This window comes from Rattus norvegicus, chromosome X, assembly GCF_021556685.1.
Source record: "Rattus norvegicus strain SHRSP/BbbUtx chromosome X, alternate assembly SHRSP_T2T, whole genome shotgun sequence".
Taxonomy (NCBI): Eukaryota; Metazoa; Chordata; class Mammalia; order Rodentia; family Muridae; genus Rattus; species Rattus norvegicus.
In genome coordinates, this window is record NC_141554.1 from 48,246,559 (window position 1) to 48,318,176 (window position 71,618).

At 38.7% G+C, this 71,618-nt stretch overlaps 1 pseudogene across 3 annotated transcripts; it reads left to right on the plus strand.

The window, feature by feature from the left end:
* Positions 1 to 4,753: 4,753 nt before the first annotated feature.
* Positions 4,754 to 37,869, plus strand: Cldn34b4 (claudin 34B4; annotated as a pseudogene). 3 transcript variants are annotated; one of them, XR_015647068.1, is made up of 3 exons: positions 4,754 to 4,839; positions 36,022 to 36,091; positions 37,003 to 37,869. The product of XR_015647068.1 is annotated as a claudin 34B4, transcript variant X3 (transcript). The 3 variants fall into 3 exon arrangements; XR_015647066.1 differs by lacking the exon at positions 4,754 to 4,839 and adding an exon at positions 18,519 to 18,854; XR_015647067.1 differs by lacking the exon at positions 4,754 to 4,839 and adding an exon at positions 33,567 to 33,654.
* The last annotated feature ends 33,749 nt before the right edge of the window (positions 37,870 to 71,618 follow it).

The following is a 71,618-nucleotide window of genomic DNA, read 5'->3' on the forward strand; positions in this document are numbered from 1 at the left end:
CCCTAACTAAGACACCCTCAGAAAGCACTGTGTATCTCTTGCAGACTATGGGGACAAAAGAAACAGTCACTGGAGACTGTCTCCTTGTTACTAGCCGAAACATCAAATGTCCAGAGAGTCTGTTCTTTCCAAAGCTATGGCTAAATAGAATTTATGGATTTTACAATGAATGTAAAAGTGACAGAGCATTTAACTGTGGCAAAGCTCACAGCAGCCAGCATGGATGAGAAAACAGTCTGTTATAGATGTATACCACCAGATTGGAAAGGTATGGAGCAGTTTGGATTAACAGTGATGCCAACCGATGAATCAAATCAAGGTTTTGGCTGTGATATCTTGTGGTCTGATCCCTATATGGAACTCTTAGGCTGGGTTGACAATGACAGGAAGTATCCTTCCCTTTGGTACACAAGTGGCAGGGCGATTTCTCCATGAGCATCTGAAGGTGAATATGAAAATTTTATGCAGAGCCAGTTAATCACTCTGCTTCTTCAACCAATTATCATGGAGAAGTTGGCAATGCAGTTGCTGCAGTCTGTGTGGATGATACACTGATATGTTCCTTTTACATTTTAAAGACTGGAGGGACAAAAGCATCCAATGTCTTAAAACCTATAGCACATCCAAGGGGCATGATGACCCAGGAAACAGAAAAATGGGTTCCATTTGGCACGGCCTACTTGAGACTTATAGTGTAAAGCACTCAATCTGCATTTTTTTTAATTTAAGATTTATTTCATGTATAGGAGTACACTGTCACTGTCTTCAGACACACCAGAAGATGGCATCAGACCCCATTTCAGATGGTTGTGAGCCACCATGTGGTTGCTGGGATTTGAACTCAGGACTTCTGGAAGAGTAGTCGGGTGCTCTTAACCACTGGGCCATCTCTCTAGCCCTCAATCTGAAGGTTTAAGAACTATAGTGCACACTGGTACTGGTGCTCAGGTAGCTCTGTGTTTGGGGCCACACATTCCATTTTCTATTTACTGAATGGCAATTATTATTTGTAACATGAAATAAAAACTAGTCTACTCTCAAAAAAAAAAAAGAACTCCTAGGGGGAACTGAGAAGTGGTGGTAACATTTGGAATGTAAATAAATAAAAATATTTTTAAAAGACAAAGAGAAAATAAACGTTCAAAGTCCTTAGTCAACAGGGAAATGCAGTCAAAATGACCTGAGGTTCCATATTATACCAGTGAGAATGGCTAAGATAAAAAACTCAGGTGATAACAGATGCTGGCAAAGATGTGGAGAAAGAACACTCCCCCATTGCTGGTGGGAGGGCAAATTTCTTAAAGCACTTTGGAAATAAAATTGACAGTTTTCCCCGAAAACTGGGAACTGTTCTACCTCAAGACCAAGCTATACCATTCCTGGGCATATACCAAAATGATGCCCTACTATACCACAGGGACACTTGCTCAACTATGTTTGCAGCATTTTTATTCACAATAGCCAGAAATTGGAAAAAACCTAGATGTTCCTCAACTGAATGATGGTTAAAGAAAATTTGGTACATCTATACAAGGGAGTAATCTAGTAAACACAAAGAGATCATGAATTTGGCAGGTAAATAGATGGAACTTGAAAACATCATCCTGGGTGAGGTAACTCAGACCCAAAAAAGTTAGGTATTGTATGTACTCACTTGTCAGTGGATATGAGGTATAAAATACAGTATATCAATGGTACAATACATAGACCCAAAGAAGCTAACAAGAAGGAAGGTCCAAACAAGGATGCCTGAATCTCACTTAGAAGAGGTAATAAAATAATCACAGGAGGTACATGGAGGTAGGGAACTGCATTCAAGAGAGGATAGAGAGGGGAATGGAGGAAGGTTCAGGATCTGGTGGGGGGAGACAGGAGAGATGGTCAGATGGTCATAAGAATTAACGAAAATCTGCAGCTGGTGGGGTTGGGAGTGTGGCGAATCTCAAGTATGTACTAGAGATCTGGCATGGGGAGGCTCCCAAAGAATCATCTCCTTTAAGATTCTTCCCACTCCTCCATTCTTATCACAGGCCTTCTTTCTCTCTTTAGAAAAAAAGTAAAACAGAAGAATCAGAATGAAACAGAGCAAACAAACAAAAACTCAAAGAAAAATGAGAAAAATATATACAAGCAGGAACACATAAAAATCCACACCACAGTCTGGACAGATGGAGACAAAGTTTGGAGCAGAGACTAAAAGAATGGCTATTCAGAGCCTGTCCCACCTGGGGATCCAGCCTATATACATACAGCCACCAAACCCAGACAATATTTTTGATGCCAAGAAGTGCATGCTGACAGGAGCCTGCTATAGCTGTCTCCTGAGAGGCTCTGCCAGAGCCTGACAAATATAGAGGCAAATGCTAGCAGGTAACTATTGAACTGAGAACGGGGTCCCCACTGGAGGAGATAGAGAAAGGATTGAAGGAGCAGAAGGGGTTGGCAATACCAACCAACCAGAGCACCTAGAGACTAAACCACTACCCAAAGTATACACATGGACAGACCCATGGCTCCAGCTGCATATGTCGCAGAGGATGGCTTTTTTCAGCATGAATGGGTGAAGAAGCCCTTAGTTTTGCCAAGGCTGGATCCCCCAGTGTAGGGGAATGTCAGGGCAGGGAGGTGGGAGGGTTGGGTGGTTGGGGAGGGGGAACACATTCAAAGAAGAAGGGGAAGGGGGGACAAGATAAGGGGATTATGGATGGGAAACCGGGAAAGGAGATAACATTTGAAATGTAAATTTAAAAAGTCCAATTTAAAAAATGAAGGAACACTTTTCATGCTCTCCTCACAATAAAGATTATTTTCCCACACATGTGGTTCTGTTCTTGGGATTCAGTGCTGAAAGAGGAGGGATAATTTGTAAGGTAAATATTTCCTCCATTACCAACACTCAAAATGCCTGCTCACTTGGAATGCCACCCCCTTCACTGCCTAGAAGAAGCTATATGTTTTCTTCTATAGGAATAATTCCTGATGGAGACATGACTTTAAAATCAGGGTCCCCACATATTCAAAGTTCAGAGTGAGGCACAAGCAATAGCACAGCCTGAGAGGACAAGAAGATATACCGAACGTTACCTTGTTTCTGCATCTGAAGAAAATATGCTTCTTGTAGGCACATGAAATGCAAGTCACCCAATTTTTTCCTTTCTAATAACTCCCAATTAATCAGCCTCTATACCTTTAGTGACTGCTTTATTAGTCTTCTATTGAAGTCTTTTGTTCTTTGTTTACTCTCAATAAATATGAGATTGAGTACAAAGGAAGTACATACCCACATGTATTTTCAACATGATGAGAGAGAGAGAGAGAGAGAGAGAGAGAGAGAGAGAGAGAGAGAGAGAGAGAGAGAGAGAGAGAGAGAGAGATTCATACAAGCAAGTTGTCACTGGTCTTTTTTGTAAAACCCTGTCTTCTTTTCTTCTATACTTCCTTCTCTTGCTTTTCTTCTTCCTCCTTTCCTCCTTTGCTTTCTTCTCTTGCTTCTCCCCTTCATCAACCTTTTTCTATTTCATGTCCTTTTTCTTATTTTCCATCACAAATTTCCCCTACCTTCCTGATTTTTCTTCGTGTTTGTTTAACTTTAGGGGTTCTTAAGAGTGAAGCTTTCTCCTATGCCTTTTTTTCCAGAAATTATCTTTCTTTAACTTTTTAAGAATGAAGGAAGGAAGGAAGGAGGGAAAGATGGATTCAAAGGAGGGATCATTGTAAGAGAAAAGTTACAGAATGTTTGGACTTAAATAATTCTATTAATTGATAATTTTCAAAGTTCAAGTATAAAAAATCAGTAACTCTATACAGGCATGAAAGCATAAATTCATGATGATCTCAGCTCAGAAAATGTCCAATGTACTCCTTTCATTACCATCAAATTTGACATTACTTATCTTAATCCTTGGTCCCTAATCTTGGAATTAAGGACACCAAGTATATTTCTAATTTCTATATTTCTAATTGTCTAAATGAAGTGCATCTTCATATAAAGTACTTGACATATGAAGTGCATCTTCATATAAAGTACCCTTTTAGCTTAGTTTATTAGAAGATAGGTTCATGATCAAAAGCAGCCATAACACAGCATTGATGTGGGAGAGCAATAGAAGAGATAGTACAATATTGAAGGTAGCATGATGGCATGTTTTCATGATATGTTATTGTAAGTTGTACATATGATAGGGACTTGTCTAGCTTCAGTTGTAAGAGCCCCAAGGGAGAAAGACACTGGGACAATACTTCAAAATTATCTTGGTGTTTGGAATCATATTTTGGGAGAACTGTACTACTTTCATGGCCTCAATGTTCTGCAAGTCATGTCCTATGTCTAGAAGGACAAACTCGAGAGGACTGTGGTTAGATTTCACAGAAAAGGAAAGTGTTATCTGGAGCATTAGTGATTTAACTCTATAAATGACTTGTTTCTATATAATGACTCTTTCTATTAAGATTTTATTGGTGTTGATATTAAAGCAGGAGATGTACAAGGAAACATTTGTAGTACTGAGCCTTTTACTTTGCTCCTTAAATTCATATATTAATGTTAAGTACATGATATACATGATTATGTAAATGTGTTTGTATGTGTCTGTGTGTGTATGTGTGTATGTACAGATAGTACTGAATGTGTATCCACATATAGTGCCATAGGTAGCCCACAAAATTTCACTTCACTATAATGGCTGAAACTTCAATTGTGAGGTCACAGCAGATTGGAATATGGTGACACCACATAATTCTCAGAGCTATAGATCAGGACTACAGTCTGCTCAAGACCTTGGGGCTGACTTGATCCATTCAGGAGTCCTAAAGGCATATGAGAAGAGTGTGAGAGGAGTGGTAAGTGGGGTGGGAAAGGAACAGAGTGTATTTGGGTCTTGTAGCCAAACTAATCACCTGCTCTGAACCACTGATAGTCACTAGTTCACTTGAGGATACCACTCAAGGTCAGTAGAGGCTCTCTTGACCTTCTACAATCTATGCTATGGGTTTAAATTCACTCATGAAAATGTACAGCTGACCTTTTTACATGTATACTTTCACAGTATTTTGTATATTCATAGTATTTTGGAATGGTTATCAACTATCTTCCACAATGGAAATTGTGCCCTCAGTGAATTTCAGGTTCTGTTTCTCCCTGCAGGGTGCCTAGAAACTACCAGTGTGTTGTCTACTTCTGTCAAGCTGCCTGTCTTAGGGACATTATATGGAATAACATGGTGACTGGCATATTTTGGGTACTTAATGTCCTCAAGTTTTATCCATGCGTCACATCTGTTTCTAAGGGTATACATAGGATTGTCATTATATTACCCATCAAATTGGCCTCTAATTTACCATGGTGTTGATATTTCGATGTATACTGTCTCTACAAACATAACATATGTTCTGCACTTGTACCCTTAGCTGGAGGCGGTATTTTGGGAGGTTCGAAACAGTTAAAAAGATATTACATAGTTGGAGGAAATTAAAATTAAAATTTGTGGTTTTGAAGATTTTCTCTTGTCTGTACTCTACTTCCTGTCCACTAGGAAGTGAGTAGAATCTGTCCATACTCTACTTCCTGTCCACTAGGAAGTGAGTAGAATCTGACCCTTGAACTCACAACAATAATGATATGCACCACACATCTAAACCAGTTGACCCAAGGGTTCAGACTCAAAGATACAAAAATATATGGAGATATTTTAATATTTGTTACAATAATAATCAACCATGCCACTTTAAGTTATTCTTTCTGTGTATTTTGCTCATAAATACATAATACAAATCAGCAGATATATATGCATTTGCAGTGGTTAAATTTAATGCTTTTCCAATTATACTGAGGTGTGAAAGATGGAACATGCACAAAACTAAAAACAATGATTTGAATTTCAACCATTCTTAGATTATAGTGATAAAGGTGATCAACACTCCATCATGATGCTGGGACATGGAATATTTTTCTGTCTTTGTGGATCTCTCTGTCTTACTCTACTCTTCTTGTCTCTATTTCTTTCCTCTGTAGGGGAAATAACCAAGGCGAATATTAAGAAAATGTTTCTCAAAGTCCAGCTATCTCATTCAGATACCTTTCCACTCAGTATTCTCTAATGAAAGGATCCAAAAGCTGGTTCTCTTGATTACTTGTTGATATCCAGAGAAATGATAAAAGAGGGAGATGGACATACAGCTTAGTAGTTTAGGCAGTATATTGATCCTGCAAAGGATTCAATTTTATTTTCAAATATTTGTGTAAAATGGCTCATAATCAGTATGACTTGAGTTCCAGAGTATCTGATACCTCTGCTATCCATCAGTACATGGAGTCTCACACACAACCCACATAATACACTATTAAAATAAAAATAAATAAATGACAATAAGAGAAATGGGCATGTTTATGCTTTCCTAATTTTATTGTAGATGCTTGTGGTTGTTTCAATATGCTTGTCTCAGGGAGTGGCACTATTTGCAGATATAGCCTTGTTGGAGTAGGTGTGACTTATTGGAGGAAGTGAGTCACTGTGGGGGTGTGTTTAAGACCCTCATCCTAGCTGCCTGAATGCCAGTCTTCTCCTAATCGCCTTCAGATGAAGAGGGGGAACTCTCAGCTCCTCCTAAACCATGACTGCCTTGATGATTCCATGTTCCTGCCTCTAGAATAATGGACTAAACTTCTGAACATGTAAGCCAGCCCCAATAAAATGTTATCCTTATAGGAGTTGCCTTAGTCATGTTGTCTTTTCATAGCAGTAAAATGCTAAGACAATGCCATAAAATACTCTTTTATAATATTTATATCTAATATTAGATCTTCCTTTCTCATGGTAAGTACATGTGCACATATCTATATCTATATCTATATCTATATCTATATCTATATCTATATCTATATCTATATCTATATCTATATCTATATCTATATCTATATCTATATCTATATCTATATCTATATCTAATCTCTATCTATCTATACATATATATGTATATATACATATACATATACATATATATATATATATATATATATATATATATATATATATATATTCAATTGATTCCTGGGAGCTTTCTCTATGCCAGGTCTCTTATCTCTTACATGACCTAGAGATGTCCTCTTTTCACTAATTCCCTAAGGTGTGTTTCTTGTAATCAGCAGAATGTTGCATCTACTGGGTTACTTTGTGTCTTTTATTGGTGAAATCGAGTCCATTGATGTTGAGAGATATTAATTAGTAATGGTTGTTAGCTCCTGTTATTACAATGTTGGTGGTGGTACTGTGTGTGTGTGTGTGTGTGTGTGTGTGTGTGTGTGTGTGTGTGTGTGTGTGTTTCTCTTCTTTTGGTTTTAATGTGAGGTGATTAATTTCTTGTGTTTTTCTGGGTGTAGCTATCCTTCTGTTGGAATTTCCCTTCTAGTATACTCCGTAGGACTGTGTTAGTAGAATGATATTATTTAAATTTGGATTTTTCATGTAATACCTGGGTTTCTTTATCCATGGTGATTGAAATGTATCATTGCCTGGGCTTATATTTGTGATCTCTTAGGGACTACAAGAAATCTATCTGTTCAGCAACTTCTGGCTTTTAGAGTCTCAGCTGAGAAGTCAGGTATATTTCTGATAGGTCTGCCTTTATATGTTAGTTGTTCTTTTCTCTTGTAGTTTTTGTTTTGCTTTCTTCATTCTGTGCATTCAGTGTTTTGTTGTTAGGAGCTGGGAAGATTTATTTGTTTCCTCATTGAAGGCCTCTATCATCTTCATAAGATGAGATTTAAGGTCATCATCTTGCTCTTTAGGTTTGTTAGGATATTGAAAGCTTGTTGTAGTAATATAGATAGGTTCTGATTGTGTCAAATTACCTTGGCTTTTGTTGATTGTGTTCTTGCAATTGCCTTTAGCCCTCTGGTTGTCTCTGGTTTTGGTTGGCATGCTAGTTTTTCAGACTAGCAGGCACCTGGAACTCATTGTCCCATGGGACAGCAGGCCTCCCTGGTAGCAGACAGAGTTGTGGCCTGGGGAATGGAGTGCACTGCCAAGATCATAGGTAGAGATGTAAAACAGAAGATGGAGTACAGAAATGATGGGGAAGTTCTTATGGCTGCTAGACTTGCTTAGGGTAAGCAGTTAGAGCATTGGGGTATGAGTGTCTCACATGGTGTCCTGGACTGGAGCCTAAAGGTAGTATTTTTAAGGCTGGGGGTATAGTTGCTTGGTAAACAGCTTTCAAACATGCCTGATGCCCTATCTTCAGCCTCCAGTATGAGAAAATAATAATTTGTTCAAGACAACTCATTAAAAATATATGTTTGTTTATATCCTATCTACTTGGATTGTTCTCTCTTGTCATTAAACATGATTTTATAAGAATAAAACAAAGAGTTATTAAAATGTAATACTGTGTTGATTTTAAATGCACATTCCTTTGCAAAGAGGGTTTTTGGCTTGTTGTTGTTAAGGTGCATGCTTCTGATTTTGTAGAAAAATTGGCTTCAAGGAAATGAAATTCTGTGGGTCACTTCCTATCACCCATACATTTTTTTCTTCTGGAGTACCAAGAAGGACACATGTAAAAGGCCCATGAACACTTTTTGGACAGGTAGTGTAGATCACTGTAGAGCATTTTCTTAGCATGCACCAGGTCTGTTTTAGTTAGAGTTTTACTGCTGTGAACAGACAACATGACCAATGCAACTCGTATAAAGACAACATTTAATTGGAGATGTTTTACAGGCTTAGAGGTTTAGTACATTATTATCAAGGTAGGAAAAAGGCAGCATCGAGGCAGGCATGGTACAGGAGGAGCTGAGAATTCTATGTCTTCCTCTGAAAGCTGCTAGCAGAATACTGGCTTCCAAACAGTAAGGATGAGTGTCTTAAAGCCCACAGTGATACAACTACTCCAACAAGGTCACACCTACTCCAACAGAGCCACATCCTCTAATAGTGCTACTCTCAGAGCAGAGCACATAGAAACCATTACAAGGTCTGAATTATAACCACAGTACTTTATAGAACAAGAATAACAAGTATAATAAGAAAACCCTCACAAAATTTACACACCTTGGTTTATGTCCATAATCTCAGAACTTGGGAGAATTAAATAGGTGAAATAACTAAATTGTGAGATTGTTAGAGACTACACAGTGATTCCAATGCAAGTCTTTCATATATAGTGAGATCATGCTCTAACTCCACACAAATAAATACATATCACTGTACAGTTTCTGCTTACTCTATACTGACTATTTAGCTGGCTTGTGATTGAGACATTTTCAGGTTCCTAAAACAGTTGTTTTGACATGTGGCAAGTATTACAGGTAATAAGTCTTTTGCTATATATTAATGTTTAGGATATATGCATATATCATAATTTGTCCTCTATTATTTGAAGCTATGTGTTTATTTTATTGTTAACTATGTAATTTTGCAGAAAGTTATATTATATATTCCTCTTTGCCCTGGAACTTACTACATAGAATATACTAGCTTTGAAGATATCTCTTTTATTTCTGTCTCCTGGCTGTTGAGTTTATAGATATGAGCCCCTACAAAGCCCCTAGAAAGCTTGATAACATTTTAATGAAGTCTTTTTTTATTTTCTTTTTGTTAAGAGTCAAGCATGTGGAAGAAATATCTAAAAATGTAAGCATCCATGTACTACAAATGATTAAATGCTGCTCAAGATTTTAGTTCAATCCATACAACCAAAAAATAAAAACCAAACAAAACAAAAATAAATACTCATAATCCAAGTTTCCCACATACAATGCAAATAAAAAGAACTTATATCCACAGAACTCCCTACTGCATGGTATTCATTTTACAGAACAGTCAAAATTTTATATTAAGATGTTGGGTAATACTCAGTCGAGTTAACTAGAAGTCAACTATGCTGTTTTATTTAGTTGACTTCTAGTTGACTCAGCTGAGTATTACTCAACATCTTAACATAAAATGATCTCTCTGTGTGTGCTCCTGTGTGGGATTATATGTATGTGCATATTTGTACAAATACCCATGGAAGCCAGAGTTGCTTGGAAATGGAGTTTCAGGCAACTGTGAACTGCTTGATGTCAATCTTAAGACCTGAACCAAAATTCTTTGAAACAGCAGATTATTCTCCAAAACATCAAGCCATCTCTCCAGCTACTAATGTATGACATATTTTTAAGGATGGAGGCACTATAATTATTTGCTCCATGATAGATTATTTTTTAGTTTTATTTATACATTTTATGTTCTGGTATATGACATGTTAGAAAACTATTAATTCAAAGGAAGAAATAAAAATCTCTGCAGCTTTTTAAATTTTATCTTAATAACTTAATGAATACCCTTGAAATTTAGTTTATATCCATAATTACAGGATACAAGCTATTTCATTCTGTGCTCTTTATATACAATATATTGCAAATGACTTACTTTGGCTTATCAAATTGATAATGGTTATAATTGGAAAGAGTAACAATTTAGTAGAGTCTATCATGCCTGGGATGACTTAGGACACTAAGTCTGGAGAATTTTTGAGTACCAGGACACACTAGGATGCATTAGAAAGGCTAGACTATGGGGAGAAGATGCAGGAAAAATCGGCAATAAAAAATAACTCAGCTGACACAGTAGAACTTGCCGGTAATTTTTGCTACTCAAGAGGCCAAAGAAGGTTTAAAAATATGAGGCCAACCACAGTTTTAGAGTGGGTCAAGGTTTTCCTTAACAAGTGAAATTCTGTCTCTGAAAATATTAAAAAAAGCAATGTAAGTGGAGAAGGTCTCACTTTCATATCTTGTGATCAAGATTGCAAAATTTTGAAAATATTTAGTATACAAATTCAACTAGCTTAGATCTACCCAAAAGAAATGTGACCATAAATCAAAAAAATTAATGTATGCTTTTAAACTCATAAAACATTGTTTTAGGTACTTCTTAGAGATACTATAAATGTCTAAAATTGAGGAGTGAGTAGGCAAACTAAATGGTTTATACTGAGGAATGCTAATTAGCATAAAAGGAAAAGGGCCTGTTTACGGTCTTACTGAAATGTCTACATGTGTTCTCCAAGGACCTAAAACTTGTTCAGATGGTCTGTTACACTTAACTGTGATGGAAGCTCAAGGCAGGAACTTGCTGGATGGAACTAATTCAGACACCATAATCCCTATGGCTTCTTCAATAGATCTTCTCACCCCACTTTCTTTTGTTTTTTGTTTTTTTGTTCTTTTTCATCTTTATTAACTTGGGTATTTTTTTTTAAGTTGGAATTTTTTATTTATATTTTTTTCTTTATTAACTTGAGTATTTCTTATTAACATTTCGATTGTTATTCCCTTTCCCGGTTTCTGGGCCAACATCCCCCTACCCATTTCCTTCCCCTTCTATATGGCTGTTCCCCTCCCCGTCCTCCCCCATTACCGCCCTCCCCCCCAACAATCACGTTCACTGGGGATCCAGTCTTGGCAGGACCAAGGGCTTCCCCTTCCAATGGTGCTCTTACTAGGATATTCATTGCTACCTATGAGGTTGGAGCCCACGGTCAGTCCATATATAGTCTTTGGGTAGTGGCTTAGTCCCTGGAAGCTCTGGTTGGTTGGCATTGTTGTTCATATGGGGTCTCAAGCCCCTTCAAGCTCTTCCAGTCCTTTCTCTGATTCCTTCAATGGGGGTCCTGTTCTCAGTTCAGTGGTTTGCTCCTGGCATTCGCCTATGTATTTGCTGTATTCTGGCTGTGTCTCTCAGGAGAGATCTACATCCGGTTCCTGTCAGCCTGTACTTCCTTGCTTCATCCATCTTGGGTGGATGTATATGTATGGGCCACATGTGGGGCAGGCTCTGAATAAGTGTTCCTTCTGCCTCTGTTTTAATCTTTGCCTCCCTATTTCCTGCCAAGGGTATTCTTGTTTCCCTTTTAAAGAAGGAGTGAAGCATTCATATTTTGATCATCTGTCTTGAGTTTCATGTGTTCTGTGCATCTAGGGTAATTCAAGCATTTGGGCTAATAGCCACTTATCAATGAATGCATACCATTTGTGTTTTTCTGTGATTTGGTTACCTCACTCAGGATGATGTTTTCCAGTTCCAACCATTTGCCTATGAATTTCATAAAGGCATTGTTTTTGATAGCTGAGTAATATTCCATTGTGTAGATGTACCACATTTTCTGTATCCATTCCTCTGTTGAAGGGCATCTGGGTCCTTTCCAGCTTCTGGCTATTATAAATAAGGCTGCACGTGTCTTTTTTATATGTTGGGGCATCTTTTGGGTATATGCCCAAGAGAGGTATAGCCAGGTCCTCAGGTAGTTCAATGTCCAATTTTCTGAGGAACCTCCAGACTGATTTCTAGAATTGTTGTACCAGTCTGCAATCCCACCAACAATGGAGGAGTGTTCATCTTTCTCCACATCCTTGCCAGCATTTGCTGTCCCTTGATTTTTGACTTTAGCCATTCTGACTGGTGTGAGGTGAAATCTCAGAGTTGTTTTGATTTGCATTTCCCTTATGACTAAAGATGTTAAACATTTCTTTAGGTGTTTCTCAGCCATTAGGCATTACTCAGCTGTGAATTCTTTGTTTAGCTCTGAACCCCATTTTTAATAGGGTTATTTGTCTCCCTGCAGTCTACCTTCTTGAGTTCTTTGTATATTTTGGATATAAGCCCTCTATCAGATGTAGGATTGCTAAAGATCTTTTCCCAATCTGTTGGTTGCCGTTTTGTCGTAACCAGTGTCCTTTGCCTTACAGAAGCTTGGAAGTTTTATGAGATCCCATTTGTCAATTCTTGATCTTAGAGCATAAGCCATTGTGGTTTTGTTCAGGAAATTTGCTCCAGTGCCTATGTGTTCAAGATTCTTCCCCACTTTTTCTTCTATTAGTTTGAGTGTATCTGATTTGATATGGAGGTCCTTGATCCACTTGGACTTAAACTTTCTACCGGGTGATAAGCATGGATCAATCTGCATTCTTCTACATGTTGACTTCCAGTTGAACCAGCACCATTTGCTGAAAATGCTATCTGTTTTGCATTGAATGGTTTTGGATCCTTTGTCAAAATCAAGTGACCGTATGTGTGTGGGTTCATTTCTGGGTCTTCAATTCTATTCCATTGGTCTATCTGTCTGTTTCTGTACCAATAACATGCAGTTTTTTATCACTATTGTTCTGTAATACTGCTTGAGTTCAGGGATAGTGAATCCCCCAGAAGTCCTGTTATTCTTGAGGATTGTTTTAGCTATCCTGGGTTTTTTGTTATTCCAGATGAATTTGCAAATTGTTCTGTCTAACTCTTTGAAGAATTGGATTGGTATTTTGATGGGGATTGCATTGAATCTGTAGATCGCTTTTAGTAAAATGGCCATTTTTACTGTATTAAACCTGCCGATCCATGAGCATGGCAGAAGATCTTTCCATCTTCTGAGGTCTTCTTCAATTTTTTTCTTCAGTCTTGAGGTTCTTATTTTACAGATCTTTTACTTGCATGGTTAAAGTCACACCGAGGTGCCTTATATTAATTGGGACTCTTATGAAGATTGTCGTTTCCCTAATTTCTTTCTCGGCTTGTTTCTCTTTTGCGTAGAGGAAGGCTACTGATTTATTTGAGTTAATTTTATACTCAGCCACTTTGCTGAAGTTGTTTATCAGCTTTAGTAGTTCTCTGGTGGAACTTTTGGGATCAGTTAAATATACTATCGTATCATCTGCAAATAGTGATATTTTGACTTCTTTTTTCCGATCTATATCCCCTTGACCTACTTTTGTTGTCTGATTGCTCTGGATAGAACTTCAAGAACTATATTGAATAAGTAGGGAGAGAGTGGGCAGCCTTGTCTAGTCCCTGATTTTAGTGGGATTGGTTCATGTTTCTCTCCATTTAGTTTAATGTTAGCAACTGATTTGCTGTATATGGCTTTTATTATGTTTAGGTATGGGCCTTGAATTCCTATTCTTTCCAGGACTTTTATCATGAAGGGGTTTTGAATTTTGTCAAATGCTTTCTCAGCATCTAATGAAATGATCATGTGGTTTTGTTCTTTCATTTTGTTTATATAATGGATCACGTTGATGGTTTTCCGTATATTAAACCATCCCTGCATGCCTGGGATGAAGCCTACTTGATCATGGTGGATGATTGTTTTGATGTGCTCTTGGATTCGGTTCGCCAGAATTTTATTGAGTATTTTTCTATCGATATTCATAAGGGAAATTGGTCTGAAGTTCTCCTTCTTTGTTGGTTCTTTGTGTGGTTTAGGTATAAGAGTAATTGTGGCTTCATAGAAGGAATTCGGTAGTGCTCCATCTGTTTCAATTTTGTGGAATAGTTTGGATAGTATTGGCTATGAGGTCTTCTATGAAGGTCTCATCGAATTCTGCACTAAACCTGTCTGGACCTGGGCTCCTTTTGGTTGGGAGACCTTTAATGACTGCTTCTATTTCCTTAGGAGTTATGGGGTTGTTTAACTGGTTTATCTGTTCCTGATTTAACTTTGGTACCTGGTATCTGTCTAGGAAATTGTCCATTTCCTGCAGATTTTCACGTTTTGTTTAATATATGCTTTTGTAGTAAGACCTGAAGATTTTTTGAATTTCCTCTGATTCTGTAGTTATGTCTCACTTTTCATTTCTGATTTTGTTAATTTGGACACACTCTCTGTGTCCTCCTGTTATTCTGGCTAAGGGTTTATCTATCTTGTTGCTTTTCTCAAAGAACCAACTTTTGGTTCTGTTGATTATTTCTATGGTCCTTTTTGTTTCTACTTGGTTGATTTCAGCTCTGAGTTTGATTATTTCCTGCCTTCTACTCCTCCTGAGTGTCTTTGCTTCATTTGTTCTAGCGCTTGTAGGTGTGCTGTCAAGCTGCTGACATATGCTCTCTCCTGTTTCTTTCTGCAGGCACTCAGAGTTATGAGTGTTTCTCTTAGCACAGCTTTCTAGTATCCCATAAGTTCTGGTATGTTGTACTTTCATTTTCATTAAATTCTAAGAAGTCCTTAATTTCTTTCTTTATTTGTTCCTTGGCCAGGTTTTCGTTGAGTATAGCATTATTCAACTTCCACGTATATGTGGGCGTTCTTCCCTTATTGTTATTGAAGACCAGCTTTAGGCCGTGGTGGTCTGATAGGATGCATGGGATTATTTCTATCTTTCTTTACCTGTTGAGTCCCATTTTTTGACCAATTATATGGTCAATTTTGCAGAAAGTACCATGAGGAGCTGAGAAGAAGGTATATCATTTTGCTTTAGAATAGATTGTTCTATAAATATCTGTTAAGTCCATTTGGCTCATGACTTCTCTTAGTCTGTCAACATCACTGTTTAATTTCTGTTTCCATGATCTGTCCATTGATGAGAGTGGGGTGTTGAAATCTCCTACTATTATTCTGTGAGATGCAATGTGTGTTTTGAACTTTAGTAAGGTTTCTTTTACATATGTAGGTGCCCTTGTATTTGGAGCATAGATATTTAGGATTGAGAGTTCATCTTGGCGGATTTTTCCTTTGATGAATATGAAGTGTCCTTCCTTATCTTTTTTGATGACTTTTAGTTGAAAATTGATTTTATTTGATATTAGAATGGCTACTTCAGCTTGCTTCTTCTGACCATTTGCTTGGAAAGTTGTTTTCCAGCCTTTCACTCTGACGTAGAGTCTGTCTTTGTCTCTGAGGTGTGTTTCCTATAGCCAGCAGAATGCAGGCTCATCTTTGCGTATCCAGTTTCTTAATCTATGTCTTTTTATTGGGGAGTTGAGACCACTGATATTGAGAGATATTAAGGAATAGTGATTATTGCTTCCTGTTATATTCATATTTGGATATGAGGTTATGTTTGTGTGCTTTTCTTCTCTTTGTTTTGTTGCCAAGATGATTAGTTTCTTGCTTCTTCTAGGGTGTAGCTTGCCTTCTTATGTTGGGCTTTACCATTTATTATCCTTTGTAGCACTGGTCTTGTAGAGAGATATTGTGTAAATTTGGTTTTGCCATGGAATATCTTGGTTTCTCCATCTATGTTAATTGAGAGTTTTGCAGGAGACAGTAACCTGGGCTGGCATTTGTGTTCTCTTAGGGTCTGTATGACATCTGCCCAGGATCTTCTGGCTTTCATAGAATCTGGCGAAAAGTCTGGTGTAATTCTGATAGGTCTGCCTTTATATGTTACTTGACCTTTTCCCCTTACTGCTTTTAATATTCTTTCTTTATTTTGTGCATTTGCTGTTTTGACTATTATGTGACGGGAGGAATTTCTTTTCTGGTCCAGTCTATTTGGAGTTCTGTAGGCTTCTTGTATGCTTATGGGTATCTCTTTCTTTAGGTTAGGGAAGTTTTCTTCTATGATTTTGTTGAAGATATTTACCGGTCCTTCGAGCTGGGAGTCATCACTCTCTTCTATACCTATTATGCTTAGTCTTGGTCTTCTCATTGTGTCCTGGATTTCCTGTATGTTTTGGACCAGTAGCTTTTTCTGCTTTAAATTATCTTTGACAGTTGAGTCGATGATTTCTATGCAATCTTCTGCTCCTGAGATTCTCTCTTCTATCTCTTGTATTCTGTTGGTGATGCTTATATCTACGGCTCCTTGTCTCTTCCTTTGGTTTTCTATATCCAGGGTTGTTTCCCTGTGTTCTTTCTTCATTGCTTCTATTTCCATTTTTACTTTCTTCAACTGTTTGATTGTGTTTTCCTGGAATTCTTTCAGGGATTTTTGTGATTCCTCTCTGTAGGCTTCTACTTGTTTATTTATATTTTCCTGTTTTTCTCTAAGGGAGTTCTTCATGTCTTTCTTGAAGTCCTCCAGCATCATGATTAAATATGATTTTGAAACTAGATCTTGCTTTTCTGGTGTGTTTGGATTATCTGTGTTTGCTTTGTTGGGAGAATTGGGCTGCAATGATGCCATGTATTCTTGGTTTCTGTTGCTTGGGTTCCTGCGCTTTCCTCTCGCCATCAGATTATCTCTAGTGTTACTTTGTTCTGCTATTTCTGACAGTGGCTAGACTGTCCTATAAGCCTGTGTGTCAGGAGTGCTGTAGACCTGTTTTTCTGTTTTCTTTCAGCCAGCCTGTAGTTTTTCCTATCTAGAGGTCTTCAGCTGTTCCTGTGGGCCTGTGTCCTGAGTTCACCAGGCAGGTCACTTGCAGCAGAAAAGTTGGTCTTACCCGTGGTCCAGAGGCTTACGTTTGCTTGTGGGGTGTTGCTTATGAGCTCTCTCCTGGGGCAGCAACCAGGAGGACTTGTACCACCCTTTCCGGGAGCCCCTGTGTACCAGAGTCCCAGGTGGCGTTTGGTGTTTTCCTCTGGAGTCAGAGATGTGGGCAGAGTGTAGTCTCTTCTGGTTTCCCAGATGTGTCTGCCTCTCTGAAGGTTTAGCTCTCCCTCCCATGGGATTTGGGTGCAGAGAACTGTTTATCCGGTTGGTCCCTTTAGGTTCCGGCAGTGTCTCAGATGCAGGGGACCTGCTGCTCCTGTGTCCTTATCTATGGGAACCCAGAGGCTGTATACAGTTTCCTCTTGGGCCAGGGATGTGGGCAGGACTGGGCAGTGTTGGTGGTCTCTTCTTCTCTGCAGTCTCAGGAGTGCTCACCTATCAGGGCGGTGAGCTCTCTCTCCCACGTTGTTTGGGAGCAGTGAGCTGGGGGCAGGGATCTGCGTGGTTGGGAATCCAGCTAAAAACCTCACCCTCCTTTCTTATAATGGCAGGATCATCTATCTAGGCATTACACTGCCTACAGTGGGCTGGGCCCTTCCCACATAACTCACAAATCAAGAAAATGACCTTACAGTCATGCAAACAGGCAAATATAATGGTGATATTGTCTCAATTGAAGTTACCTCTTTTTGGGTGATTCTAGCTTGTGTAATGTTCATGCAAATTATTCAGCACAGCATGCCAGTAAGAAGCTTTAATTTTATTATTATTTTTAAGACAGAGGTCTTCAGAAACTTAAGGAACTTATGAGGTATAAAGATAACTGGTGGTATATATACAATTAAAATTTTATTGTAATTAATAGTTTTCATAGAAAATGAATAGAGTAGAGATGCTTATTTTACCAGTTATTCTAATCTAGACATCAGTCATAATCTTCCAAAAAGGAGACAGTGGAAACTTAGATATTATACCTTAACTTTTAAATTTGGATTTTGCAGTTCTTACAAACAGATTAAAATAATAAATAGTATACAAGTTGCCTAGACAGCATAATGATTCCAGAAAACTATAAACAGCTTTCCAAATATAGGGAGAAATTTATGTCAGTATTTTTTTCTATTCTGGTAGGTATTCAATATTCATGACAAAGGATAGGTCAGTATATAACAGAATATGTAAAACAAATACAATGGTTAATTAAACTCAAAATAAAATATTAGATACTTATGCAAGATTAAGAAGGGCAGAATGGCAATGCCTAAAATCCCAATCTTTTGAAGTGGAGCATAAAGAAATACATTCTCTTCCAGAAGTGTGGGCCATCCTGAGACTGCAGGAGAAACAGTCACTTCTGCTCACTTTTGCCTACATCCCTAGTCCAAGAGGAAACTGCATAGTGTCTCTGGACACAAGAATGTAGGAGCAGTCAGCTGCCGGTACCTGTGGTTCTGGTCTCTGCCCTGAATCAAACTGAACCGGTCAAACAGCTCCCTGCACCCAAATCTCATGGGGGAGAGAGCTGGACCCTCAGAAGTGCAGACACTCCTGAGAAATCAGAGGAGACCACCCTCTGTCTAAAGTCCTAACCCAAGAGGGAATCACCCAGTGTCAGCTGTTCCCCCTGGGTACAGGGACCTAGGAACAGTCAGGCACAGGACCCTTCTCGTACCTGCCTGCACCCAGAGCTGAAAAGGAGTCACCAGGAGTGCCTATACACCTGAGAACAGAGGTAAGACCAACTTTTCTGCTCTAAGTGACCTGCCTGGTGGACTCAGGGCACACAGAGGCAGAAGTCCTATGTGACAGGGTACTTCTGGATTCTGGTTGTGACCAGAACTGAACTAATCCCATCGCACAGTACCCTGCACCCAAATCCCTTGGGGAAGAGAGGTGAACACCCAGAAATGCAGACCATACTGAGACCACAGGTCAGACTGCCACCTCTGCCCACCTCTGCCCACATTCCTGGTCCAAGAGGAAACTGCATGGTGCTTCTTGACACAGAAATATAAGAACAGTCAGTTGCAGGTACCTGTGGTTCTGGTTTAAGACCTGCACTGAACTGAACTGGTCAAACAGCTCCCTGTAGTCAAATATTGTGGGGGAAAGAGCTAGACTGTCAGAAGTGCAGATACTACTGAGAAGTCAGAGGAAACTACCCTCTGCCCACATTCCTGACACAAGAGGGAATTGTCTAGTGCTAGGTGTTCCTCGTGGGCACAGGGACCTAGGAGCAGTCAGGGGCAAGACCCTTCTGATTCCTGCCTGTTCCAAAAGCTGAAAGACAGTCACCAGGAGTGCCAACACACCTGAGAGCAAACCACCTATTCTTAGAAACTGCTGAAAGAAAACAAGAAAACAGTTCTACCGAAGTGCTGACACAGAGGCCTATAGGAGGGTCAAGCCACTCTCAGAAGCAGCAAGATAAGCTAACACCAGAGACAACCTGATGGCAAGAGGCAAGTGCAGGAACCTAAGCAACAGAAAACAAGACTACTTGGCATCATCAGAGCCCAGTTCTCCAACCAAAGAAAATACTGGATATCCAACCACCACAGAAAAGCAAGATTTAGACTTAAAATCACATTTTATGTTAATGACAGAGGACTTTAAGAAGGACATAAATAACTCCCTTAAAGAAATGTAGGACAACCTCTTTAAGAAGGACATAAATAACTCCCTTAAAGAAATATAGGACAGCCTCTGGGTTCCTGGAGATAAGGGCACAGAAGCAGCAGGTCCCCTGCGTCTGAGACACCACTGGAACCTGAAGGGACCAACCAGATAAACAGTTCTCTGCACTCAAATTCTGTAGGAGGGAGAGCTAAACCTTCAGAGAGGCAGACATGCCTGGAAAACCAGAAGAGACTACACTCTGCCCACATTACTGATTCCAGAGGAAAACACCAAACGCCATCTGGAACCCTGGTGCATGGAAGCTCCCGGAAAGGGCGGCACAGATCTTCCTGGTTGCTGCCCCCAGGGAGGGCTCATAAGCAACACCCCATGAGCAAACCTGAGCCTCGGGACCACAGATAAGACAAACCTTCCTACTCTAAGCAACCTGCCTGGTGAACACAGGACACACAGAGGCAAAATTCGTCTAGGACCGGACACTTCCAGTTTTTAGTGAGATTCCCAAACCCACGGATCCCTGCCCGCAGCAGCTCACTGCTCCCAAACCCCATGGGAGAGAGAGCTCACCGCCTGGACAGGTGGGCACTCCTGAGACTGCAGAGTGGAAGAGACCACCAACACTGCCCACCCCTGCCCACATCCCTGGCCCAAGAGGAAACTGTATACAGACTCTGGGTTCCTGGAGATAAGGGCACAGGAGCAGCAGGTCCCCTGAATCTGAGACACCGCCGGAAACCTGAAGGGACCGACCACATAATCAGTTCTCTGCACCCAAATCCCGTGGGAGGGAGAGCTAAACCTTCAAAGAGGCAGACACGCCTGGGAAACCAGATGAGACTACACTCTGCCCACATTACTGATTCCAGAGGAAAACACCAAACACCATCTGGAACCCTGGTGCACAGAAGCTCCCGGAAAGGGCAGCGCAGATCTTCCTGTTTGCTGCCCCGGCGGAGGGCTCATAAGCAACACCCCATGAGCAAACTTGAGACTCGGGACCACAGGTAAGACAAATCTTCCTACTCCAAGCTACCTGCCTAGTGAACTCAAGACACAGGCCCACAGGAACAGCTGAAGACCTGTAGATAGGAAAAACTACAGGCCTGAAAGCAGAACACTTTGTTCCCATAACTGGCTGAAAGAAAACAGGAAAACAGGTCTACAGCACTCCTGACACACAGGCTTATAGGAAAGTCTAGCCACGGTCAGAAATAGCAGAACAAAGTAACACTAGAGATAATCTGATGGAGAGAGGAAAGCGCAGGAACCCAAGCAACAGAAACCAAGACTACATGGCATCATTGCAGCCCAATTCTCACACCAAAGCAAACACAGAATATCCAAACACCAGAAAAGCATGATCTAGTTTCAAAATCATATTTGATTATGATGCTGGAGAACTTCAAGAAGGACGGGAAGAACTCCCTTAGAGAAACACAGGAAAACATAAATAAACAAGTAGAAGCCTACATAGAGGAATCACAAAAATCCCTGAAAGAATTCCAGGAAAACACAATCAAACAGTTGAAGGAAGTAAAAATGGAAATAGAAGCTATGAAGAAAGAACACATGGAAACAACCCTGGATATAGAAAACCAAAGGAAGAGACAAGGAGCCGTAGATACAAGCTTCACCAACAGAATACAAGAGATAGAAGAGAGAATCTCAGGAGCAGAAGATTCCATAGAAATCATCGACTCAACTGTCAAAGATAATTTAAAGCAGAAAAAGCTACTGGTCCAAAACATACAGGAAATCCAGGACTCAATGAGAAGATCAAGCCTAAGCATAATAGGTATAGAAGAGAGTGATGACTCCCAGCTCAAAGAACCAGTAAATATCTTCAACAAAATCATAGAAGAAAACTTCCCTAACCTAAAGAAAGAGATACCCATAAGCATACAAGAAGCCTACAGAACTCCAAATGATTGGACCAGAAACGAAATTTCTCCCATCACATAATAGTCAAAACAGCAAATGCACAAAATAAAGAAAGAATATTAAAAGCAGTAAGGGAAAAAGGTCAAGTAACATATACAGGCAGAATTACACCAGACTTTTTGCCAGATTTTATGAAAGCCAGAAGATCCTGGGCAGATGTCATACAGACCATAAGAGAACACAAATGCCAGCCCAGGTTACTATCTCCTGCAAAACTCTCAATTAACATAGATGGAGAAACCAAGATATTCCATGACAAAACCAAATTTACACAATATCTCTTTACAAGACCAGTGCTACAAAGGATAATAAATGGTAAAGCCCAACATAAGAAGGCAAGCTACACCCTAGAAGAAGCAAGAAACTAATCGTCTTGGCAACAAAACAAAGAGAAGAAAAGCACACAAACATAACCTCATATCCAAATATGAATATAACAGGAAGCAATAATCACTATTCCTTAATATCTCTCAACATCAATGGCCTCAACTCCCCAATAAAAAGACATAGATTAACAAACTGGATACGCAAAGATGAGCCTGCATTCTGCTGGCTACAGGAAACACACCTCAGAGACAAAGACAGACACTACGTTAGAGTGAAAGGCTGGAAAACAACTTTCCAAGCAAATGGTCAGAAGAAGCAAGCTGAAGTAGCCATTCTAATATCAAATAAAATCAATTTCCAACTAAAAGTCATCAAAAAAGAAAAGGAAGGACACTTCATATTCATCAAAGGAAAAATCCACCAAGATGAATGCTGAATCCTAAATATCTATGCTCCAAATACAAGGGCACCTACATATGTAAAAGAAACCTTACTAAAGCTCATAACACACATTGAACCTCACAGAATAATAGTAGGACATTTCAACACTCCACTCTCATCAATGGACAGATCATGGAAACAGAAATTAAACAGAGACCTACACAGACTAAGAGAAGTCACGAACCAAATGGACTTAACAGATATTTATAGAACAATCTATTCTAAAGCAAAATGATATACCTTCTTCTCAGCTCCTCATGGTACTTTCTGCAAAATTGACCATATAATTGGTCAAAAAATGGGACTCAACAGGTAAAAAAAGATAGAAATAATCCCATGCATCCTATCAGACCACCACGGCCTAAAGCTGGTCTTCAATAAAAATAAGGGAAGAACGCCCACATATACGTGGAAGTTGAACAATGCTCTACTCAACAATAAACTGGTCAAGGAAGAAGTAAAGAAAGAACTTAAAGACTTCTTAGAATTTAATGAAAATGAAGATACAACATACCGAAACTTATGGGACACAACGAAAGGTGTGCTAAGAGGAAAACTCATAGCTCTGAGTTCCTGCAGAAAGAAACAGGAGAGAGCATATGTCAGCAGCTTGACAGCACACCTACAAACGCTAGAACAAAAGAAGCAAAGACACTCAGGAGGAGTAGAAGGCAGGAAATAATCAAACTCAGAGCTGAAATCAACCAAGTAGAGACAAAAAGGATCATAGAAAGAATCAACAGAACCAAAAGTTGGTTCTTTGAGAAAAGCAACAGGATAGATAAACCCTTAGCCAGACTAACGAGAGGACACTGAGAGTGTGTCCAAATTAACAAAATCAGAAATGAAAAGTGAGACATAACTACAGAATCAGAGGAAATTCAAAAAATCATCAGATCTTAGTATAAAAGCCTATATTAAATAAAACGTGAAAATCTGCAGGAAATGGACAATTACCTAGACAGATACCAAGTACCGAAGTTAAATCAGGAACAGATAAACCAGTTAAACAACCCCATAACTCCTAAGGAAATAGAAGCAGTCATTAAAGGTCTCCCAACCAAAAAGAGCCCAGGTCCAGACGGGTTTAGTGCAGAATTCTATCACACCTTCATAGAAGACCTCATACCAATATTATCCAAACTATTCCACAAAATTGAAACAGATGGAGCACTACCGAATTCCTTCTATGAAGCCACAATTACTCTTATACCTAAACCACACAAAGACACAACAAAGAAAGAGAACTTCAGACCAATTTCCCTTATGAATATCGACGCAAAAATACTCAAAATTCTGGTGAACCGAATCCAAGAGCACATCAAAACAATCATCCACCATGATCAAGTAGGCTTCATCCCAGGCATGCAGGGATGGTTTAATATACGGGAAACCATCAACGTGATCCATTATATAAACAAAATGAAGGACAAAACCACATGATCATTTCATTAGATGCTGAGAAAGCATTTGACAAAGTTCAAAACCCCTTCATGATAAAAGTCCTGGAAAGAATAGGAATTCAAGGCCCATACCTAAACATAATGAAAGCCATATACACCAAACCAGTTGCTAACATTAAACTAAATGGAGAGAAACATGAACCAATCCCACTAAAATCAGGGACTAGACAAGGCTGCCCACTCTCTCCCTACTTATTCAATATAGTTCTTGAAGTTCTATCCAGAGCAATCAGACAACAAAAGTAGGTTAAGGGGATATAGATCGGAAAATAAGTCAAAATATCACTATTTGCAGATGATAAGATTGTATATTTAACTGATCCCAAAAGTTCCACCAGAGAACTACTAAAGCTGATAAACAACTTCAGCAAAGTGGCTGGGTATAAAATTAACTCAAATAAATCATTAGCCTTCCTCTACACAAAAGAGAAACAAACTGAGAAAGAAAATAGGGAAATGGCACCCTTCATAATAGACCCAAATAATATAAAGTACCTCGGTGTGACTTTAACCAAGCAAGTAAAAGATCTGTACAATAAGAACTTCAAGTCTCTGAAGAAAGAAATTGAAGAGACCTCAGAAGATGGAAAGATCTCCCATGGTCATGGATTGGCAGGATTAATATAGTAAAAATGGCCATTTTACCAAAAGCGATCTACAGATTCAATGCAGTCCCCATCAAAATACCAATCCATTTCTTCAAAGAGTTAGACAGAACAATTTGCAAATTCATCTGGAATAACAAAAAACCCAGGATAGCTAAAACTATCCTCAACAATAAAAAGAATTCAGGGGGAATCACTATCCCTGAACTCAAGCAGTATTACAGAGCAATAGTGATAAAAACTGCATGGTATTGGTACAGAGACAGACAGATAGAACAATGAAACAGAACTGAAGTCCCAGAAATGAACCCACACACCAATGGTCACTTGATTTTTGACAAAGGAGCCAAAACCATCAAATGGAAAAAAGATAGCATTTTCAGCAAATGGTGCTGGTTCAACTGGAGGTCAACATGTAGAAGAATGCTTATCACCCTGTACAAAGCTTAAGCCCAAGTGGATCAAGGACCATCACATCAAACCAGATACACTCAAACTAATAGAAGAAAAACTAGGGCAGCATCTCGAACACATGGGCACTGGAAAAAATTTCCTGAACAAAACACCAATGACTTATGCTCTAAGATCAAGAATCGACAAATGGGATCTCATAAAACTGCAAAGTTTCTGTAAGGCAAAGGACACGGTGGTTAGGACAAAACGGCAACCAACAGATTGGGAAAAGATCTTTACCAATTCTACAACAGATAGAGGCCTTATATCCAAAGTATACAAAGAACTCAAGAAGGTAGACTGCAGGGAGACAAATAACCCTATTAAAAATGGGGTTCAGAGCTAAACAAAGAATTCACAGCTGAGGAATGCCTAATGGCTGAGAAACACCTAAAGAAGTGTTCAACATCTTCAGTCATAAGGGAAATGCAAATCAAAACAACCCTGAAATTTCACCTCACATCAGTGAGAATGGCTAAGTTCAAAAACTGAGGTGACAGCAAATGCTGGCGAGGATGTGGAGAAAGAGGAACACTCCTCCTTGTTGGTGGGATTGTAGACTGGTACAACCAATCTAGAATTCAGTCTGGATGTTCCTCAGAAAATTGGACATTGAACTGCCTGAGGATCCAGCTATACCACTCTTGGGCATATACCCAAAAAATGCCCCAACATTTTAGAAAGACACGTGCTCCACTATGTTCATAGCTGCCGTATTTATAATAGCCAGAAGCTGGAAAGAACCCAGATGCCCTTCAACAGAGGAATGAATACAGAAAATGTTGTACATCTACACAATGGAATATTACTCAGCTATCAAAAACAACGACTTTATGAAATTCGTAGGGAAATGGTAGTAACTGGAAAATATCATCCTGAGTGAGGTAACCCAATCACAGAAAAAGACACATGGTATGCATTCATTAATAAGTGGCTATTAGCCCAAATGCTTGAATTACCCTAGATGCCTAGAGCAAATGAAACTCAAGACGGATGATCAAAATGTGAATGCTTCACACCTTCTTTAAAAGCGGAACAAGAATACCCTTGGCAGGGAATAGGGAGGCAAAGATTAAAACAGATACAGAAGGAACACCCATTCAGAGCCTACCCCACATGTGACCCATACTTATACAGCTACCTAATTAGACAAGATGGATGAAGCAAAGAAGTACAGGCAGACAGGAGCCGGATGTAGATCTCTCTTGAGATACGCAGCCAGAATATAGCAAATACAGAGGGGAATGCCAGGAGCAAACCACTGAACTGAGAACACGACCCCTGTTGAAGGAATCAGAGAAAGAACTGGAAGAGCTTGAAGGGGCTCGAGACCCCATATGAACAACAATGCCAAGCAACCAGAGCTTCCAGGGACTAAGCCACTACCTAAAGACTATACATGGACTGAACCTGGACTCTGACCTTATAGATAGCATTGAATATCCTAGTAAGATCAGCAGTGTAAGGGGAAGCCCTGAATCCTGCTAAGACTGAACCCCCAGTGAACGTGATTGTTGAGGGGAGGGTGACAATGGGGGTGATGGGGAGGGGAACACCCATAAAGAAGGGGAGGGGAGGGGTTAGGGAGATGTTGGCCCATAAACCGGGAAAGGGAATAACACTCGAAATTTAAATAAGAAATACTCAAGTTAATAAAAGAAAAAAAAAGAAATGTACGACAACACAAGTAAAGAAGTAGAAGCCCTTAAAGAGGAAACACAAAAATCCCTGAAAGAATTACAGGAAAACACAACCAAACAGTTGAAGGAAATGAACAATACCATCCAGGATTTAAAAATGGAAATAGAAACAAAAAGGAAAGCACAGAGGGGGAAAACCCTACAGATAGAATACCTAAGGAAGAGATCAGGAATCACAGATGCAAGCATCACCAATAGAATACAAGAGATAGAAGAGAGAATCTCAGGGGAAGAAGATGCCATAGAAAACATCGACACAACTGTCAAAGATAATGTGAAATGCAAAAGACTCCTAGACTCCTAGTGCAAAAGATCCAGGAAATCCAGGATACAATGAGAAGGTCAAACCTAAGGATAATAGGCATAGAAGGGAGTGAAGATTCCAACTTAAAGGGCCAGTAAATATCTTCAACAAAATCATAGAAGAATACTTCCCTAACCTATAGAAAGTGATGGCCATCAACATAAAGAAGCCTACAGAACTCCAAATAGATTGGACTAGAAAAGAAACTCCTCCTGTCACATAATAGTCAAAACACCAAATGCACAAAATAAAGAAAGAATATTGAAAGCAGTAAGGGAAAAAGATCAAGTAACATAAAAAGGCAGACCTATAAGAATTACATCAGACTTCTCCGGAGACTATGAAACCCAGAAGGCCCTGGACGAATGTCATACAGACCATAACAGAACACAAATGCCAGCCCAGGTTACTGTCTCCTGCAAAACTCTCAATTGACATAGATGGAGAAACCAAGATATTCCATAACAAAACCAAATTTACACAATATCTCTCTACAAATCCAGCACTACAAAGGATAATAAAGGGTAAAGCCCAACATAAGGAGGCAAGCTATACCCTAGAAGAAGCAAGAAACTAATCATCTTGGCAACAAAACAAAGAGAAGAAAAGTACACAAACATAACCTCATATCCAAATATGAATATAACAGGAAGCAATAATCACTATTCCTTAATATCTCTCAACATCAATGTCCTCAATTCCCCAATAAAAAGACATAGATTAACAAACTGGATATGCAACGAGGACCCTGCATTCTGCTGCCTACAGTAAACACAGAACCTAAGAGAACACAAATGCCAGCCTAGTCTACTATATCCAGCAAAATTCTCAATTAACATAGATGGAGAAACAAATATATTCCATGACAAAACCAAATTTATGCAATATCTTTCTACAAATCCAGTCCTATAAATAATAATAGATGGAAAACTCCACATAAGGAGAGAAACTATGCCATACAGAAAGCAAGAATGTAATCTCCTCACAGTGAAACAAAAAGAAGAAACACAAAAACATCATACCACCTCTTACAATGAAAATAACAGGAAATTACCATCACTATTCCTTAATATCTCTCAACATCAATGGAGTCAATCCCTCAATAAAAAGACATAGACAAACAGACTGGATACAAAAAGAGGACCCAGCATTTTTTTGCATACAGGAAACACACCTCAGATATAAATAAAGGGACTACCTCAGAGTAAAAGTCTATACAAAAACTTTCCAAGCAAATGATCTGAAGAAACAAGCTGGGGTAGCCATTCTAATATCAAACAAAAATGTCTTTAAACCAAAAGTCATTAAAAAAAGATAAGGAAGGACACTTCTTATTCATCAAAGGAAAAATACACCAAGATGAACTCTCAATCTTAAATATCTATGGTCCAAATACAAGAAACTTTAGTAAAGCTCAAATCACACATTGCACCTCACACAATAAAAGTAGGAGATTTCAACACCCCACTCTCATCAATGGACAGATCATGGAAACAGAAATTAAACAGAGACATAGAGAAACTAACTGAAGTTATGAACCAAATGGTTTAACATATATTTATAGAACATTCCATCCTAAAATAAAATAATAAACCTTCTTCTCAGCACCTCATGGTACCTTCTCCAAAATTAAGCATAGAATTGTGCACAAAACAGGCCTCAACTGATGTAGGAAGATAGAAATAATCCCATGCATCCTATCAGATCACCATGGACTAAGGCTGGCCTTCAATAACAAAAATAACGACAGAATGCCAACATATACATGAAAGTTGAACATGTTTCTACTCAATGACAACTTGTTCAAGAAAGAAATAAAGAAATTAAAGACTTCTTAGAATTTAATGAAAATGAAACATGACATATCCAAACTTATGGGACAGGATGAAAGCAGTGCTAAGAGGAATATTCATAGCTCTGAGTGACTCCAAAAAGAAACAGGAGAGAACATAGATCAGCAGCTTTACAGCACATTTAGAAGCTCTGGAACAAAAAGAAACAAATACATGAGATGAGTAGAAGGCAGGAAACAATCAAAGTCAGGGCTGAAAATAACCAAGTGGAAACAAAAAGGAGTATACAAAGAATCGACAGAACCATGAGCTGATTCTTTGGGAAAATCAACATGATAGATAAACCCTTAGCCAGCCTAACCAGAGGGTACAGAGAGAATATCCAAACTAACAAAATCATAAATGAAAAGGGAGGCATAACAACAGAATCTGAGGGAATTAAAAAAAAACATCAGATCCTACTATATAAGCCTATTTTTAAAAAACTGGAAAATCTCGAGGAAATGGACAATTTTCTAGACAGATACCATGTACCAAAGTTAAATCAGGAACAGATAAACCATATAAACAACCCCATAACTCCTAAAGAAATGGAAGCAGTTATTAAAAGTCTCCCAACCAAAAAGAGCCCAGGACCAAATTGGCTTAGTGCAGAACTCTATCAGACTTTCATAAAAGACCTTATACCAATACTGTCCAAACTATTGCACAAAAAGTAATGGACAGAGCACTGCCAAATCCCTTCTATGAAGCAACAATTATTCTTATACCTAAACTACACAAAGACTGAACAAAGAGAACTTCAGACCAATTGCCCTTATGAATATTGACAAAAAAATACTCAATAAAATTCTTGCAAACTGAATCCAAGAACATATCAACACAATCATGCAGCATGATCAAGTAGGCTTCATTCCAGTTATGCAGGGATGGTTCACTATAAGGAAATCCATCAACGTAATCTACTATATAAACAAACTCAAAGATAAAAACTACATGATCATTAGATGCTGAGAATGCATTTGAAACAATTCAACACCCCTTCATGATAAAAGTCCTGGAAAAATCAGGAAGTCAAGGCCTATAGCTAAACATAGCAATAGCAATATACAGCAAACCAGTAGGTAACATCAAACTAAATGGAGAGAAACTTGAATCAATCCCACTAAAATAAGGGACTAGACAAGGCTGCCCACTCTCCCTACTTATTCAATATAGTCCTCGAAGTCCTAGCCAGAGTAATCAGACAATAAAAGGAGGTCAAAGGGATATAAATTGGAAGGGAAGGTGTCAAAATATCACTATTTGTAGAGGATATGGTAATATGGTTAAGTGATCCCAAAAGTTCCACCAGAGAACTACTAAATCTGATAAAAACTTCAGCAAAGTGTCTGGGTATAAAATTAACTCAAATGAATCAGTAGTCTTCCTCTACTCAAAGGAGAAAGAAATTAGGGAAATGACACCCTTCATAATAGTCCCAAATAATGCAAAATATCTTGGTGTGACTTTAACCAAGCAAGTGAAAGTTCTGTATGACAAGTCTCTGAAGAAAGAAATTTAACAAAATCTCAGAAGATGGAAAGAGATCTCATGCTAATTGATTGGCAGGATTAATATAGTAAAAATGCACATTTTGCCAAAAGCAATCTACAGATTCAATGCAATCTCCATCAAAATTCCAACTCAATTCTTTATAGAGATAGAACGAGCAATTTGCAAATTCATTTGGAATAACAAAACACCTAGGATAGCAAAAACTGTAGTCAACAATAAAAGAACCTCAGGGGGAATCACCATTCCTGACCTTAAGCAGTATTACACAGCAATAGTCATAAAAATCTTTATGGTATGGGTACATAGACAGACAGATCAGTGGAATAGAATTGAAGACCCAGAAATGAACCCATTCACCTATGGACAAGGGAACTAAAGGCATCCACTGATAAAAAGATAGCCTTTTCAACAAAGGTGCTGTTTCAACTGGAGGTCAACATGTAGAAGAATGCAAATTGATCTATTGTTATCACCCTGTACAAAGCTTAAGTCCAAGAAGATCAAAGACCTGCACATAAAACCAGAGACACTCAAACTAATAGAAAAAAGTGGGGAGAGTCTCAAATACATGGGCACTGAGGAAAATTTCCTTAGCAAAACACCAATGATTTATGCTCTAAGATCAAGAATCGAAAAATGGGACTTCATAAAACATCATACTTTTGTAAAGCAAAGGACACTGTCACTAGGACAAAATGGCAACCAACAGATTGGGAAAAGATCTTTATCAATCCTCTATCTAATATAGGATTAATACCCAAAATATACAAAGAACTGAAGAAGTTAGCTTCAAGAGAGCTCAATAACCCTATTAAAAACTGGGGTACAGAGCTAAACAAAAAATTCTAAGCTGAGGAATATTGAATGACTGAAAAGCCACCTAAAGAAATGTTTAACATACTTAGTCATCAGGGAAAGGGAAATCAAAACAGCACTGAGATTCCACCTCCCACCAGTCAGAATGGCTAAGATCTAAAACTCAGGTGACAACACATTCTGGTGAGGATATGGAGAAAGAGGAACACTCCTCCATTGTTGATGGGCTTGCAAACTGGTACAACCACTGTGGAATCTGTCTGGAGGTTCCTCAGAAAATTGGACATTACACTAACTGAGGGCCCAGCTATACCTCTACTGGGTATATGCCCAAAAGACTCTCCAACATACAACAAAGAAACATGCTCCACTATGTTCATAGCAGCTTTATTTATAATAGCCAGACGCTGTAAAGAACCACAGATATCCTTCAACAGAGGAATGGATTTTAAAATGTGGTACATCTACACAATGGAGTACTACTCAGCAATCAAAAACAATAACTTCCTGAAATTCATAGGCAAATGGAGTAAACTAGGAAATATCATCCTGAGTGTGGTAACCCAATCACAAAAAAACACACTTTGTATGCACTCATTGATAACTTGATATTAGCCCAAAAACTCAATTTACCTAAGATGCAATCCACAGACCACAGCAAAGTCAAGAAGAAGGATGACCAAAATGTAGATGCTTCCACTTCTTCTTAAAAGGGTGAACAAAAATATCCATAGGAGGGGATATTGAGGCAAAGGTTAGAGCAGAGCGTTAAGGAATGGCCATCCAGAGCCTACCCAATATGTGGCATATATATATATATATATATATATATATATATATATATATATATATATATATATATATCCACGAAAAGTTGATAAGATTGATGAAGCTAAGAAGTGCTTAGAACCAGATATAGATCTTTCCTGAGAGACACAACCAGAGCATGTCAAATACAGAGGTGAATGCTAGAAGCAAACCACTAAACTAAGAATGGGACCCCCTTTGGGGGAATTAGAGAAAGGGTTGAAAGAGCTGAAGAGGTTTGTAACTCCATAAGAGCAACAATGCCAACCAACCAGAGCTTCTAGGGACTAAACCACTACCGAAAAACTATACATGGACTCACCCAGGCCTCCAACTGCATATGTAGCAGAGAATAGTCTTGTTGGGGCACCAGTGGAAGGGGAAGCCCTTGTCTGTCAAGGTTGGACCCCCATTGTAGGGGAATGTCGGAGGGGGTTGTAATGGGGTATGGATGGGGGGAGAGCACCCTTATGGAGAAAATAGGGGGCTTATGGAGAGGAAACCAGGAAAGCGAATAACATTTGAAATATAAATAAAGAAATATATCCAATTAAATAGCAATAAATTATCAAAATGTCTGGGAACTATATAATAGGACTGTTTCAAAAATCATTAAGAAAATAAAGAAAATATTATATTTCTACTTATCCCACGCCATTGTCTATCACATTCTCTCTCTCTATAAAACATGAATGTTTTTTTGCATCAACTGCTTTCTTGTGTCCACTAAGGGTAGAGGAGAGTCCTGGATTTCCTTGTAATGGAGATACAGATGGGTGTGTGTGTGTGTGTGTGTGTGTGTGTGTGTGTGTGTGTGTATGTGTGTGTGTGTGTGTGTGTGTGTGTGTGTGTGTGTGTGTGTATGTAAAAAATCTCCACAGGGAGACCAGTTGTGACATGGATGTCTGAAACCACAGTTGCATCCTCTAGAAGAGAGGCAATTACTTTTAAGCTTTGGCCATCTCACCATCCCCATAGTGACCCATTTATAGCAACTTCTTTTTGTTAAGCAATGTGGGAAACTTTATTTTTGTGCATTTCCATGCAATACAGAGTTGCTCTAAAGTAATCTGACCTATAATCAGAATGGTTTTCTATATGTTTTAAAAAGTTTTGCCTTTCTTTGCACCTATAATCGCATTGTCTGTATATGTATTTTGATCTATACATACACCTCTGAGAAATTAGCCAGGCTCATTCTTCTGATGTTTAGACCTCCTTGTTTAGCAACTGCATCTATTCATGACAATGACAGTGGATAGAAATTATTTCTCAAAGAGGGAAAAAGAGAAAGTGATGACATACAAGTTTGGGTCTGTCAGTTTATGAGCAGAGAGTCCCACTAATAAACACGCACCATACTAAAACCCTGAAATGTTTGCACATGAAAAAAGACAACAAAGAAAATGCCAGTTTCCTCCACAACATCAAGTGTCAAGTCATTAAAATACTGATGACAAAACACAGGACAGTGAGGTCATTGAGTCTTGGAATTTGATGACACAATAGAACTCTCAGAACTAGAAGAAGCCATAATATGCCAGAGCTCAGAGCTGATGGTGAAGGAACCTCAAAGGACAAGTGAGAGGATCCCTTTCCTTGTCAGCTCCACTGGCCTCTATAGCTGATTGACCTGCCACATAATCTACCACTATCAGCTAGTTCACTGGAAGACAGTATTTCTGGTTAGTAAAGCTTCTACTCATCGTTATTTTACCCTCTGAATAATGAGGTTAATGAATACACTCATCAATATTAACCACTGACCATTTTAAAGATATAGTTACAGTTTCACATCATAAAGACCATTCACTGTTGTGTAATTAAATTATCGGTAATGTTTATGAACTTTTCCAACTAAAATTTTGTCCTATTGAATGTCTGACTTGGCATGTAGCAACCACCATTATGTGTTATGACTTGATGAATTTGAGCTCCTAGAGACTTGCTTAATAAGATTCGAGTATTTGAGATTATTTGATTGACTTAATTCATGTAACATAATGGTCCCTAGCGTAATCTGTATTGCCACATGTGTTCCTCTATCCAGTGGTGCTTTTAAAAGAGGTTCTAGATACGAAAGAAGATGGCATGTAGATGGAAGAATTACTATAAGGTTTGCCTTTAAAGATTGTACCTCTTCCCTGGTCACTTATGTGTCTCTCTTTCCTGTCCACTGTGATTTAAATTACTATTATTACCTGCTCTCACATTCTAACTTTTCATGCCCATATGTTGAAGAATCTAAGTATATCAACTGAAGTATTTGAAACTATAACACAAACAAAACTGGGCTCCTCTTGAGTAGTTCCCCGAGGTGTATTGCTCATAGCTGAAATCTAACAGAGATCTTTGTGTTACCCTGGTTCAATTTCATCATGTCATTAAAACAAAACATGTGTGAAAAGGTTAATATTCTCAACAGAGACCATATTTGAACTTTTTTTTTTCTGGAGCTGGGGACCGAACCCAGGGCCTTGCGCTTGCTAGGCAAGTGCTCTACCACTGAGCCAAATCCCCAACCCCCATATTTGAATTTTTAATTTTGACGTTTACTTGTCCTGTTGTTCTCCCTATGGCTGATAGTTTGCCCTACAATGGTGTTGTTTGTGAAAGCTATTTTTGTGAACTACAAATCCTTGGCATAGAGGATATTATCCTTCATACTATAATGTTCTGAGCAGTCTTTCTGGTTCTTTTAATCTCATTCACATGCACAGGCCTGTTCCTTATTGTACCTTGTAAGATTCTGTAACACCATTTTGAAGTCTCAACATATCAGCATAACTATGGAGTATTTGATTCATTTAGGATTATTAGCAAAATAAATAAATAAATAACAGGTCTAGGAAATCACAGTAGGTGATCCTAGGTATGGTAGAGGAGAAAGTTTATTATAGAAATGTGAGAGAGCACATCCAAAGGAAGACACATTTGGAAGAATCCATAGCCATGATTCTGTACTATGTGGAGAGGGGTGGGAGAAGGGAGAGAGGGGTACAAAGTTCAGCAACCAGGATACAAAGGTTAAAAAAAGGCATGTAACTAAAGTGTCTGGGTTCTATAAGGAAGAGATTCTAAGGGAAAGGCAGTTCAGCCTCTAGGTTGGAAAGTTGATTGTAGAAGGTGGAGTACTTACTCATCTCCTGTAACAGGTAGGTACTGAGGAATGCTGGGAGAACCTGGAGGCCAGGTCTGCTTTAATATTTTAAATATATGCCCTAGTGACTTGTCCTGTGTTTGAAATGTAAAAATTTACTAATGAAGAGATCATCTTTATTAAGTATAATGTAAAAGTCATGGAACAAGTGCTATCTATGTAATTTATAAAGGCTTATTTAAAGCTAAACACGTTTCCTCAAAATGCTACTTCTTGATCAATGAAAGTTAAGATGCCTTAGCATTTTTTATTCTAAAATAGTGAACTTCAGGGACCTGAGTTCTTGTTGGAACACCTTGAAATACAGCCTCAAAGTTCTTCTTCAGGGCATAACGAAGGGTGCATATGAAGTGATGACTTTATAGTGAAGGTGACAATAATTTGAAGCATGTAGGCACATGATATTCACAGTTGAGAAGACGAGCAAGGAATTCATTCATTCCTCTAATACTCAGATGCCTTTTTACAAACATATATCTCATTATCCCCTTCCTACAACCCTAGTGAAGGTGTTACCCTCACTAGGAAGGTCTTCTTAATTCAAGTAACATAATCAAGATAGTCCCTCACAGGCAGTCCTATAGGTCAGCCAATTCTAGACAATCCCTCAACTAAGAATCCCAATCCAGATGAGTCTTAAATTGTTTCAAGTAGAAAATCAAAACTAATCATCAAAATATGAATGTCAAATTTACAGCATCTGGGTATTTTATAATTGCTTAATTGTGAACATTATCTATGTCCACAAATTTTTATAGGATTTGACACATTTTAAGTATTTCAGTGAAATGCATTGCTTTCAGATAAAGTATAATATATATTATATTGCATATACCAAAATAAGTTAATTTTCAATCATTTTATGAGTTTCCATTCATTTACTATCTTTCAGTTGCTGCATTGCACACAGTCAATGTGAAGGACGTTATAAAGAAGGTTAAAACTTCCAAGTTTGCTACTGGGTATGTAAAAGGGTACAACTGTTTTGTGAAGAGAAATTCCAAAATACATTTGATAAGAACTTGACATCATATATCCCTGCATTTGAATGTCTTACTATCTATGAAAAGAATGACTATATAATACATCAACACAAATTTTTATATATGCATATTTATTCATACAGTGGTATTCTTAGTAAGCAAAATTTGGAGTTAGTGCAGATGCCCAAGATGAATGAATGAGTAAGCAAAGTTTGATACTTTGTTATCCTGAGAAACTAGTCAACATGAAAAAGAGAAAACAAGCTTCTCTCACATGCTAAATATTGTTTACCCTTGAAAATAACTTGTTAGTGATCTAATGTAAAGTCTCATGAATCTAATACAAGCCCTTGGGTGCAAAATTCAGCAGGATTTCCAGAAATTCAGAGACTGGCTGAGGGGACATTTGCAGGCCAGCCAGATCTATAGAACATTATGTCTCAAAAATTATACTAAATAAAAATACTGAGCCCAAAACATCCCACATTGACTCTATAATACCATTTGTCATTTTTAATGTTGCCATATTTTTAAAAGAATGGATGCAGCATGAATAATTTATTCAATTCTTGAATTTCAAGTATCTTGCATTTGTAGAATTATATATACTGGGATAACCATTTTGATGGCTAGGTAATTGTGACCAAATGCCATTGTGACTTATCTAAATATCAGATGTGTGCATGTTATAGGACTAGTGGATTATCAAACTGTTTGGACATAATTGCCACAGGGGCCTTAGATTTCTCAAACCACATTCCCAGTAGCAGATCTCCAGATCTAAGGACAACTTTATCAAACATAACTCTTTTGTACCTGGTACCATTCCCCTGAGTAAACTGTCTGAGGTCTGAGAACTCATCCTCATCCTGACCTGTATTTCTTTACAGTTGCTGACTATCCACTGTGACCATCATGTTGATCAAAAAACGATACAATAGCCAAATGGGAGGCTTTGCTTTGACCACATTGGCTTGGATAATTTGCTGTATCTCCATAGGCTTACCTCAGTGGCGAGTGTGGCACTTCCAAGACCCTGAGGTCTTTAAGCCTACTACAGCATTTGTTGGCATGTGGAGAGTCTGTACTTTCCAGCATAATGACAACTTTAGCAACATCAGAATATGTCACCGATACAACTACCATGATACCTTCATTCCTTTGGATATCCGAGTGACCCAACAATTGCTACTGGTTGCTAGTTTTCTTGGACTGGTTGGGAAAGCCACCACCATTATTTCCCTTTGGAATGTGTGCGGAGGAAGAGTACGTACAAATACCACTTACAATCCATTTGGTCTATCTGGAATTCTGAACATCATTGCTAGCAGTTTTCTTTGCCTTGCCGTATTGTTTAACTATATATCCATCATACTACAGGAGGGAATAGTATTCCCACCATCTTTTAATGTGCCTTCCCAGCCAGACACACAGGAAATTGGAAGTGCCATGGCCTTGGCAATTATAGCTGCAGTTTTCTTTCTATTAAGTGGTACAATTTTGCTTACTTCAACTTTTCCTAGAGAAAAGCCAATGCATTCTAAATATTAAAAGTAAATTTTTACCTTACATACATTTAAAATCAAAAGTTACCTGGAATGATAGCATGTGTCAACAAAATTTTCAAAGAACTCAATTTGGCCTGTGATGGAAAATGACCATGTTGATCTCTTATAATTTCTGTATTTCTTGTTTGATTTATTACTTGATTGCTGTATTATGGATTGTCAAAAAAATAAAATCTAATCCATAATCCATTTGGTCTTATAAAATTTGTGTTTTATTTACTGTGAACAAAAGTAAATAATAAACCTAGTACTGAAATGAGAGCAAAGTATAGTAACCTCTCATTGCTCTGTTGTAAAAATATAAAAAATTAAAAAAAATATTTTTGTCTTTTATCCCCTCTAAGTATGGCAACACAGTGCCCCATGATATCTGATAGATATCTTAATCTCAGTCAGCAAAGTGTCTCGCCCACTCTGCTTCATGCCATATCACACTGCCAAAGGTCTCTCTCTGAGCCTTGCAGCAATCTGTCTACCTATCTAGTTCCCAAGGCAGGTTTCCATGCCAGAAACACACATCCCAACTCTGTGGCAACCCAGACCAGCTGCCACACACTTTGTTACACTTAAATTGCTACGTGAAAGAACACACAACACAATAACCTTTGGCCCAATTGATAAGATATAATCACCCACCTAAACATACAAAGCCCAATGACTCTTCTTTCAGAGGTCCTGAGTTCAATTCTCAGCAACCATTTTGTGGCTCACAAACATCTGTAACGGGGTCGGATGCCCTCTTCTGGTGTGTCTGAAGACAGCTACAGTGTACTCATATACATAGAATACATAAATATTTTTAAAAATCTAAGTAACTACTTAATTAGCTAGCCACAAAATTAAATAAATGATTGAATGTATGTTATCATACTTTGGGTTACTATTGCTTTGATGAAATATGACTAAAGCAATTTGGGGTTGGTATTTGTCTTTCATTTCCATATCATTGTTTATCATCAATGGAAGTCAAGACAGGAACTCAAAGAGGATAGGAAACTGGAGACGGGATCTCCTGCAGCAGCCTGTTTTGCTTAGAGGGTTCCTCCCCTGGCTTGCTCAACCTGCTTTCTTCTAGTATCCAAGATCAAAGCACAGCTACGGCAGCAGCTTCAATTGACTGGTTTCTTCCCTATCAATCCGTAATTATAAAAATCCCTAAAAGGCTTGTCTACAACCCAATATTATAGAGGCATTGTCTCAATCAAAGCTCCTTTCTGATGACTGTAACTTGCATAAAGTTGACATAAAATTACCTAAGACATATATCAAATATAGATCAGTTTTAGCATCAATGATGATGTACATGTGACCAGTCATATTTGGCTGAACCCTGTCTCTCTGCATCATCTCAAATCATCTGTTATCTAAAAATACATCATTGTAAATAAATATTTAATCCATGTATACTTCAATAAATGTTTGTTCAGGAGTACTTTTAGTTTAAATAGTGGCTCAGACCTTGGGAGCTGATTTCTTCCTGGGAGGAACAGTGTTGCTTACCTCTTCTTGATTTATCTTTCTGGGACTATATTTCCTTGCTCCTTTGTTCAGCATTCACTTCCCTTAGATCCTTAACAGTATATGTTAATATCAGTGACTATGCCAGATAACTATGCAGGCAAGTTCTCCTTAATGTGTTTAAGGAAGCAACTCTTCTTCATGCAAAATCTCATCTTGATCTTATTTGTCACCTGTGTGTCTTGATATACCATTGTGGCCACATAGAAACAGAAGGCTGTCTTCTGTTGTTTTAGAAGAATATATAACACACATTTTGAAAGGAGTTAAATTAAACCTCTTCTTTAACCACATTGTGATTATTAGAACAAAACTTTTAACCAAATTTTAAATTCTTAAAAAAATATTGTTTGACAATATTTCCCTATGTGACACAGTTACCTTGAGCTTTTGATCTACCTGTCTTAGCAATTCCAGTTATGAGATTATAGCTATCTATCATTAGAGATGGCTAAAATCTCCTAATTTATTCAAGCAGGCAGTGGTCAACTTTAAATAAGTCAAAATCTGTTACATGACAAATAATAGCTCATGCAAAAGAGAAACTGAAGCAAGGGAATCATTCATTTATTGACGATGGGACTGCAGGCTTATATAGCTACCATGGAAATCATTGTGGCAGCTTCTCAGAAGGTAGGTAATTGATCTGCTTCACTATCTAGCTATACTACTCCTGAACACATGCCCAAAGGACTGCACATCCTACTACAAAGACACTTGCTCAACCATGTTCATTGCTTCTCTGTTCATAATAGCTTAAAATTAGGAACAATCTAGATGTCTCCCAACAAAAAATGAATAAATAAAATGTATTTTTATGCAATGGAACTGGTAAGAAAATGAAATTACGAAATTCACAGGTAAATAGATGGAGCTAGAAAAAGATAATCCTGACTAAAATAACCCAGACCCAAAAAGACAAATATTTTATGCATTTGCTTATATGTGGGTAATAGCTCTTAAGTCAATAATGGGATATATAAAACTACCATAGGTATAAAGTAAGGAACTGGCTTGTACAGATGGTTCTTTAGAAGAGGAAATGGAAAAATAATTATGGATAAATGAAGGAGTAAGAAGAGTGAGTAATTCAAATAAGGAGAAGGAAGGACGATGTGAATGAATAGGGGAAATATGAAGAGAGACAGCTAAAATGAAAAGCCATTTGAAGGATGGTATGCAGACCTAGTAGAGTTGAAGCCTCTTAAAATATATACAAATATGAAGAAGATCTATGGGAAATCACCAAATAATAGGGAAGCCAGAGCATAAAATAAATATCTCTTGTCATGAAACTAAGCTGGGAATTGGATACATTTCATTGACGTGTTGGCTAAAGTGGTCTCATTTGAAACCCCAAATAACTCTTGCTGTTGTCAAGGCTACAAGCTGTTCTCTCTAAATTGACAACACAGCAGCATTGCTGACCACTTTCACAACTGATTGAACAAGGGGGAGTAAACGTGGTGCCTAAATGTAGCCTTCAAACCTACAAGCTAGGGCTAATGGTACCAGAAATTTCTCTGCATCCTGCCAAAGAATAATAGAAACACCAAACCAATTAGAAACCTTTGTTGTGAAATGGCCTCTAGCCTGTGTGATACAATAATATAAAGTTGGTATAATGTTTATGGTCACCAGGCTGTATGTCTGATTTGACTTATGGCACACTCCACAAAGTGGTGCCCTTATCTAGTACTCTGAGTGACCTAGAATTTGATTCTTGGTAGCCCAGGGCCCAAGGGTTCTACCAAGGGAAATTTAGGATAAAATCATATTCTGTTATACTCATAGGTCAATTCCTTGCCCAACCATTATCAGAGAAGCCTCCTCCTACAGCAGATGGGTAGAAATAGAGAGACCTACATCTGACAGTATCCACAGAGTGAGAGACATTGGAATGCTCATCTCAAGTGGCATGGCTCCATAAAGTCCCACAATTTAGGGCCCAGGGAGCCCATTGAAGAATTGGAGTAAGAGTGTAATAACCAGAAGATGACACCAAGGAAACATGGTCTTACATGCACAGAACAAACACACACACACACATATAAACTCACAAACAGAGAGCATGAAAAAGACGTGCACAAATCTACGCAAGAGGTTACTAGAGTTAGGAGTAGAAATAGAAACATGTCTCCATCCTTAATATAGAAGTTATTTTCAACTAGTAACCACTTGCAAATGGAAATCTAATTTTCTCCTAGGGAGTCTCATTGAGAAAGCACTACTTTTAAAGATACATCACATGTTCAGGAGTAGATGGCCATTATAAAATGAATTTAACCCTATCATTGGAGGACCTTTGTCTCATAGTGTCCTGTTGGGGCTCTTCCTTCTTTCCTTCCTTCCTTCCTTCCTTCCTTCCTTCCTTCCTTCCTTCCTTCCTTCTGTTTGTCTATCTTTTTTGTCATTTTGTGTGTGGGGAGTGGTTTTTCTTACCCCACAGTTCTTGGAGAAATACTTGGAGAAATAAAAATTAAAAACAATAAAATATTCTAAGAGCCTCATTCCAGGGTAGGCTGCTTCAACTGATAATGCCCAGTAAAAAAATGTATAAGTATGTGTTACTGCATATATATGCACACACACACACACACACACACACACACACACCCATGCATGCACACATAAAACAAAGATTTTTGTGTGTGTGTGTGTGTGTGTGTGTGTGTGTGTGTGTGTGTGTGTGTACTGTGTTTATGTCTCATGTACATTTTGGTGTCCAGAGAAGTGCAGAAAGGGCATTGCATACCCAGGAAGTGAAATAACTGTGAACTGAGAAGTGGGTGCTTGGAGCCAGACCAAGGCCTTCTGCAAGAGTAGAAAGTGTTGATCCAAACCACTTTCCAGACCAAAATATGAGAAACAAACCACAGAACCTTTTAAAATCTCCATTGCAACAGTAACTAGGGACAGATTTATCAAAAAAAAAAAAAAACTCAGAACTATCCAATAATTTTGACCTATATGTTCCTATTTACTATGTTTTCCATCACATTTCACAACCTGAGTTGGATCCCTGGGATCTGTATGGTAGGAGAGAACTAACTCTCACAAATTATTCTCTTCTTCTATACATGTACTGAGACATACCTCTACTCCCTACTCACTTCCCATGAACAGTCTCACACATATAGTAAATATAAGAAGAAATTAATTACTGTAACTATATATATATATATGATCATATAAAAATATAAGTTACTGTTTATCAAACATGTAAGCATATTAATATAGATTCAATCAACACATTTTATAATACTGAAATATCTGCAATTAAGAGTTACTTAAATTTACAAACATGAATCTAATCATACAGTATGAAATAAAATTAATGCAAGGATTTTTAGTACATCAAGATCTTTCTTGGCACAGTTACCCTTGATCCAGTTCATGGGAAATCAGTGGTCACCAAAGGTCAATCTGAGACAGTGGTTAGAAATCCCTAGTTTCAATTCAACATAAGAGTAAAGAGACAAACTGATCTGGAAGTATGCAAAGGGTAAATGACCTTTATTAATTAAAATTGTAGAGATATCTGAAGTTAGGGGAAAAAAATTAAAGAAAGATGAGAGAAATTCCTGAGTGGAGTGTGGGAGTGCTTACCAAACAAGGAAGAAGTGCTAAAAACTCCTTGTCCATAGGATTTTAGGGCCCTGAAGGAAACTAGAAAAAGTGTGAGATAATTGCTATGAAACATAATAGTTCTCGTAGCTAACATATGCTCAGACAGTGGTATATCCACACACTACATGCAAGTTACCCTGGTTCAACCAGGGGAATAATTGTGCCTCGTCAACCCAGTTGCTACTACTTGAAGCCCTGCTGCATACATCACAGACTCTGGACTTATACAATTACTGACATTGTCTCTCTGCTAACTGGATTTTAGTGCCTGGTTATTGTAATCTCTGAACTTAAGATTTCTTGAGTGCTGTTAATTATAATAAATTCTTATTCTTCACATATTTTCATGACTAGCTTAGAGTTTTACTACACAGCATATATAGTAGTCACACACACAAAGAGGTAGCTGCAATCTCATAACTATTTACCTGCAAATGAAGCAATTTAAGGTAGTCTCCTGAAACAGAGGCTTTCTTTAAACATTTTTATTTATTTTATATAATGTGTCTTACATAGATTCCTCATGGTTTTTAGGGAGTGAAATGGCCTCCTGCCAATGTCCCCAATCTTTGTCCTTCCATTTATTTGGTTTGTGTCTTCTTTTACCACTTTGAAGAGACATCATGACCCTGGCAACTCTTATAAAGGCCAGCATTTAGTTGGGGCTTTGGTAGCGGTTTAGAGGTTCAGTCAATTATTATTTCAGGAGCATGGCAGTCTAACAGGCATGGTGTTGAAGGAGTTGACAGTTCTACCTCCTATCCCAAAAGCAACTAGGAGGAGGCTGTCTTCCACAAAACTGGGAGGAAGTATCAAAGCCCACATCCACAATGACACACTTCCTCCAACAGTGCCATACCTAATCCAACAAGGTGACATCTCTTAATAGTGCCAAAATCTTGCCCAAGCATATTCCAACTACCACAGTTTGTCTGGTTATCACATAGCCACTTACAAGCCTGCTTACTCAACTTTATCAGTGTTATAGGTTTTGCCACTTTAACCACAATCTTCTTCTTAAGGCCCATCTCTGTGTCCAGTAAAGCATATATGCTATTTTCACCATAGGCCCTTTTCCATTACTAACTTTATCAAAATTACAGAAATATATATGTGTATGTACTAAATAGCAATTATTTAAACAGTGAGTAAAACATAATATGTACCATTCATAGATGTTTGCAGAGTAGTAAAACTGCTTTAGTAAATTTCTATGTATCAATTTTTATATACTTTTTATTCAAATATAGATTATTTCATTGTTTATTCACTTTACATACAACTCACTGCCTCCACTCCTGGTCCCCCTTTCCACAGTCCCCTCGTGATGACTCCTCTTTTAGTCTGAGAGAGTGGAGACACTACTGGGTATATGCTAGCCCTGATGCCTATCTCTGCAGGGATAGGCAAATCTTCTCCACCTGAGACCAGACAAGGTAGTCCAGCTAGAAAAATGAGTTCCACAGACAGACAACAGCTTTAGGGATAGCCACCACTCCAGTGTTCTGAGCCAACAAGAAGACTGAACTACACATATGCTAAACATGCAGGGAGTCTAGTTCCAGCTATATATGGACTTCTGTTGTTATCTCAGTTTCTGAGAGCCCCTAGTGTTTCAAGTTAGTTGACTGTTGGTGTTTCTAGGGAGTTCCTATCCCCTTCGGGGATCTCAATCCTTCCCCCATCTCCTCGATAAAAGTAATAAAGCTCCATACAATGCCAAGCTCTCTCTGCATTCATCTATGTCTGCTGCTAGGTGGAGACACTCAGAAGACAGCCAGGCTAGGCTCCTGTATGGCAAGCATATCAGAGTATCATTAATAGTGTCAGAAATTGGTGCTTGCCTGTGGGATTGGTCTCTAGTTGAACTGGTTATTGCTTGGCCATTGCCTCAGTTTCTACTCCATTCCCAAGCCCAGCATTTCTTGCAATCAAGATAAATTTTATGTCAAAGCTTTTTGGATCAGTAGGTGTTCCTATCACACCACTGTGGTTCCTCCCTGGCTACAGAGGTGATCCCTTCAGGTTCCATATTCTCATTGCTGTAAGCCTCAGATTAGGTGACCCCCAATTGATTCTTAGGAACCTGTCCTATCCCAGGTCTTTCACCTATCCTTGAGATGCCTTTTATCCCCAACCCCTACTCCCATCAGATTTCCATACATTTTCATTGGCTATCTGGCCATCTCTCCTATTCCTCCCCACATCTGATCCTGAACACCCATACATTCACCTCCTTATCCCTTTTCCCACTTATTTCCCTCCCTCCACCTAGGTCCTAGGGATTTTATATTTCCCCTTATAAGTGAGATTCAAACTTATTGCTTGGGCATTCCTTCTTGTTTAGCTTCTTTTGGCCTGAGGAGAGTAGCATGTGTATCTTGTATTTTATGGTAAAGACCCCCACATAAAACCAGATACAGTAGATCTAGTAGAAGAAAAATTGGAGAAGAGCCTGAAACGCATGGGCACAGGGGAAATTTTTCTGAACAGAACACCAATGGATAATGCTCTGAGATCACAAATCAAAAAATGGGACTTCATAAAATTGAAAAGCATCTGTAAGGCAAAGGATACTGTCAACCAACAGATTGGAAAAAGATCTTTATCAATCTTATATCCAACATAGGGCTAATATCCAATATATACAAAGAACTCAAGACTCCAGAGAACCAAATAATCTTATTAAATGGGTAAAGAGCTAAACAAATAATTTTCAACTGAGGACTATTGAATGGCTGAGAAGTACCTAAAGAAATGTTCAACGTCCTTAGTCATAAGGGAAATTCTAATCAAAGCAACCCTGAGATTCCACCTCACACCAGTCAGAATGGCTAAGATCAAAAACTCCGGTGACAACAGATGCTAGCAAGGATGTGAAGAAAGAGGAACACTCCTCCATTGTTGGTGGGATTGCAAGCTGGTGCAACCACTCTGGAAATCAGTCTGGATGATCCTCAGAAAATTTGACAGAATACCTGAGGACCCAGCTATACCACTCCTGGGCATATACCCAAAAGATGCTCCAACATATAACAAGGACACATGCTCCACTATGTTCATAGCAGCCTTATTTATAATAGCCAGAAGCTGAAAAGAACCCAGATATCCCTCAATGGAGGAATAGATACAGAAAATTCGGTACATCTACACAATGGAGTACTACTCAGCTATCAAAAACAATGACTTCATGAAATTCATAGGAAAATGGATGGAACTAGAAAATATCATGCTGAGTGAGGTAATCCAATTCCAAAAAAACATGTATGGTATGAACTCATTGATAAGTGGATATTAGCCCAAAATCTTGGATTACCCAAGATATAATCCACAGACCACATGAAGCTCAAGAAGAAGGATGACCAAAGTATAGATGCTTCAGCTCTTCTTTGAACAGGGGAACAAAACTCAGAGGAGGAAGTATAGAAAATATCCAGAGCAGAGACTGAAGGAAAGGCCATCCAGAGATTGCCCCCGCCCCGGGGGGATTCATCCCACATACAGACACCAAACCCAGACCCTATTGCAGATGCCAATAATTGCTTGCTGACAGGACTGATATAGTTGTCTCCAGAAAGCCTATGCCAAGGCCTGATAAATACAGATGTAGATGCTAGCAGTCAACTATTGGACTGAGCACAGGCACCCCAATTGGGGAGTTAGGGAAAGAACTAAAGGGGCTGAAAGTGTTTGCAACCCCATAGGCAGAACAACAATATCAACCATCCAGATCCCCCAGAGATCCAAGGAACTAAACCACCATCCCAAGAGTACACAGGGATGGACTTATGGCTCTAGCTATATATGTAGTAGAGCATGGCCTTGTTGGGCATCAGTGGGAAGAGAGGCCCTTGGTCCTGTGATGGCTTGATGCCCCATTGTAGGGTAATACCAGGGCAATGAGATGAGAGTGGGTGGGTAGGTACGTGAGGGACCACCCTCCTAAAAGCAGGAGGAATGGGGATGGGATAGGGTGTTTACACAAGGGAATCCAGGAAATAGGAAAACATTTGAAATGTAAATAAATAAAATATTCAATTAAAAAAAGAGATTACATACCATGTATGTCACTCACGATGATATTCTTACGTTCCATCAGTTTTCCTGCAAAATTCCTGATGTCTTTGTTTTTACTAGCTGAATTCATTATGTAGATATGCCACATTTTTTTATTCATTCTTCAGTTGAGGGACATCTACATTATTTCCAGTTCCTGGCTATTATGAATAAAGATGTTTTAAATATAGTTGAACAAATGTACCTGTAGAATAGGTGAGCATATTTTGGGTGTATGCCCAGGAGTGGTAAAGTGAGTTCTTGAGGTATAACTATTCAGTTTTCTGAGAAACCACCGAGTTGATTTGTAGAGTGGTTGTACAAGTTTGCACTTCCACCAGCCACTGAGGATCCTTACCAATATGTACTGTCACTTCAGCTTTTGATAATAGCCATTCTGGCAGGTATAAGATAGAATGTCAGAGTTGTTTTGATATGCATTTCCATGATGAAACACTCCTGTGGCTACCCCCCTCCTTGTCCACCCTTTTACACTTCCTCATCTCATTCCTCTTAGCCCTGTCACCAAGAGGATGTTCCCCTACCACCACCAGGTCTCCCCACTTCCCGGTGGCTAAGGTCTCTGGGGTTAAGGCACATCTTTGCTCATTGAGGCCAGGCCAAACTGTCCTCTGCTGTATATGTGTTGGGCCTTGGACCAGTCAGTGTATGATGCCTGGATGGTGGCTCAGTTTCAGAGATATCAAGGGTCCATATTAGTTGAAACTTATAGTCTTCCTATGGGATCATCCTCCTCAGCTTCTTTCAGCCTTTCCCTAATTCAAACACAGGGGTCTGTGATTTCAGTACATTGGTTGCATGTAAGTATCTGCATCTGTCTCAGTCACCTGCTTGTTGGGCCTCTTACAGAACAGCCATGCTAGGCTCCTGTCTGTAAGCACACCATAGCATCAGTAATAGTGCCAAGCCTTGGAGCCTCTCTTTGAACTGGATCCCAATTTGGTCTAGTCACTGGATCTCCTTTCTTTCAGTCTCTTCTCCAGTTTTGTCCCTGTAGTTCTTTTAGACAGGAACAATTCTGGGTCAGTTTTTGGTTATAGGATGGCAACCCTATTCTTCTACTTGATGCCCTGACTTTATACTGGATGTGCACTCTACAAGTTCCCTCTCCATACTGTTGAGCATTTCATCCTAGGACCCTCCCTTTGAATTCTGAGAATATTTTACTTCCCAGGTCTCTAGCACACTCTAGAGGGTCCTCCCACCTCACACCCCCCAAGGCTGCATATTCCAATCATTCTGCTAGCCCTCCCGGCTTCTCTTTACGCAAATTTTATCCATTTGATATTCCTCTGTTGAGAATTGTCAGTTTATCTCTGGACCCCATTTTTTAATAGTGGGTTATTTGGGTTGCTGGTTTCTAATTTTTTGAGTTCTTTTTAAACTTTGGATATTAACCCTCTGTCATATAAAGTGCTGTTGAAAACACTTTCCTAATCTGTAGGCTTTCTTGGTGTTCTATTCACAGTCCTTTACCTTACAGAAATGTTTCAGTTTCCTGAGGTCCTATTTATCAGTAAGTTGATCTTAGAGCCTGAGCCATTGGTGTTCTGTTCAGGAAATTGTCTCCTGTACCAATGAGTTCAAGGCAATTATTCCCCACTTTCTCTTCTATTAGATTTAGTGTGTCTGGTTTTATATTGAGGAATTTGATCCATTTGGACTTGAATTTTGTGCAGGGTGATAAGTATGGGTCTATTTGCATTCTTCTACATGCAGATATCCAGTTGCACCAGTATGATTTGTTGAAGATGTTCATTTTTCCCTTGCATGGTTTTGCTTTTTTGTCAAATATCATGGGTCCATAAATGTGTGGGTTTATTTCTGTCCCTTCACATTCCTATAACGATACAATTCAGTTTTTATCACTGAGTTTGATTAACTTTTGTGAGTGGTATCTGTCTAACAAACCATCCATTTCATTAAACTTTTCCAATTTTGTGAAGTACAGGCTTTTGAATGAAAACCTAATCATTCTTTGAATTTCCTAGTTGTCACTATATCTTCATTTTCATTCTGATTTTGTTTATTTGGATGCTGTCTCTCTTTGCTTTTGTTAATTTGAGTAAGAGTTTGTCTATCCTGTTTTTTTTTTCAGTGAACCAGCACTTGATTTTGTTAATTTTTTGTATGATTCTCTTGGTTTCTAACAAATTAATTTCAAACCATATTTTCATTATTTCTTGCCTTCTACTCCACTTTGTTATGTTTGATTCATTTTTGTAGAGATTTCAGATGTACTTTTAAATTGCTGGTATGAAAAGTTTCTAATTTCTTTACGGAGGCATTTAGTGCTAGGAACTTTTCTATTAGCAGTGCTTACATTGTGACACATAATTTCTGTTGTGTCATGCCTTCATTTTCATTGTATTCTAGAAAATCTTTACTTTCTTTATTTCTTCTCTGACTCAGAAATCATTGACTAGAGTGTTATTCAGTTTCCATGATTTTGGAGACTTCCTAGCATTTCTGTTCTTGTTGAAGACAAATTGTAATCCAAGGTGGTATGATACTATACAACGCATTACTTCAATGTTATTGTATCTGTTGAGGCTTTTTGTGGGAACAGCAAAATGGTCATTTTTGGAAAAGGATCTATGAGGTGCTAAGAAAAATGTATATTCTTTTGTGTTTGGGTGAAATATTTTCTAGATATCTGTTAGGCCCATTTGATTCGTAGTGACAGTCATTTTCATTATTTCTTTCTTTAGTTTTTGCCTGGAGGATCTGTCAATTGGTAAGAATGGGATGTTGAAGTATACCGCTCACTATTAATATGCATGACTCAGTGTGCAAGTTGAAGGTTTGGCAATGTTTATTTCAAATGTGGGGGCCCTTATAATTTGATTATATGCATTCAGGACTGATATAATATCTTTGTAGATTTTTTATTTCATGTGTATGAAGTGTCCTTCCCTGTCTCTTTGGAATAATTTTAGTTGAAAATCTATTTAATTACATATTAGAATGGCTACTCCAGCTTTTTTCTTCAGTTCATTTACATGTAAAACTTTTTTCCAGCATTTTACTCTGAGGTAATATCTATCATTATTGCTGATATGTATTTCTTGTAGGCAGTAGAATCCTGTTTTTTTATCTATTCTTTAAGCCTGAGCCTTTTTAATGGGAGTCCATTGATATTTATAGATATTTCTACTTCAATTTCTAGATGCTTTAATTATTCATTTGTTTCATGTGGTAATATTCTGGAAGCTGTCTAATGAGGGGGTGTGCAATATTTTGCTGGAAACAGATACTTGACAGGGCATGCAATGTTTAGAAAGAATATAGATAGAACCTGAGGAACAGTGAGAGGATGCTTTCTGATTGCTATGCTAGCTAGGCAAAGCTTCACTGGTGATCTTTGGTCCTTGCAAATATTTTCTGGTCTTCATTCCATAGAAAGGATTGTATCAATGAACTTCTCAGGGTATTCTGGCCACTTTCAGTGACTCAAGCTGATTTGACAGAGCCTTGCTTTTTCTGCTGGATCATGTGACCACTACTGATTCATGTTTGTTATTTGCTACTTGACTGGACTGCTGGTGTCCTGACAATGAATAGTGGAATCTCCCCTAAAGAACTACTCCTAAGCATGCCCACAGCCCCCTTTTCCTATTACCGTTTTCTCTCACACTAGTCAGTGGGATAGAAGGGAGGTTGCAGTTTTAAGAAACCTAACACAGGTTTTGAAAAGTCTAAACCTACAGTTAATTCCTGTTATTTTGATGGTAATGGTGGTGGTGGTGGTGGTGGTGGTGGTGTGTGTATGCATGTACATGTGTGCCTCCCTTGTTTTTACTCATATGGAGTTCCTTATTTCCTGTATTTTTTTATCCTCCTTGGGTTGATGTTTTCCTTCCAGTGTTTTCTATAGGGCTTGATTTATGGATAGATAATGTTTAAATTTGGATGTGTCTTGAAATATTGTTTTTTCCATCTGTGGTGATTGAGAGTTTTGTTGGGTACAGTAGTCTAAGTTGGCATCTCTGGTTTTCTTTTTATTTCTCACATGCATATTGCTAGGTAAAAGTCAATCTGAAAGGTAACACACTATATGACTTCAAATGTATGGCACTCTAGACACTTGTCAACACCTAAATATCGTTTAACACAAGCAATAAACTCTATACTATAATCAATAATGTATCTGTACTAGCTAGGCAGTGTGGTATAGGCACATAAATCTCAACACTTAGGAAGACCATCCCAAGTTTCTGGTCTACCTAGAAATTCCAGGCCAGCTACAGTTATTACAAGATAAAGCCTTAATAAAGGGAAAATACTGTAAAAAGTAATTTCTGCTTTCCTAATTTAAAACTACTCCCCCCCAAAAAAAGTCTATGAAAAAAATACAGCAAAGCCAACCCACTAAAACAATATAATTTCTCAGACAGCCAAGCATTTAGTAACCAGCACAAGAACATGAGGAGATGTCACAGTTGTTAAGATTCAGCAGGGTGTTATTAGTGTGATGGATGCTGATTTGTCTGCAGATTTTCCACTTTGCTGAAAGAGACAGGAGGAGGGACTTCTGAAGACTGATGTCCAGATTTTTTCGTTATTATAGAAAACACAGAATGTTTTTCTTTGTTTCTTCCATTCCCTTCAGATCAGAGTAAAATCTTGACATTGTCTAAGTCAGAATATTTAGTGTTAGGGCATTTTGAAAGTTTCTCGTGGTCTTCTTGTTGCTGAGAACACATTAAGAACATAGCACATTATCTTCCACTCCTAGTTCTTGGATAATACAGGTTAGTAACAGGAAGAGAAAATTCATCCTTAGGAGAGTGTCTGAAATCTAGGTCAGACCTTCATGAAATTGCAGGCGAATGCAGACTTTCATTATCCAAGTCTCAATACAACCCAGCATAGACTTTGGGCTCTGGTTTACTCTCATAAACAGTGTTTTCAACAAGCACAGTGAGTTTAGAAAGGGAAAATACAAAATGTGTGGTTCACAATAAAGGGCCACCAATTCTGTGTTCTGGAGCTGAATTCTGTGTTCAAGGGAGATAAACATATTAAGGGAGTGGTAATTCCATGGGAAGATCCCACACAGAAACTTATTGTTTATGTTTCAGATGAACAAGTAATACTTATGTCATGTTAGTTGTCATTACCTAATTCTTGTTTTCATTTCATCTTTTAATCAGAAAAGAACTACAATCCTGAAATGAAGTGCACAATTGTGTAGACTTTGATCTCTTTAAAAAAAAAAACCTACATTTATTAAGGTTTCTCAAACGTTTTGACCCCTCTTCTAGTCCAGCATTAAAGGTAGAGGAGAAAGGATAGTAAATAGGACAAGGGGATGTGCACCTGTTTAGAAGTAGTTCTTTGAGGTGATTCCAATTTCAGTCAGGATATCAGCAGTTCGGTTTAGTAGTATCAGGACACCAAACTTGAATCATCAGCAGTGGCATGATCCTACAAAAATAGCCAGACCTCCACGGAATCAGCATCAGGTTGTAGGAGTGACCCAGATGCCCTTCAACAGAGGAATTGATATAGAAAATGTATGTTCATCTACACAGTGGAGTACTACTCAGCTATCAAAAACAATGACTTTGGGGTTGAGGATTTAGCTCAGTGGTAGAGCTCTTGCCTAGCAAGCTCAAGGCCCTGGGTTCAGTCCTCAGCTCCAAAAACAAAAAAAAAACAAAAAAAACAAAAAAAAAACAAAAAAAAAACAATGACTTCATGAAATTCATAAGCAAATGCAATAAACTAGAAAATATCATCCTGAGTGAGGTAACCCAATCACAGAGAAACACACATGTTATGTACTCACTGATAAGTGGATATTAGCCCAAATGCTTGAATTACCCAAGATGCAATCCATGGACCACATGAAGCTCAGGAAGAAAGATGATTAAAATGGGGATTCTACACTCTTTCTTAAAAGGGGGAACAAAAAAAAACATAGGAGGTGATATGGAGACAAATTTAGAGTAGAGACTGAAGAAACAGCCATTCAGAGCCTGCTCCACATGTGTCCCATATATTTAAAGCCACCAAAATTAGATAAGTTTGATGAAGCTAACAAGTGCATGCTGACAGGAACCAGATATAGATGTCTCCTGAGAGACACAGCCAGAGCATGTCAAATACATAGGGGAATGGTTACAGAAAACCAATGAACTGAAAACGGGACCCCTGTTGGAAGAATTAGAGAAAGGTTTGAAAGAGGGGAAGGGGCTTGCAACCATAAGAACAACAATTCCAACCAACCAGAGCTTCCAGGGACTAAATCACTACCCAAAGAAAGTACATGGACTGACCCAAGTCTCCAACTGCATATGCAGCAGAGGATGGCCTTGCTGGGCACCAATGGAAGGAGAAACCCTTGGTCCTGCCAATGTTGAACCTGCAGTGTAGAGGATTTTCGGAGGGGCATGGTAAGGGGATAGGTATGGGGAGGGGAACACCCTTATAGAAGTAGCAGAGGGGGGGAATGGGGGCTTATGTACCGGCAATTGGGAAAGGAATGACATTTGATATGTAAATAAAGAAATATCCTATTTAAAAAAAAAGATCTGGAATGTGTTAATCCCATAATTGTAAATTGTGTCAAATTGTGTGAGGATTATTTTGGGTATCTAGAATGTTCTGTTGTTGTATATTAATTTTATGATAAAATTTTTGTTTATGTGTAGAATCAGAAGGAAATTTTGACTGTGTTAATGGTCAATGAATTCCTGTGTTTCTGTCTCATATTTTGGGCATAGAAAGATTACTCAATGCTTGCTGCTTTTAGAGAGAGTCTGGTTTTGGTTCCGAGTACCAACATAGCAGCTCACTGCTATTTCAATTCCAGGGGATTCAAATACACTCTTCTAACATCTGTAGTCACCGGGCGTTTGGTTTTTCACATATATACATGCAGACAAAATATGCACTTCTTTATTTTAATAAGTATTGTGAGTTGAAATAGTGTGTACTTGTGTTGTGGATTTCCTTGGTGCTGTTTGTATTTTGATGCTAATACTGACCACTAAAAGGAGCAGATCACATCCTCAGATAATTCTATGTGAACCTGCTCCCGAACTTAGCTGGTTAGATACAGGCTAGAGACTGTGATTGGGCAGTGAAAGGGAAATGTGGAGCTGGAAGTTTTAGAGAAGGAGAGAGAGGAAGGAAGGTGGAAGACAAGATGGAAAGGTGAGAGAAGACAGAGGAATTGCAGGTGGGAGATGGAGTAGACCCACATGGCCTGAAGAAGCCAAAAGTAGCTAGGGATCTCAGAGTTAGGCAACAGAATAGTGTAGTGGTTTATCTGCCAAATTTAGTCATGCAACTTGTAAATGTATTAACTGAGTTACGTATTCTTTTCACAAGTATATTGGGGTTGAAGATTTACCAATACAAATCTGTCTCTTATAAATATAAAGGCCCTAGTGTTTTCCTTTCATGGGGCTAAAAGGATCTGAATGAGGAGACCAGAGTGGTTGTTGGTGTGCTGCAGACCAGCTATGGGAATGAATGGCTTGCGGAATAACAGTCCTGGCTCCAGACATTTTCAGGAAAAAGAGGTTTGGTCAGCTTAGCAAGCCAGCCACATGAAACAGGGCCAAAAGTAAGTGGCAACCAGGAGAGCTGTAATGGGAGTGGAGTGAGATGGAACGGCTGCTGGACTAAGAACCTAGCTGAAACAAGCATGGTTGTTTTTTTTTTTTTTCTTTTTCATCTTTATTAACTTGGGAATTTCTTATTTACATTTCAATTGTTATTCCCTTTCCCGGTTTCCAGGCCAACATCCCCCTAACCCCTCCCCCTCCCCTTCTCTATGGGTGTCCCCCTCCCCACCCTCCCCCCCATGACAGCCCTCCCGCCAACAATCAAGTTCACTGGGGGTTCAGTCTTGGCAGGACCAAGGTCTTCCCCTCCCACTGGTGCCCTTACTAGGCTATTCATTGCTACCTATGAGGTCAGAGTCCAGGGTCAGTCCATATATAGTCTTTGGGTAGTGGCTTAGTCCCTGGAAGCTCTGGTTGCTTGGCATTGTTGTTCATATGGGGTCTCAAGCCCCTTCAAGCTCTTTCAGTCCTTTCACAAATTCCTTCAACAGGGGTCCTGTTTTCAGTTCAGTGGTTTGATGATGGCATTTGCCTATGTATTTGCTGTATTCTGGCTGTGTCTCTCAGGAGAGATCTACATCCAGTTCCTGTTGGCCTGCACTTCTTTGCGTCATCCATCTTATCTAGTTTGGTGGCTGTATATGTATGGGCCACAGGTGGGGCAGGCTCTGAATGGGTGTTCCTTCAGTCTCTGTTTTAATGTTTGCCTCTCTATTCCCTGCAAAGGGTATTCTTTTTTCCCCCTTTAAAGGAGTGAAGCATTTACATTTTGGTCATCCTTGAGTTTCATGTGTTCTGTGCACCTATGGTAATTTGAGCATTTGGGCTAATATCCACTTACCAATGAGTGCATATCATGTGTGTTTTCCTGCGATTGGGTTACCTCACTCAGGATGATATTTTCCAGTTCCATCCATTTGCCTATGAATTTCATAAAATCATTAATTTTGATAGCTGAGTAATATTCCATTATGTAGATGTACCACATTTTCTGTATCCATTACAAGCATGGGTTTTAAAAATTATAGGCTACATACTGGAATTAGGCTCTTATCGTTGTTTATTTTTATTTCTCCAAGGGCATTAATAGAAGAAATTTATGTTAAACAATTAAATTTGAACACTGTTTGCTTGAGTAAATAAGAAATGATCTAATAACCTATTAATTAGCTATAATCATGCATACCTATATTCCTGGAACTGGAGATGATGAGACAGGTGGATCATGAGTTTAAGTTCAGATTTGGCAACTTATTGGAATTTTTCACAAACAACAAACCCAAAAGTGAGAGAAATAGAGATGGAGAAAAGAATAGAATGGTTAGACCTTTTTTTTTTTAATTTCTAATAATGACAATATGGATAAGGAAAAAGTAAATATTTATCTTTTCAAAATCTGTATTGATTTCACCTTTTGCTCTTAACTGTTCTTTGGCCACAATATTGTAAAAAGACCCAAAGAAGATAAAGAATAAGTTCAACATAAGATGTTATAAAATGAGATACTTCACTAATCATGCTTTGCAGAGCACATGTAAACAGATCTGTACAGAATAATTCTGTGAGAATCATATACTGTGGACCTAGTTTACAGCCCGAAGGTAAATTTAATCCAGGACAAATGATAGAGATATACATTTGCAGAGAGATAAAGCAATAGGAGGTAGAGAACATTGCAGCTTGCAGGAAGAAAATAAGCTGCCAAGGATTTTTGCCTCTGTACATACCAAAATTATTACTGAATTAAATGAACTGTTCATAGAATACATATATAGTCAGAAATATAATATCAAATATTTTTATTTAAAAATAATACAAGGAGAAAAGTTTAAGGTAAATATGATTTGGACTTGACATGCATGCAATTATTTATTTATTTTGGTATCTAGCTAATTAAATCATTTGTAAGTTATCCTTGGGATGCAACAGGGACCATTTACTTGCTAGGAAAGCATGCGTTCCTGCAAATACAATCCCACACACTTATGATTTCTACAGTCTAAAATCCAGAAGAATTTCATAAGTGAAACATCAAAAAATGAGTCATTATTCAAACAGAAAATGTTAAAAGGGATCAAAAAATAAAGTTGACTGAACAATTGGGTGAGGGAGCTTGAGACATTCTGAGGATTTGATGACAAAGAAAGATTGTTAAGGAACTGGAGAAATGGCTCAGTGGTTAAAAGTACTTGCAGAAGTTCCTAGTTCTATTGACTGTACCCATGTGGCAGCTAACAACTGTATGTAACTTCAGTTCCAGATGATCTACATGTTTCGTCAGCTTAGCAAGCCAGCCACAGGAAACAGGGCCAATTCTGATATATGTATCAGTATTCCCATACTTTTAAAATAAATATACAATCATTTAAAAAGAATGATTTTTAAACCCTTCTTATAGGTATAGTATGAACAGGGAATGCTTCCCTCTTTTCATAAACTAGAAAACAATTCCTAGACTTTGAAAGAGAATTTATGGGCTGGTTAGATGGCTCAGAGGTTAAGAGCAATGACAGCCCTTCCAGAGGTCCTGAGGTCAACTCTTAACAACCACATAGTGGCTCACAAACATCTATAATGGGTTCTGATGCCCTCATTTGATATCTGAAGACAGCTACAGTGTCATATATGATAAATAAACATTTAAAATATAAGAAAGAATTTATATTGAAAATAAAGTGCGACCCGCGGATCCCGGCCTGCAGCAGCTCTTGGCCCCCAGACCCTGTGAGAGAGAGACCCAACCGCCTGGTCAGGTGGGCACTCCTGAGGCTGCAGAGCGGAAGAGACCACCAACACTGCTCACCCCTGCCCACATCCCTGGCCCAAGAGGAAACTGTATAAGGCCTCTGGGCTCCCGTGGGGGAGGGCCCAGGAGCGGCAGGACCCCTGCCTGAGACACCGCCTGAACCTGAGGGAAACAGACCAGATAAACAGTTCTCTGCACCCAAATCCCATGGGAGGGAGAGCTGAACCTTCAGAGAGGCAGACAAGCCTGGGAAACCAGAAGAGACTGCTTTCTGCACACACATCTCGGACGCCAGAGGAAAAAGCTAAAGACCATCTGGAACCCTGGTGCACTGAAGCTCCCGGAAGGGGCGGCACAGGTCTTCCTGGTTGCTGCCGCTGCAGAGAGCCCGTGGGCAGCACCCCACGAGCGAACTTGAGCCTCCGGACCACAGGTAAGACCAACTTTTCTGCTGCAAGAAAGCTGCCTGGTGAACTCAAGACACAGGCCAACAGGAACAGCTGAAGACCTGTAGAGAGGAAAAACAACACGCCCGAAAGTAGAACACTCTGTCCCCATAACTAACTGAAAGAGAGGAAAACAGGTCTACAGCACTCCTGACACACAGGCTTATAGGACAGTCTAGCCACTGTCAGAAATAGCAGAACAAAGTAACACTAGAGATAATCTGATGGCGAGAGGCAAGCACAGGAACCCAATAACAGAAACCAAGACTACATGGCACCATCGGAGCCCAATTCTCCCATCAAAACAAACATGGAATATCCAAACACACCAGAAAAGGAAGATCTAGTTTCAAAATCATTTTTGATCATGATGCTGGAGGACTTCAAGAAAGACGTGAAGAACTCCCTTAGAGAACAAGTAGAAGCCTACAGAGAGGAATCACAAAAATGCCTGAAAGAATCGCAAAAATCCCTGAAAGAATTCCAGGAAAACATAAATAAACAAGTAGAAGCCCATAGAGAGGAGACACAAAAATCCCTGAAAGAATTCCAGGAAAACATAAATAAACAAGTAGAAGCCCATAGAGAGGAGACACAAAAATCCCTGAAAGAATTCCAGGAAAACACAATCAAACAGGTGAAGGAAGTAAAAATGGAAATAGAAGCAATCAAGAAAGAACACATGGAAACAACACTGGATATAGAAAACCAAAAGAAGAGACAAGGAGCTGTAGCTACAAGCTTCACCAACAGAATACAAGAGATGAAAGAGAGAATCTCAGGAGCAGAAGATTCCATAGAAATCATTGACTCAACTGTCAAAGATAATGTAAAGCGGAAAAAGCTACTGGTCCAAAACATACAGGAAATCCAGGACTGAATGAGAAGATCAAACCTAAGGATAATAGGTATAGAAGAGAGTGAAGACTCCCAGCTCAAAGGACCAGTAAATATCTTCAACAAAATCATAGAAGAAAACTTCCCTAACCTAAAAAAAGAGATACCCATAGACATACAAGAAGCCTACAGAACTCCAAATAGATTGGACCAGAAAAGAAACACCTCCCGTCACATAATTGTCAAAACACCAAACGCACAAAATAAAGAAAGAATATTAAAAGCAGTAAGGGAAAAAGGTCAAGTAACATATAAAGGGAGACCTATCAGAATCACACCAGACTTCTCGCCAGAAACTATGAAGGCCAGAAGATCCTGGACTGATGTCATACAGACCCTAAGAGAACACAAATGCCAGCCCAGGTTACTGTATCCAGCAAAACTCTCAATTAACATTGATGGAGAAACCAAGATATTCCATGACAAAACCAAATTTACACAATATCTTTCTACAAATCCAGCACTACAAAGGATAATAAATAGTAAAGCCCAACATAAGGAGGCAAGCTATACCCTAGAAGAAGCAAGAAACTAATCGTCTTGGCAACAAAACAAAGAGAATGACAGCACACAAACATAACCTCACTTCCAAATATGAATATAACGGGAAGCAATAATCACTATTCCTTAATATCTCTCAATATCAATGGCCTCAACTCCCCAATAAAAAGACATAGATTAAGAAACTGGATACGCAAAGATGAGCCTGCATTCTGCTGGCTACAGGAAACACACCTCAGAGACAAAGACAGACACTACCTCAGAGTGAAAGGCTGGAAAACAACTTTCCAAGCAAATGGTCAGAAGAAGCAAGCTGGAGTAGCCATTCTAATATCAAATAAAATCAATTTCCAACTAAAAGTCATCAAAAAAGATAAGGAAGGACACTTCATATTCATCAAAGGAAAAATCCACCAAGATGAACTCTCAATTCTAAATATCTATGCCCCAAATACAAGGGCACCTACATACGTAAAAGAAACCTTACTAAAGCTCAAAACACACATTGCACCTCACACAATAATAGTGGGAGACTTCAACACCCCACTCTCATCAATGGACAGATCATGGAAACAGAAATTAAACAGTGATGTCGACAGACTAAGAGAAGTCATGAGCCAAATGGACTTAACGGATATTTATAGAACATTCTATCCTAAAGCAAAAGGATATACCTTCTTCTCAGCTCCTCATGGTACTTTCTCCAAAATTGACCATATAATTGGTCAAAAAACGGTCCTCAACAGGTACAGAAAGATAGAAATAATCCCATGCGTGCTATCGGACCACCACGGCCTAAAACTGGTCTTCAATAACAATAAGGGAAGAATGCCCACATATACGTGGAAATTGAACAATGCTCGACTCAATGATAACCTGGTCAAGGAAGAAATAAAGAAAGAAATTAAAAACTTTTTAGAATTTAATGAAAATGAAGATACAACATACCCAAACTTATGGGACACAATGAAACTGTGCTAAGAGGAAAACTCGTAGCGCTGAGTGCCTGCAGAAAGAAACAGGAAAGAGCATATGTCAGCAGCTTGACAGCACACGTAAAAGCTCTAGAACAAAAAGAAGCAAATACACCCAGGAGGAGTAGAAGGCAGGAAATAATCAAACTCAGAGCTGAAATCAACCAAGTAGAAACAAAAAGGACCATAGAAAGAATCAACAGAACCAAAAGTTGGTTCTTTGAGAAAATCAACAAGATAGATAAACCCTTAGCCAGACTAACGAGAGGACACAGAGAGTGCGTCCAAATTAACAAAGTCAGAAATGAAAAGGGAGACATAACTACAGATTCAGAGGAAATTCAAAAAATCATCAGATCTTACTATAAAAGCCTATATTCAACAGAACTTGAAAATCTTCAGGAAATGGACAATTTCCTAGACAGATACCAGGTATCGAAGTTAAATCAGGAACAGATAAACCAGTTAAACAACCCCATAACTCCTAAGGAAATAGAAGCAGTCATTAAAGGTCTCCCAACCAAAAAGAGCCCAGGTCCAGACGGGTTTAGTGCAGAATTCTATCAAACCTTCATAGAAGACCTCATACCAATATTATCCAAACTATTCCACAAAATTGAAACAGATGGAGCACTACCGAATTCCTTCTATGAAGCCACAATTACTCTTATACCTAAACCACACAAAGACCCAACAAAGAAAGAGAACTTCAGACCAATTTCCCTTATGAATATCGACGCAAAAATATTCAATAAAATTCTGGCAAACCGAATTCAAGAGCACATCAAAACAATCATCCACCATGATCAAGTAGGCTTCATCCCAGGCATGCAGGGATGGTTTAATATACGGAAAACCATCAACGTGATCCATTATATAAACAAACTGAAAGAACAGAACCACATGATCATTTCATTAGATGCTGAGAAAGCATTTGACAAAATTCAACACCCCTTCATGATAAAAGTCCTGGAAAGAATAGGAATTCAAGGCCCATACCTAAACATAGTAAAAGCCATATACAGCAAACCAGTTGCTAACATTAAACTAAATGGAGAGAAACTTGAAGCAATCCCACTAAAATCAGGGACTAGACAAGGCTGCCCACTCTCTCCCTACTTATTCAATATAGTTCTTGAAGTTCTAGCCAGAGCAATCAGACAACAAAAGGAGATCAAGGGGATACAGATCGGAAAAGAAGAGGTCAAAATATCACTATTTGCAGATGACATGATAGTATATTTAAGTGATCCCAAAAGTTTCACCCGTGAACTACTAAAGCTGATAAACAACTTCAGCAAAGTGGCTGGGTATAAAATTAACTCAAATAAATCAGTTGCCTTCCTCTATACAAAAGAGAAACAAGCCGAGAGAGAAATAAGGGAAACAACACCCTTCATAATAGACCCAAATAATATAAAGTACCTCGGTGTGACTTTAACCAAGCAAGTAAAAGATCTGTACAATAAGAACTTGAAGACACTGAGGAAAGAAATTGAAGAAGACCTCAGAAGATGGAAAGATCTCCCATGCTCATGGATTGGCAGGATTAATATAGTACAAATGGCCATTTTACCAAAAGCAATCTACAGATTCAATGCAATCCCCATCAAAATACCAATCCATTTCTTCAAAGAGTTAGACAGAACAATTTGCAAATTCATCTGGAATAACAAAAAACCCAGGATAGCTAAAGCTATCCTCAACAATAAAAGGACTTCAGGGGGAATCACTATCCCTGAACTCAAGCAGTATTACAGAGCAATAGTGATAAAAACTGCATGGTATTGGTACAGAGACAGACAGATAGACCAATGGAATAGAATTGAAGACCCAGAAATGAACCCACACACCTATGGTCACTTGATTTTTGACAAAGGAGCCAAAACCATCCAATGGAAAAAAGATAGCATTTTCAGCAAATGGTGCTGGTTCAACTGGAGGTCAACATGTAGAAGAATGCAGATCGATCCATGCTTATCACCCTGTACAAAGCTTAAGTCCAAGTGGATCAAAGACCTCCACATCAAACCAGACACACTCAAACTAATAGAAGAAAAACTAGGGAAGCATCTGGAACACATGGGCACTGGAAAAAATTTCCTGAACAAAACACCAATGGCTTATGCTCTAAGATCAAGAATCGACAAATGGGATCTCATAAAACTGCAAAGCTTCTGTAAGGCAAAGGACACTGTGGTTAGGACAAAACGGCAACCAAGAGATTGGGAAAAGATCTTTACCAATCCTACAACAGATAGAGGCCTTATATCAAAAATATACAAAGAACTCAAGAAGTTAGACTGCAGGGAAACAAATAACCCTATTAAAAAATGGGGTTCAGAGCTAAACAAAGAATTCACAGCTGAGGAATGCTGAATGGCTGAGAAACACCTAAAGAAATGTTCAACATCTTTAGTCATAAGGGAAATGCAAATCAAAACAACCCTGAAATTTCACCTCACACCAGTGAGAATGGCTAAGATCAAAAACTCAGGTGACAGCAGATGCTGGCGAGGATGTGGAAAAGAGGAACACTCCTCCATTGTTGGTGGGATTGCAGACTGGTAAAACCATTCTGGAAATCAGTCTGGAGGTTCCTCAGAAAATTGGACATTGAACTGCCTGAGGATCCAGCTATACCTCTCTTGGGCATATACCCAAAAGATGCCTCAACATATAAAAGAGACACGTGCTCCACTATGTTCATCGCAGCCTTATTTATAATAGCCAGAAAATGGAAAGAACCCAGATGCCCTTCAACAGAGGAATGGATACAGAAAATGTGGTACATCTACACAATGGAATATTACTCAGCTATCAAAAACAACGAGTTTATGAAATTCGTAGGCAAATGGTTGGAACTGGAAAATATCATCCTGAGTGAGCTAACCCAATCACAGAAAGACATACATGGTATGCACTCATTGATAAGTGGCTATTAGCCCAAATGCTTGAATTACCCTAGATCCCTAGAACAAACGAAACTCAAGACGGATGATCAAAATGTGAATGCTTCACTCCTTCTTTAAATGAGGAAAAAGAATACCCTTGGCAGGGAAGGGAGAGGCAAAGATTAAAACAGAGACTGAAGGAACACCCATTCAGAGCCTGCCCCACATGTGGCCCATACATATACAGCCACCCAATTAGACAAGATGGATGAAGCAAAGAAGTGCAGACCGACAGGAGCCGGATGTAGATCGCTCCTGAGAGACACAGCCAGAATACAGCAAATACAGAGGCGAATGCCAGCAGCAAACCACTGAACTGAGAATAGGTCCCCCGTTGAAGGAATCAGAGAAAGAACTGGAAGAGCTTGAAGGGGCTCGAGACCCCAAAAGTACAACAATGCCAAGCAACCAGAGCTTCCAGGGACTAAGCCACTACCTAAAGACTATACATGGACTGACCCTGGACTCTGACCCCATAGGTAGCAATGAATATCCTAGTAAGAGCACCAGTGGAAGGGGAAGCCCTGGGTCCTGCTAAGACTGAACCCCCAGTGAACTAGACTATGGGGGGAGGGCGGCAATGGGGGGAGGGTTGGGAGGGGAACACCCATAAGGAAGGGGAGGGGGGAGGGGGATGTTTGCCCGGAAACCGGGAAAGGGAATAACACTTGAAATGTATATAAGAAATACTCAAGTTAATAAAAAAAAAAGAAAGAAAAAAAAAGAAAAAAAAAGAAAATAAAGTGCAACAACTGTGTAGGTGATAATGTGCTGGTTTAAATGAAAATGCCCCCCTAGGCCTATAGGGAGTAGCACTTTTGTGTATCACCTTGATGGACAGGCCATGGCCTTGTTGGAGGAAGCATGTCTCTCTTCTTGTTACCTTCAGATCTAGATATAGAACTCTCACTTCTGAGAGGACTGAGATAGGCTGATTCCATGACAGACTTAAAACTGACAGTTTAAGAGACTAGGCCTAAGTTTCTGTTTTTCAGAAATGGGCAAGACTGGCCAAGTCAGTTACTGTAAAAGCTGCAGGCCTCAGGCAGCCAATCAGAAGCTGCCCTATCATTAGAAGCTGCCTCACCACCTGGCCTGAAGCAAGAGCAGCATGGGAACAACAGTTTCCAGTCTTCTCCCACATCAGTTTCCAACCCCCACTCCCAACAAGAGATCATGAATGTTCCCAGAGCCCTGGCCAATCTCAAAGACTCCCTTCACCCTAGAGATTGAGCAAACCAATCAAGAGAAAGTTCATCTACCATATCCAAGAATTTCTCTAACCTATGTTAAGTTGGGCCTTTGTGGTCACCTGGGTATTTCCATCTTGGTAAAAAGTAGAACCCTAGATGCTGGACTTCTCCAGAAAAAAAACTACTCTTTGTGTTTTCATACTATTTGATTCTTGGGTATCATTCTTTGAGTAATAACAGACCCTACATCTCTACAGCACCATGTCTACCTGCATGCTATAATGCTTTCTCCTCTGATGACAATGGATTAAACCTCTAAAATGTAAGCTAGCCTTCGTCAAATTTTTTTATGTAAGAGTTGCTATAGACAATTATAACTAACTAACTAAGATGGAAGTTGGTGTCAGGGACTGGAATATTGCTATGATAGACCTGACAGTGGGATTTCTTGTCAATGTAAGCTTTGGGATTTAAGGTTAGGAAATAAGTTTGAATCCTTTAATCAGGCAAGGCTTAATGGGCCAAATAAGTAAATCAATGGAAAGCAGTGATGCTGAGGGTGATTTAAACTGTGGGGGGCCAGCTCAATATTCAGAGAAGAATATTATTATGTGACCTAGAGACCATTCTTGTAATAATTTTTGCAAAAAAAAAAAAAGTGACTACTTTTGACCCTTGTCCAAAAAACAAATAAGTAAACAAAAACCTGCCTAAGTCTAAATTAAAGAATTATGAATTAATAGTTTTAGTACAGGAGATATCCAGATAGCCTAGTATTGACTGCATTGCTTAGTTGTTAATGGCCATGCTTATGCATATTAATAATGAAAATAAGCAAGAGGAGAAAGAAAAAATGCAAATGGTACAGTTTGAAGAGAAATGTAGCACCAGGGAATGTAAAGAGGCTAAATCCTATGCTCAAAGAAGTAAAAAAAAAAAAAAAGCCTGATGATAGAGTAACGAAAAGTGCTGACATCAAGGAAAGATCTCACCCAGCTAAGCTTCCAACTTCTTAAAAGGAATTAAAGAAAAGATTAAGGCTGGATATGGTGGTATACACCTTTAATCCTAGCTCTTGAGAGGCATAGGCAGACAGATTTTGGAGTTCAAGACATCCTGGTCTACGCAGTAAGTTCCAGAGCAGCCAACCTTAAGCAATAAAGGAAGCCATCAAAAATAGAATGCAGGTGAAAATATATTTTCAGAGGGGTCAACTTCTAGCTCAAAAAAAAAAAAAAACCAGCAGAACTTGGCACTTTGGGTACATGTTTCCATTTTAGAGACAAGGCTACAAAAAAGGAGTTATGGAATCTCATCTGTGACTTAAAAATGTCACTGAGACTAGGTGTGTGTCAGGGATGTCACTGCGTAGAGGCCTAAAGAAGTCATTGCTTAAAGCATGGATTGCCTTGGAGACTCCAAGATGTCGGAGATACCAGAGTCATGATTTGCCTGCAATGGAAAGCTGCTAACAGGGAGTTGTAACCAGAATAAGAGAATGAAGAGTACTGCAGTCAACAAAGCTGATGAGAATTGGAGATCTGAAGTGCACATTGACATCAAACATGGAGATACAGTGTTTGGAGTCTGCTTGGCTGTTGTTTGGTCTTGCTTTGGTCCAGTATTTCCTCACTATATTCCCTTTCCTCCTTTTAAAGATGGAAATGTATACTCTATGGAAGTGTGTGATCTGATTTTTTATTTTAATTTTATAGAGATTACACTTAAGAGATTGTCATGAGTTTCCAAAGATACTTTGAACTTTTAGACAGGGTTGAAACTGATAGACTATGGGACTCTTAAAAGTAGAATAAATGTATTTTTCATTGTGACATGTCTACTTGCCTATGAGGACCAGGGAGTGGTATGTAGTACCTTGAATGAAAATGAACCCTATTGGCCCATAGATAGTGGCACTTTCAGGAGGTATGGCTGTGTTGGTGTGGGTATGGCTTTGTTGCAGGAATTTTGTCACCGGGGATAGGCTTTATAGTTTCAGATGAACAAGTAAAGACCAGTGTCACTCTCTCTTCCTGGCACCCAAGGATCGAGATACAAAATTCTCAGCTACCTTTGGAACACCATGTATACCTGCATGTTGTAATGCTCCTTGTCCTTATGAAACTAAACCTCTGAAACTATAAGCCATTCTTAATTAAAGTTTTTCCTATATAAGAGTTGCCATGGTCATAGTGTCTTTTCACAGCAATAGAAATACTAAGACAGATGGAATATAGAAAAGAAGAAAAAAGTAGCTTTTGAGATAAGCCTACATTGAGGTGAACCATAACAGTAGTCATGTGGTATGATGGTGAGCTTTAGAATCAGGAAGTCAAAAAGTGTCAGGGAGCTCAAAACATCTTTAGGCTCTGGCAAACATCCAAAAGAAAAAGACATAAAAGGGGAAAATATGTCTTCAAACTCAGAAACTTTGGAAGACACTCAACTTTGTGGTGGCTCAAAAGGACAGTACTGGGTTTTAAGTATTCTGGGAAGGAAAAGTACCTTATACCCAGGTAAACCTGATTCACTGGGGATGGTCCTTTAATCCATGTTATTGACCTGACTACCTGGAATAGTTGTTCAGAGAAGAGAAAAAGCGTGCTGCCATATAGAAGTAGAGACATTCTTTATTAAGCATTCCACATTTTAAAGAGGTAACAATAAAATTTTCTGAGATTAAATGAAACTAGGAAATAGATACAACTCATTTATACCCTGAATATAGTAACAAAGTTCCAAAGATGGTCAGCAGAAGAGATCAGTGTCTGGACTGATTTTCTAGATTGTGTTCTCAAATACAACTTTCAGTCTCTAGTGCTCATGTAGGAAATAAGAAATTATACTTCCCTTCTGGCAGTTACAGGTCGCAGAACCAGGGACATTTCTGGAATTGTAGATTTTTTTTTCCTGCTGTAAGCTGCTGGTCTTCTATTTCATGTTCATAACACTTCCCCAATTCTGATGAGGTAACTCCAACTCTTACTTAGGGTTTGGGGCAGTGACTAATTATACTATCTTACTCCTGGAAGGTACAATTTGAAGTGGTAGTTTGGGTACCTTCATAGTGGTTCTTAATAAGGATCCCAAAAATTACATTGTTAGTTCCTTTTGTATAATAACCAGATGTAAGATAGAAAGGATAATTGTACCATGGTTGAATTAGGAGACATAATAAGTTATAAGAAAGAAGACATAGGCATGGAAGTACAAAAGGGGTTTTTTGTCATATTTCTCTGTTTTTTTTTTGTCCTGTTTTTGAGACAGGATTTTCTATGGACTCACTTTGTAGATTACACTGGTCTGGCTGCCTTTTGAATTCTAGGACTAGAGGTGTGCACCACTATGCCCAGCTACCAGATTTGTGTGTGTGTGTGTGTGTGTGTGTGTGTGTGTGTGTGTGTGTGTGTGTGCATGTGATCAAGTCAGTTTATTAGCATTTCCTTGATATAACATATCTTATAGTCCAATGGCTTCTTCCTTATTTTTCTTCATCTTTACATTTGCACTCCATAGTAATGAACCCAGGATATACTTTCAAATTCAGTGATAGTTGTTGGGGAGTTAGAATCACAGTTTGAAGGACCCCTTAAGCAATTTCATCAATAAACCCTAGGATGACTTCCAAAGTCATGCTGTCTTACAGCTCAGGAAGAGATAATTTTCTCCTATGATTACTCAAATGAAAGTGAAGAGAGAAGTATTTTGGAGAATCATGGAGCATCCCAGTAGAGTCAACATAAAATACCAAGGAAATTCTCTCTTGAGGTTTTTAGACTCATTAATAAAATGATTTAAGGGCTACCTTAAGGGTACTGTTGTTGTAATAAAACAACACAACCAAAACCAGTTCGGGAAGAAGAGGTTTATTTGGCTTATATGGCTACATTGCAGTTCATCATCAAGGCAGATAGGACAGGATCTCAAACATAGTAGAGACCTGGAGGCATGACCTATTTGCAGAGGCTATGGAAGAGTGCTACTTACTGGCTTGCTTCTCTTGTATTACTCAATCTGCTTTCTTATAGAATCTAGGATTTCTACCCCAAGGATAGCACCAACCACAATGGCCTGGGACATCCCCATGAATCATTAATTAAGAAAATGCACTGCAATATCCCATATAACTGGACTTATAGAGACATCCCCTCAACTAAATATCCTCTTCTTTGATGATTTTAGCTTGTGTTAGGTTGACCCAAAACAAACCAGTACAAAGACAGACTCAAATGAAAACACTTGGGTAATTTAGAATAGTTAAAAGAGAAAACCTTGCATTATATAAAGCATAAAACTAATGGCTACCTAGAGGAGAGGAGGTAGAAAAGAAGAGAATACGATGTGTGGTTTGTGGTTATATTATATCAAATGATAGCAGTAAAAGCATATATAAGCTCATGTCAGCATCTCAGAGAAAATGACTGAAGAGAAAAAAATGAATTCGTTCTATAAAGCCACAGTAAAGCTGATACCCAAACCACACTAAGACTCAACTAAAAACGGAACTTCAGCCCAATTTTCCCTATAATTATATATGCAAAAATACTCAATAAATTTTTTACAAACCAAATCTGAGAACATATCACAACAACCACTCAACATGAGCTAGTAGGCTTCATCCCAGGAATTAAGTGATGGTTCAATATATGGAAACCCGTCAATGTATTTCACTATATAAACAAATTCAAAGAAAAAAAAAAACGTGATCATGTCAATTGATGATTAAAAAGCATTTGACAAAAACAAGCATTTAACAAAATACAACACCCCTACATGTTAAAAGGATACAAATTGGAAAAGACAGAAGTCAAGATATCACTATGTGCAAAAGATATGATAGTATACTTCAGTGATCCCAAAAGTTTCACCAGAGACCTCCTACAGCTAATAAACAACCTCAGCAAAGTGGCTGGATATAAAATTAACTCAAATTGTAGCCTTCTTCTACTCAAAGGTTAAATGGGCTTGAAAAGAAATGAATGAAATGTCAACCTTCACAATAGTCACAAATGATATGAAATATCTTGGTGTGACTTGAACCAAGCAAGTGAAGGATCTGTACAAGAAGTTCTAGTCTGTAAAGAAGAAGACATCAGAAGATAGAGTGATCTCCCATGCTCATGGATCGACAGGATTAACCTAGTAAAAAATGGACATCTTACCAAAAGCAATCTACAGATTAAATGCAATCCACATTAAAATTCCAACTCAGTTCTTCACACAGATAGAAATGGCAATTCTAAAATTTATCTAGAATAACAAAAATCCCAGGAAAGCCAATACTATTCCAACAATAAAAGAATTCCTGGGTATCATACTTTCTGAACTCAAGCTGTAGAACAGAGCAATAGTGATTTAAAATAAACAGCACAGGGTACAGAGACAGGCAGGTAGATTATTGGAATAGAATTGAAGACCCGTAATTAAACTCACACACATAGAGTCACCTGACCTTTGACTTAGAAGCCAAAAGCATTCAGTGGAAAAAAGACAATGTATTCAACAAATGGTGCTAGCTCAAGTAATAGTCGACATGTAGATAAATTCAAATTTATCCATTCTTATCTCCTTGTATAAAGCTCAAGTTTATGTGGCTCAAAGACCTCAACATAAAACCATATACACTAGTAGAAAAGAAAGTGAGAAAGAGCCTAGAACACATTGGCACAAGGGAAATTTTCCTGAACAGAATACCAATGGTTCAGTCTAAGATAAACTACAGACAAACCTAATCTCATAAGATTGAAAAACTTCTGTAAGGCAAAGAACACTTTCAACGGGAAAAATGACAATATACAAACTGGGAGAAGATCTTTATCAACCCTATAGCCAATAGAGAGCTAATATCCAAAAGATACAAAACACTCAAGACATTAGACTCCAGAGAACCAAATAAACCTACTAAAATAGGGTAAAGAGCTAAACAAACAAACAAACAAAAAACACACCTGAGGAATTTCAAATGGCTGAGAAGAACCTAAAGAAATGTTCAATGTCTGTGGTCATCAGGGAAATGCAAATTAAATGACCCTGAGATTCTACCTTATACCAATCAGAAATGACTAAGATTGAAACTCAGGTAACAGCAAATGCTGGCAAGAATGTGATGAAAGAGGAACACTCCTCCATTTCTGGTAGGATTGCAAGCTGGTACAACCACTGTGGAAATCAGTCTGGCAGTTCTTCAGAAAATTGGACGTAGTATTTCCTAAGGACCCAGCTATACCATTCCTGGGAATATACCCAAAAGATGCTCTAACATATAACAAGGACACATGCTCCACTATGTTTATAGCACACTTTTTTATAACAGCCAGAAGCTGGAAAAACCTACATGTCCCTCAACAGAGGAATAGATATAGAAAATGTGATACATTTATACAGTGGAGTACTACTCAGCTATTAAAAACAATTGCTTCATCAAATTCATAGGCAAATGGATGGAACTAGTGAGGTAACCCAGTCTCAAAATCACAAAAATGGTATGTATTCACTGATAAGTGGATAGATATTGGGCAAAAATCTTGGAATACCCATGATATGATTTATAGACCATATGAAGCTCAAGAAGATGGAACAGCAAAGTGTGGATGCTTCAGTCCAACTTAAAAGGGGGAACAAAATAATCATGGGAGGTAGAAGGAGGGAGAGACCTGGAAGGGAGAGAGTAGGAGGAAGGAAAAGTGGGACAGGATCAGGTATGTGGGGAGATGGGGCTGATATACAGAGAGTCAAGAAATTGAACAGAGCAGTGTAGCAGTGGGGGATGGGGAACTGGAGATACAGCCCTCAATTGAAGGATGGCCACACCTATCTCAAATATCTTAACCCTGAATTGCTCCTGCCTAAAGGGAATGCAGGAAAAGAATGGAGCAGAGACTGAAGGAAAGACTATCCAGTGACTGTCTTAGCAAGGGATCTACCCTATCTGCAGATACAAAACCCAGATACAATTGCAAATGCTAAGAAACACTTGCTGTCAGGATCCCTGTATACCTGTCACCTGAGAGGCTTTGCCAGACCCTGACCAATACAGATGTGGATGCTTTCAGCCAACCATCTGACTGAGCATGGGAACCCCAATGGAAGAGTTAGAGGAAGGATGAAGGAGCTGAAGGGGTTGTAACCCCATAGGAAAACAACAATATCAATCCACCAGATCCCCCCCAGAGCTCCCAAGGACTAAACCACCAACCAAAGAGTACATATGAAGAGACCCTTGCCTCAAGCTAAATAAGTACAAGAGGATTGCCTTATCTGGCATTAATGGGAGGGAAGTCCTTTGGTCCTGTGAACGTTAGATGCCCCAGTATAGGGAAATGCTTGGGCAGTAATGGAGGAGTGAGTTGGTGGATGGGTGAATGAGCATCCTCATAAATTTAGGAGGTATGGGGGATGGACTAGGGGGTTTGCAGAGGGGAA